Consider the following 72,089-nt stretch of genomic DNA (forward strand, 5'->3'; position numbering starts at 1 on the left):
AGAACCCAAATATCTTTGTTGCATTGCCGACGACGAAGCCGGGAGCCTTCAGCGAGGACCACCGAGAAGGGTCGTTGAAGACCGCCGATGAAGCTGCGAACGTCCGTCGATGCTGAACATTGGGGTTGCTGTACCCATGTCTTCTTCGGTAATGGAAACCCTTCTCCCTCTCCCATTCTTCTGCCATTTCTCTCACGTCTTTCGCCATCTCTTCCCCGATGGCTATCACCTTTTGATGAAACCCTTTCTGTTCGTTGCAAATCACCATAAGGTTGGCGATGATGTGTGTATTTCATGTGTATGTTCGTATTTCAGCCAATGATGTGATGTTTGTGCTTGTTTCAGTCGTCACCGCAGGAGTGTGTGGGTGAAAGGTTGGATGGAAAATGCTAGAAGACCCCAATGGCAGCCAAACATGGTGGTTGTCTCCGGGAAAGCTCTTCTACCGCCACTAGCCGCCGTGAAAGGTGGCTGTGGGCGTGTGATGGTGTCGTGTTCATATATTGGGATGTTATGAGTCTGTAGGAGCATTTCTTAGCAGAAGATCCGAAGAAAGACCCCAACCGCCACCACCGTGAGGTGGTGGTTGCCACCGCATACCACCGCCGGCTACCACTAGGTTGTTATGTTTATGTGTTGTATTAGTGTGTGTATGTGTGTGTGATTATTTGGGGTTTTAGAATTGTAAAATGTAAAAAAAAAAGAAGAGTAATGAAACGAAAACTGAAAACCACCACTGTAGGGTGGTGGGTGCCGCCTCCTGCCGCCGTGTCAGGTGGCGGTGTGCTTGCCTCGTTGAGTTTGATTCGTTTGGGATGCTTGAAACCCTAATAGGCCTTTGTAAGCCCTAATGGACCCAATGAAGCTTACTGGACCTAAAAGCCCAAGCATGTGAATAATGGGCTTAATGATATTCTAGTGGACTTAATAGGCCCAATAAAGCCCTCATTAACCTAAAAGCCCAACAAATTGATAAATGGGCTAGCATTTGCGTTGAAAAACCCTAATGCCAATAAAACCCTAATGTCAAGAATTTATCGGGACACACACATGAATTATTTAATAACTTGAAATATTAAATAATAATCATTGGCAAAAATTAATGTAAGCAATATTGGACTTAGTGGATTAAGTCCTTAGTGGGTTGAGTCCTTAATGGGTTAAGTGAGAAACACTTAACCCTAATCGTCATTTTATCTGAAATCCTTATTTCACTTAGGCCTTGAGTTGGGCCTTTCCATTGGGCTTCGGTAATTGTATTATTAACTGGCCATCCAAGAATAATCTTATGGACTAGAATATGTTGTTGGGCTTAGGGTAAGACCCATATGAGGGTTTGTGCCCAATTTGGAAAATTAGGCCACATATGGGCCATAGTTTAGGCCTTTGTGATTATGAGATATTGGGTGATTAGAAATACCAAATGATGGACTGGACTTTTGGTTGGGCCTTAGAATGAGACCATGCAAAGGTTTGGGCCTAATTTGGAAAATTGGGCCATATGTTGGGCTTTGACTCATAGTTGACTTTGTGCCTTTGGATTCGGCCTTGGGCTTGAATAAAGCTAGGTTAGGGGTAAAGTTGTATTTAACCCCAAGTATGTATTTATGGTTATGTGTTGGAACCTAATTATTAATTGTGTGATGTTTTGATGTTGATAGATGGGGGTTATATCTATAGGACTTCAGCAGTGTGAGATGAGTTACCTTCCGGTAGGGGTGGGTCTAAGGCACTAATGTGGGCCCACCAGTAGGTGATTATGTTTGAGATGATTGTCTTTGTGATAATTATCTGGTTTCCATTATATGATATGCTTATTGTGCTGGGATGCTATGAGATATGTGTTAGTAGTAGTAGGGATGAAATAGTCCCTCAATACCGGTTGAAAGATACCGAAGACAGTTATCGGTTGAAAGATACCGAAGGGGTGGACATAACCCATGCATGCCTAATAGTGTGTTTATGATATGTTATTATGTGACATGTATGGTTATGATATGCCATAATGTGAGCAGTATGTTTATGATATGATATTATGTGACCAGTATGGTTATGTATGCCATTATGTGATTCAGTATGTTTATGTTATGTTATCATGGAACTGATATGTTTATGACCTGTTATTATGTGATAGTGATAAGGGGTGAAATAGTCCTCGGATACCGGTTGAAAGATATCAAAGGGGAGGTTAGCTCCCGATACTAGTTGAAAGATATTGAAGGGAGGTTAGCTCCCGGTTACCGGTTGAAAGATACCGAAGGGGAGGTTAGTTCTCGAGTACTGGTTGAAAGATACCAAAGGGGAGTCCAACTCCCAGTTATGCCAGACAGATACCGGTTGAAAGATACCGAGGGATAAGCATTATGTGATATGATGGGGGAACACACTAAGCTTCGTGCTTATGGTTTTCAGTTTTGGTTTCAGGTACTTGTTTTCGAAGGAAGGGAGCTGGCTCGAGCGCAGCATATTACACCATGTTTTCCGCACATGAGATCCGCTTCAAAGATACCGAAGGGGAGTCCAGCTCCTAGTTATGCCAAACAGATACTGGTTGAAAGATACCGAGGGATAGACATTATGTGGTATGGTGGGGGAACTCACTAAGCTTCGTACTTATGGTTTTTAGTTTTGGTGTACTTGTTTTCGAAGGAAGGGAGGTGACTCGATTGTAGCGCATCACACCATGTTTTCCGCACACGAGATCATTGGGATTACACTCTGATATGGTTTTATGATACTATGCTTTGATTAGTGACACTTTTGTTTTGACATGAGATATTATTATGAATGTTTTTATACTAATGGTTTTATGTAATAACTTAATTAAAACGAAATTTTTGTCCTGTATTTTTTGGATGTTACAGCAAGCAAGGCATCCACCGAGCCTTTATTCAATCCTGCCATGAAGGAGATTGAAATGATTAGTCCTACAACCTTTGCTTATCTTATGGAAACAAACCCCAAATCTTAGAGAAGAGCATTCTTTCAAGAGGGAAGGATGTATGATGCAGTGGAGAACGGATTATCTTAGAGCTTCAACTGTTTCATTAGGGATGCAAGGAAAAAGCCAATCATCACCATGTTAGAAGAGATTAGATTGTATGTTATGGAGAGGATATACAATTTAAAGATCAAAGGTAGTTCATAGCCTGATTACAAGCCTTGCCCAACAATTACACTCGTACTGAATCGATTAAAAAGAGCACAAAGATACTTTCTAATCTTTACGCTGATAATTGTATTTAGGTACTTATTTTATGTCTACAATAGGTATTGGAATGTTTTACCAAGTGTTCTAAACCAATTTGAAACAAGAAACATGGTAACACCGTAAATTTTCAAACAAAAATTTCATTTTAAAACACAATAAAACACATGTCAGATTCCTTCCAAAAATCACAAGTATCAATTTATCAACACATTCTAAAAGTTGTTTATCGCAAATCTAGGATCCTCAAACATAACTCTTTTATCTTGTGTGTACAATCAAACCGGTGCCTTTACGCGATCCTGATAAGAACCTGAAACACATAACACATAACATGGTAAGCACGAAGCTTAGTGAGTTCCCCAAAATACCACATACAATTCATTAGCCACTCGAGGTTATAGCTCTGTAAGACCCTCCGGTCAATGTGTCTCATTGGGACCCTCTAGTCCCACAATTTTGATGGACCCTCTGGTCCTAACTCTATGGACCCTTTGGTCTTAACTTTGTGGACTATCTGGTCCTAACTCTATAACTCATAATAATACATGGCATAAATCACACAATGCAGGATATCACAGTACTCAAATAAACACATAAGACCCTCCGGTCACACACAACTCATATTACCACTCACCTTGTAAGCAAGTGAGCAAATAACCTCGTACTCGAATCTAGAACTAGCCTCCGCCTAACACAAAGGATGAATATCTCTAATTAATACTCTTTTCATGACTCTAATAAACCGAAGGCTATTCTTTTTCTGTATAACTCTTGAATTGGATAAAAGACCATTTTACCCCTCCATGGTCTGCATTACTCATGTTTGACCAAACCCTAAAGTCAACAGAAGTCAAACTCGAGTCAACAGTCCATGTTTGACCCAACTTGCTGAGTGCACCAATGTGACTCGTTGAGACCACTCGTTTCCTCAGAAGTCTCGTGAAGGTCCAACTCAGCTCGTCGAGTTGACCTCCAACTCGCCGAGTTATCGCATGATCAAGCTGGTCAGGACAAACCCTCCCTGTAATGCCCATGTTCCTAGGCTAGGCATTAATGATGATGTAATAGTTTAGGTCAATCTTTGTAACTTGGTTTGAAATAATAAAGATGTAATATTGGAGTATTATATGCTTATACTTAAGTATTATGATTTAATGAATTAAAGATAAAATAAGCATTGAAAATAAATGTTAGATAAATCTGATATCTATGAAGGAAGTTGTAGTGGTTGAAATAAGGATTCCGGAGAGATAAAGAATACAAAATTTTGAGTTATAACGAAGAAGTTATGACTTGTCGAAGTTTCGCGACAGAATTAGCACGACGTTGTATGACGTAAAAAGTGAATTTACGTTAAAGTGCTTTTTAGCCTTGGCGATTTAATGAAATTTGTAATATACGTTAAACCGAGAGCGCGCATAAAAAGAATGTCCAAATCTGACTTCGTATGAGGAAGTTATGAATTTTCTAAGATTTGGCATAGTAGTATGCAGCCTGAAACTCGAATTCTATATCGAGTGATTTTTAGTTGAAACAACCTAAACTAGAATCAAAGATCTTGTCGATTGTAGTTTAACGGTAAAAAGACAGATGAAAACTGACGTCGGATGAAGAAGTTATGAATTGTTAACGGATTTTTCCTGTCCCGGATTGTTAAAAATATAACTTTAAAAATAAAGTCAAAATTATCCGATAGAGTCTAAATGAAAGTTGTAGAGCATAATTTCACCTACGCGTAGATATAAAGAACATCAGAAATGGAGTTTGTATGCAAAAGTTACGAAAATTTGATGTTTAGGGCACAAACTTCGAGGTTGGTCCGAGGGAGTATGCCTAGCGTACCGAAGGAGTACGCCCAACGTACTCGTGTACGTGATCCGGAGTCAGTCAACCTCCCCAATCCTTCGCATGAGAGCCACGTGTCGTAGCCTTGACGCGTCCGAATTGATCCACTTCATACGTCCATCGTACGAAGTTACGCCCAACGAAGAGATGTGTGAGGAACTACACCCCGCGTACCTGGAATTACACCAAACGTAATGAGAAACTTCAGTCTCCTATAAATCGGATGTGAGGCTGCCCCGAAAATGGTTACAAGTTTTGCTCTTCGTTCACATTATACTTTCTTTTTACCTACACTAAATTCCCCCAAGCCTATTATATCATACTAACATCGTAAGCAAGTCCCGGAGAGCCCGAAGATCCCGAGAAAAAAGTTTTTCGAGACAAAACTCTGTCCGCTTGAAGCTCAATTTTTGAGAAAACATCCCGGTTTCATCAAAAAAGATTATTTTAAGGGACGAAGTGTTGTCCAACCACCGTCTTATCATGTGAGTGTATAGTCACCTTCATCTTACACATAGATATGAAGTATTTTCTATAAAATATGTGATATGTGTATATATATTGTTTGTTTAATTGGGATAAATGTTGAATACACATTTTATACAAGTTTTAAACTGTATATGTATTTTTATCTACAAATATGTTGGGTAAAACATGGGTAGATGAAATAGTTGATGTGTGATAAAATGATGAGAGGCCTCAATGTTGTTGTTTCTGTTGTTTTTGTAGTCATCTAGCGGAGTATAGATGACGACCATGGACCTTTCTAGACAGTCCAGTGAAATGCTAGCAGACTCGTAACCTGTAGGTGTTGGTAAACTATATGTTTGCTGGTGTACTCCATCCCCCTCATGGTTCCCTTTCGGACATATATGGCTGATGAATCCCCTTAGAAGTAAAGTGTTGGATTAGTGTCTAAGCCCGTAACCATATTTGGTAAATACTTGACCCGGTTGTGCATGGTCCTTTTGGGTTGCCTTCACCAAAACAACTTGACTGGAGAAATAAATAGAGAAAGAGGTTATTATGATTTATTAATATGTTATAAGAATAATATATTAAAGGAGAAATCATATTTTTTTAATTAATATTGGTCAATAATTAATTAGGAATTAATTTTATGATTAAGTGTAATTAATTAAACTAGAGGGGCTGAGTTGTAATTATGTGATAGTTACAAAATAGGGCAATGGTTATCCTTGTAGAAGGTTGGACGAACTCAAGGGATTGGATATCCTTGAAATCGTCCATATGGTCCAAAAGATAAGGGTTATCAAGGCTTATCTTATGATTGCTTGGTGGGTAAGTAACTAGATAAGGATAAGGACTGAAACCCTAATGTCAACCCTATATAAAGACCCCTAGGCCTTAAGAAATCACCCCACTTGCTTCTAAGAGATCCTTAAGCTGATTTCTACCTCCTCCCTTCTCTCTCTACAGCCTCTCCAATTGCTTGTGGTGTTTGTGAGTCATTAGAGGCACTACACTTGTGGTGCTTGCTTTCAAGACTTAGGGTTTGAAGATTTAAGTTGTTATTGCAATATAACAACAAGAGGTATGTGATCTGATATGTGTATTTATATATATATATATATATATATTTATGTATAACATATCTTAATATTTTAGCATTTATTATTATTATTTAGAACTAAAATAAACTTAATATGCTTTGAAATATTTAATTACAGTTAAAATGCGAGATGGAATGCAAAAGAAAGAGAATGGAGCTGAAAAGATGCAAAAAGGATATTGCTGGCAGATTGACCCCTCTTCAGTGTTTCGAGTATATCCGATGACTCATAAGTCCATGGCATGGATGAGCTGTTCCCACACCATGGAGTTTTATTTTGACGCGATGTAGAAGTATCATCCCGGCTGCCATGACATGGTTGACACTTTCCTATGTCGTGGGGGAGTTTTTCATCGCGAGAGGAGGCTGCTATTCTACATACCACGACGTGACCACTACTTACCACGTCGTGGCCATGCTATTATTCGCGATATGGATTTTTCCTCACTCGACGACACGACGTGGTTGACACTTTCCCACGTCATGGTCACTATACATTGCTTTAGTTTGCAATCGTTCGCACCATATTTCATAAGTCAATGTTCTTTTGTATTTTCCGGCACATTCAGAAGCAGCAGTTCCAGTTTTCAGTTTTTCAGAAATATTTGAAGCAACCTGTAGCAGCCCCATTCGATCTCGCCACAACTACCCAGGGGAGTCTGTTCCTTTTTCTCCCCTTTTATGTTCTTAATTTGTTTTAGCATACAATGAGGGCATTCTATGAAATAAGTGTGGGATAGGGGGTCGGTAATAGTAAATTATAAAAATGAAATAATAGTTGGAAATTGCTAGATTTAGGGAAATTTAAAAATTTAAAAGAAAACTTGAAATAATAGTTTAATTTAGAAAAATCTAGTGATAATTTAAAATTTTGCTAATATTGTATGAGATGATCCGATGAGAACTCAAATGTTTAGTTGAGCCAATATACGTTATAGTGCATTTGTGGCTTCCCTTATTTTAGTGAAATCATGGAACAAAAACATAACCCCGCTCGGTTTAAAGGATGCAATATGTTTAGCAGCCTAAACCTGAAACGTATCCAGGAAAATTATTATCATTAACCAATAACGGTTGAGGTTGAGCGCCTCTGCTTAAGCATGTAGGTTTTGAGTGAAAAAAGAGAGGTACATGTAAAAAAAAAAAGAAGAGAGAATTACGAAAAAGTTTGAAGAATTTTGGAGCAAATAAAGTGAAGATTAAAAGATCAAAATTCCAAGAAATTCAAAAAGTTGAAGATACCAAGAAATCAAATCAAATAAGGTGGTGAATTCAAAGAAATCAAAGATCAAATTTTTAAGAAAGTGAAGAATTCCTAAAAAGCTCCATAGTGGTATCATAAATTGTAATTCTAGATTATGTATGCTTAGGTTTCTCAACTAAAAATACCTTGAGGTTAGGAGGTTTTCTGCGGATGGATTCGGAGGGTTGCATAAAATGAGTATTGTTCGGAAAAAGTGGGCAAGTGTTTATGAAGATTGTGAGTATTTAAAGTATGGGGGGTACTTTAGGAAAATTTTAGACAAAAATGCATGCGTTGAGGTCTTGGCATAATGGCTGAGTTTTAAATGGATTGTTTAGTGCAATATTGGTAAAATAAAAGTAAATTTGCTTGGGGGCAAGCAAAGGCTAAGTGTGGGGTATTTTGATATGTGTATTTATATATATATATATATATATATATATATATATATATATATATATTTATGTATAACATATCTTAATATTTTAGCATTTATTATTATTATTATTTAGAACTAAAATAAACTTAATATGCTTTGAAATATTTAATTACAGTTAAAATGCGAGATGGAATGCAAAAGAAAGAGAATGGAGCTGAAAAGATGCAAAAAGGATATTGCTGGCAGATTGACCCCTCTTTCAGTGTTTTGAGTATATCTGATGACTCATAAGTCCAATTGACGAGGTTCAAACTGTTCTGAAAACTAGACGAAATTTCCTACGACTTATGTGAGAGTGACTTTTGGCTAATTCGACACTTATCTTATCCAAAATCGGCCTTGAAGATGAAGCATAAAAGCTGGACGAAAATTCCCTCCAAGTTACGTATTCCCCAAGCACCACTTATCTTATTTTTATTTGCTTAATCCCTAAGCCACCATTAGTTTCCTTATTCCAATCCAACTCTAATATTCCATATAAATTCCATCTCCATCAACTATAAATACCCCATATCATTCCACCATTTTGAATAATCTATGATATTCCACTTCATTTTGTGCAACAAGAAAACTTCATAGTTGCTGTTTTGAGGGTCTAGGAGGCGGCCGGAAGGCCATTAAGCTAACGGGAGCAGAGATCGGAAGGGTTGGAGAGAGGATACGTGTCGGTAATCCTATGGGCTGTTAACGTGACCAAGTTTAGCATTCCATGGTGTTACTATTCTGTATTTAGTTTCTCACTTGGGTGTAAAAACCTTTTACTTTGTGTTTATGATTGAATGAAGTTTTGATTATTAGACTAATTGCTAAATTAAATAGTTTGTTTGTGTTTAATTTATCTTGCCAAGCTTGTTAAAAGATCCTTATGTATTAATGATGATTATTTTCTGTTAATTGTTAAGTGAATTGAGTTGTATGAACATATGCTTGATTGCTTGTCTCTTATGATTTTGATAACCATCAAGATTATAAGTCTAGGAATAACGAATGTGAAACTAGGATTAACATGGGAATAAGTAAGTTAATGTGTGAGCCTTGTTTGATGACCATCAACAAGAGGTTAATTGAATGTTTAATTTAATTAACTATATTTACAAGTCTTGCTCGATACGAACTGAACACTAGGAAGCACGTTAGTTTAACCAACTGATCACTGTTTGAATTGACTTGCTTGCTAAAGGATTAGTTATAGTGAACGCGAATCTAATCATTTTAGGAATCGGTGAACATGAATAAATGAATTTGTGTATGCAATTGTCTATGTTTTTAAGGTGTAATTTGTCTAAACCAAAGTACTTGCAGAGATTTGCTTTCCTGTTAGTTTATCGAGAGTAGTTAATTAATTGTTAGTTTGAGATTTATTTCTTTATTCTTTTCGTGTAACCTGTAACCTATAATCAAATATATTAAATTAATCCACCGTTCCCTGTGATCGACACCCGACTTACCTAATCTATACTGTAATCTGACTAGGTACACTGCCTATAAGTGCATAGTTAGTCTAAGTTTGTTAGGTTATAAATATTAAAATTAATGGGTACTTTCGTGCACATCATGATCTAACCTTATATATGAATTTTGAAAATAGCAATCTACTTTAGGGTTTTATTCATGTGTTCATAATGTTATGTATCTAATAGTGAAAACATAGATCCAAATCTAGGGTTGCATGCACACATAGGATTGTTTGTATAAAACCTATAAGTGGTATCAGAGCCTTTGGTTAACTAGTTTTCAATTAGTATTATTCAATTGTATGAACTTGAAAAATTAGGGTTTATAGCCAATAAACCCTAGGAGGCAAGAAATTTCAAGATTAGGGTTTCCTAACCCTAATTTGCGAAAACCACGAAAAGGTTTTTGAATCTTTTCCTTTTAACCCTAAGATTTCGAGATTTGCCTCCTTCCCCAAGATAAGATCCTAAATTTTAGGGATTTGGATAATTCCATATCTTGTAATTATCTCTTAATAGTTAAATATGGTAATTAAGGATTTTGAATTATCCCCTCCCATTATTTTCGAGATTTAGAGGGATAAAAGGGATTAGGATAAGTTAATTGTTTAAATGGTAATTATCCTTTAAGATTTAATAATCCCTTATGATTTAATAATTTGAAGTAATTGTTTAATTTGAGATAATTATTAAATCAAGAGTTTTAATATTTAAAAATTTTAATTTAAATGGTATTAAATTTCGAATTTTTTTTAATTGAATATTAAAACCCTAGTATTTTGAAATGTTTAAAATACACCCTATACTATTATATTATTACAAGCTTAATATATATATATATATATATATATATATATATATATAATTAAAATGCTAGTCTTACCGTTAGTAGGCCTCATTCACGAAGCCGGTCTATAAGGTGTGTATAAGGTTGTTGCCTATAAAATGGCGCTTAATGGGTGTACACTCACACCCACCGCTTGCTTGACTGGTGGAGGGTCGTTAGCCGAACGGGTAGGATAAGGCAATCCTCTCTTCATTAATAAGTATAATGAATCTATATAAAGTAACTAAACATTTTTTCAAATTCCCAATCTTAGTTACTTTAGGAAAAAGTGAAATTGATGCAATCCATGAAATTACACTTTGCACCCTTGCTAAGAAGTTAGTGGAGCGTGTGTGGTTTACCGACACACTAATTGGTTATAAGAAAAGGTGGTAAAGGGTGATTCATTGTTTGTCATAGTTCGATGGAGCGTGTGTGGTTTACCGGCACATCGAATAGGTGATTGTAACAATGAAGGCACCATGCATATTTGCATGGTTATTCACACCCACTTTGTGATCCTCGGCATCCCAGTCACAAACAAGAGGGGCATATCGAGATTTAAACATGCCATTGAAAAGTTCAATCAATCTCCAAGAAAATCTAGGAATTCTCAATACATTTAAAACTTAAGCTTATATTTTTCATGGTGAAGAATTAGTGAATCGTCATTCACTTACCTCCAAATTATTTGCGGGTTGGATTATGACATCCCTTTTCTAATATGTAAATAATGTTGTTGGATCATATCCCTAATTTTTCATTTTGGGTGTTTAATTAGGGATTCATTTCTAATCAGACTTTGTCCTTTCTATTTGTAGATGGCTAACACAAATAACGCTGCTGCTAACTCATTCATGCTAATGAGTCTTTGTCAAAAAGTAACTTTCGATGGATCGAACTTTAGCGAATGGATAAGATACATTCGCACGATTGCGCGCTATGAGGGCAAAGAGTATGTCCTCGAAGAGAAGCTCGAGAAGATCAATCCGGAAATCGCTACTCCCGAAGAAATTGCTGTCTTTGAGACACACGAACGTGATACAACGAAAGTCCATTGCATCATGATAGCCTCTATGAACCAAGAATTCCAAAAGTCCTATGAGGATATGTATCCGTATGAAATGCATCAAGACTTAATGGATAGGTACCACCAAAGCGTGAGGCAAGAGCGCTATGAGATCATCACAAACATGATCACCGCTAAGATGGGAAGTGGAGAATCTCTTACCGTGCACTTGCAAAAGATGCAAAGATATGTTGATCGTCTTCGCAAGTTAAATGTTAACTTTGGGGAGGATTTGGCCATCGACATTGTTCTTCACTCCTTGCCCTCATGCTACAACCAATTTAGGATGACCTACCACATGAACAAAGAAGAGGTCACCCTAAGCAAACTCCAAGGGCTCCTAAGGACTACTGAGAGTAACCTCAAGGAAAAGTCTGTTGCACCAACTCCCGTTCCATCCGCTGCTACTATTTTGGCAATTGGGCAAAGAAGGGGCAAGAAGAGGAAGGCTCCGTCAAAGAGCCACCACAAGGGAAAGTCCCAAGATGGCTCCTCTTCTAGTGGGACCAAGTATGGCCCTGCTAAGCCCAACTCTAACCTAAAGGAGGCAGAGTGCCGCCATTGCCAAAAAATAGGGCATTGGAAGAAAAGCTGCCCGGAATATCTGCAAGCCATCAAGGATGGGAAGATCAAGCCGTCTTTCGCAGGTATTTACACAATTAAATCTAATGATTCATCTCATTCTATTTCTTGGGTTCTTGATACAGGATGTGGTTACCACATTTGTTCAGATTTGCAGGGACTGAGAAGAAATAGGGATGTGGAGCATGGAAGAATAAATCTAATCATGGGAAACAGAAGATCGTCGCCTGTCACCAAGATTGGAGTGTATTTTCTAGTGCTTAGTAATGGATTAGGTTTAGATTTAAACAATTGTTGCTACTCGCCAGATATGGCAAGAAACATCATTTCATTTCATGGTTTGTTTAGACAATGATTTAGATATTCGTTTAATAATGAGAATGGTTCAATTTATGCTTATCTAAATGGTGTTTTATACTTTGAAGCAATGCCTTGTAATGGAATTTATGAAACTGTTATGGTTGTAGATAACATAGGAAATGATGTGTTGTGTATGGGTTCTTCTAATAGTATGGATAAAGCATCTTTGTGGCATCGTCATGTTGGACATGTCAACAAGAAGCGCATAGCCCAACTCCAAAAGGATGGAGTGTTGGAGTCATTCGACCTTAGGGAAGATGACACGTTCGAATCTTGTTTAGTTGGAAAGATGACCAAGTCACCCTTCACTGGCACTTATGAGAGGGGTGAGGGTTTATTGGATCTCATACATACCGATGTATGTGGACCCTTTAGATCCACCACAAAGGATGGAAACCGCTTCTATGTGACTTTCATCGATGATTATAGTAGATATGGGTATATTTACTTAATCAAGCATAAGTCAGAAACGTTTGAAAAGTTCAAAGAATTAAAGCATGGAGTGGAGAATCAATTAGGAGGAAAATCAAGATGCTTCGATTCGATCGAGGAGGAGAGTACCTAAGTCTTGAATGATGTGGCAGAAAGGCGTAATCGAACCCTGTTAGACATGGTTTGTTCTATGATGAGTCGTGCTTCATTACCTATCTCATTCTAGGGGTATGCCTTAGAGACTGCCGCCCATATCCTTAACCGAGTCCCGCCAAAGAAGGTTGCCAAAACACCTGACGACATGTGGACAGGGTAAGCTCCCTCGTTGGTACATATCAAGGATTGGGGTTGTGAGGTTTTCGTAAGACGAGATACTCACGACAAGCTCGAACCTTTGTAGTGAGCGATGTATTTTAATCAGCTACCCGCATAGATCCGTTGGATATCTCTTCTATAGGACAAGTGACAATGTTGTCTTCGTTGCGAGAAGAGGGGTTTTCCGAGAGCGAGAACTCATAAGCCAAGGAGATAGTTGGAGGCAAATCGATCTTGAAGAGATTCAAGAATTGAGCGATGAAGGAACCTCTAACACTGGCACTCAACCCGAGGAGGAAACTCCGGTTGAACCGATTGACCAATCCTTACCTATTAGATGTTCCAAAAGAGTTAGAGTTCAACCCCAGTTGTATGGTTTTCATATTACTACCGAAGGGGACACTTATATTAGTGACAGTACACTAGTAAATCTAGATGACCCTAACAACTATAAGGAAGCCATGGAAGGCTCGGAGTCTCGGAGTCTGCTAAATGGAAAGAGGCGATGGATAGTGAGATTCAGTCCATGTATGACAACCAAGTTTGGAATTTGGTTGACAATGTGCCCGGACGTAAGACAGTTGGGTGCAAATGGATCTTCAAGAAGAAGACCGACGTGGATGGGAATGTGAACACGTATAAGGCACGATTGGTGGTGAAGGGCTTTACTCAAACTCCCGGAGTTGACTATGATGAGACCTTCTCACGGGTTGCCAAGATAAAATCTATTAGGGTGATGCTAGCCATTGCTGCATTTCATGACTATGAGATATGGCAGATGGATGTCAAGACTGCTTTCCTTAATGAGAATTTGGTTGGGGATGTTTACATGGCTCAGCCAGAGGGTTTTGTCGATACGAAGCATCCCAATAGAGTGTGCAAGCTTGAGAAGTCCATTTATGGACTCAAGAAAGCATCTCGCAGATGGAATCTTTGCTTCGATGAGAAAGTCAAAGAGTTTGGATTTGTAAGAAGTGAAGATGAATCATGTATATATGTCAAGGCCAGTGGGAGTATAGTTAACTTCTCGTTTTGTATGTTGATGCCATACTACTCATAGGAAACGACATCCCGACTCAGCAGGAGGTCAAGTCCTGGCTCGGGAAGTGCTTCGCTATGAAGGACCTCAAAGAGGCTTCCTATATTTTGGGAATAAGGATAGTGAGAGAGAGAAGTAAGAGACTAATAGGACTTAGTCAGAATACTTACTTGGATAAGGTACTAAAACGTTTTAGTATGGAAAACTCGAAGAAAGGAGAACTACCGATACAGAGTAATGCCAAGTTGAGTAAGACTCAAAGTCCGAGTACCGACGCCGAGATAGCATAGATGAGCCGAGTACCTTATGCTTCCGAAGTTGGCTCGATCATGTGTGCTATGACTTGTACTCGCAATGATGTGGCCTTTACTTTGAGCATGGTTAGTAGATATCAAGGGAACCCTGACAGAGCTCATTGGATTGCAGTTAAGAATATCCATAAGTACCTTCGAAGGACAAAAGAATGATTTTTAGTCCTCGGAGGGAGTGATGACTTAAAGGTGCGAGGGTATAATGATGCCAGCTTCCAGACCGACAGAGACAACTACCGTTCGCAGTCGGGCTGGGTCTTTACCCTAAATGGAGGAGCGGTGACTTGGAAAAGTTCCAAGCAGGAAACTATAGCTGATTCAACTTGTAAATCAGCTATGGAGGTGATATGATTGCAACGAGAAAAGCGTCAAAGGAGGCGATATGATTGAAGAATTTCATTGGTGACCTTGGAGTTGTACCTGCCATAAAGGAGCCTATGGAAATTTTCTGTGATAATGAAGGAGCGGTTGCCTTGACCAAGGAACCGAGGGATCATGGTAGATCTCGGCATATCGATAGAAAGTATCACTTTATTAGACATCGAGTAGAAGAAGGACACCTCGAGGTTAAGAGGATATCATCGGAAGATAACCTAGCAGATCCGATTACGAAGGGACTGAGTAGGGTTAAGCACTTGCAACATGCCAGGAACATTGGGTTGAAGGATGATATTAGTTTGGATTAGATAGTTTAGAAACTAGATAAATGTAATTGACATTTGATGATTAAATAAAGGAGTATTATTTAATAGTTTTGTCTTATGGTAATTGTTTAATTATTGTTTCACTTTGCATGTTTTGACTTCCAGAATAATTGAGTTTATTAAGAATAATCGAATTATTCAAACTGTCCACAATCCTTCATATGTTGGAAGTAGGTATGGTTGAAGATTTTCGTGAATTGGTGTGTAGATTGTCTAAATGGTATTAGACATTGCAAAGGGTTGGTACAACGTTCAACGTTCATGAGTGCTTAGGAACAGGTTTTGAGCATTGGAATAAACCCACATTTGCTAGAATCACTTTATGGAATGTATTGCAAGTGATCGCAAGACGATAATATCATATGGTCTTAAAACAAAGATATATGGTTTATTGTTTACTAATTGGTTGTGCATTGATAATGCGAAACCACATCAGTAAATTGATGTCATAAAACGTGTTGTTGTGTATAGTTGATTAATGAATAGTAAATGCATATAAGTCGAAGTTTATCCGTTACTTTTATCCTAAGAGGGTAAAAGCGATATCACGGCCGGTCGATGATTTGATTTGACTTATGTGTTGGGCCCGGTCAGGACTGAATTGATGTGTTCAATTAAGTACTATATCAAAAAAATCTGAGATCGAGAAACTAATTGCTAAACAATAAGATTATCTGCACGATATCAAAAACAGAGGACTATACGATCCCTTACCTAAAGGACAGGTTACTGATAAGACCAGAGTTCGAAAGCGTCTTTGAGAGCTACGATTTGTATGTTATATTTGTGGTTAGTAGACTTATCCAAGTGGGAGACTGTTGGATTAGTGTCTAAGCCCGTAACCATATTTGGTAAATACTTGACCCGGTTGTGCATGGTCCTTTTGGGTTGCCTTCACCAAAGCTACTTGACTGGAGAAATAAATAGAGAAAGAGGTTATTATGATTTATTAATATGTTATAAGAATAATATATTAAAGGAGAAATCATATTTTTTTAATTAATATTGGTCAATAATTAATTAGGAATTAATTTTGTGATTAAGTGTAATTAATTAAACTAGAGGGGCTGAATTGTAATTATGTGATAGTTACAAAATAGGGCAATGGTTATCCTTGTAGAAGGTTGGACGAACTCAAGGGATTGGATATCCTTGAAATCGTCCATATGGTCCAAAAGATATGGGTTATCAAGGCTTATCTTATGATTGCTTGGTGGGTAAGTAACTAGATAAGGATAAGGACTGAAACCCTAATGTCAACCCTATATAAAGACCCCTAGGCCTTAAGAAATCACCCCACTTGCTTCTAAGAGATCCTTAGGATGATTTCTACCTCCTCCATTCTCTCTCTACAGCCTCTCCAATTGCTTGTGGTGTTTGTGAGTCATTAGAGGCACTACACTTGTGGTGCTTGCTTTCAAGACTTAGGGTTTGAAGATTTAATTTGTTATTGCAATATAACAACAAGAGGTATGTGATCTAACCTTATATATGAATTTCGAAAATAGTAATCTACTTTAGGGTTTTGTTAATGTGTTCATAATGTTGTGTATCCAATAGTGAAAACATAGATCCAAATCTAGGGTTGCATGCAAATATATGATTGTTTGTATAAAACCCATCATAAAGTCCATCCTGATGATGATCCTTAGGTTAGGTCCCTTATGATAGGTGTTTATGGAAGTAAAGTGAGCATAACGGGAACGGGTAATCAGGGTTATTGTTGGTTGATGAAATTAATAAATTTATTGTTGGTTGATGAAATTAATAAATTTATTATTTGTGGGTTGAAAACCCTATATGCTCAGCAGGCTCCCAAGCCTGACCCACTCAACTTTTTATAGTACATGTAGTGGAGCTAGAGCATAGTTGGATGATGAAGATGGATTTTTGGATTATAGGCCATTATATGTAAATATATGTTGTAAGGTCTATAATATATTGTTTATGCTTTTGGTATGTATCGATGTGGACATCCTGAGTTTTGTAATGAAATGAATTTTTTTTAAGAAATGCTTTGATAAAGTTTTATCCTATTTTGTTTTGGGACCAATTCCGCATATTTTTATCGGAGAGATTACTCTGATTTTATTTTAAAAGTATAATTAAAACGATATTTTCTGGCCAAGAAATTGGGGGATGTCACACTCACCGACTCGTCAAGTCGGCTTATCGACTCGACGAGTCCATTCAAACTCATTCCTCATTCAGTCGATTGAAAGTAGATCCACCACTCCAAACACTATATCTAGCGTCTCAAGACTCAATTTTCACATAAAGCTTCGATCTTTATGTTCATGCATGGTATTTTGCTCCAACATACCAATACATGCTCTCACAAGGTGTTAAGCACAATAACCCTCATATGGATGAATAAAGTTGGGACCTTTGGACTTTATGGACCTCATAAGGTCCAGATCTGAGGTCTAAATCCCATGATAACTCTATATGCTTGAAGTCCCAACAAAAGGTGGTAGTAACCTTAATCTTCTATAATAATGAGATATAGGTAAATAAATGATAAAGGTGCAAGCTTTTACCTCTGACTGAAGCCCTTGCATGAAGATACACTAGATCCAACCGATTCTCTTGCTTCCTTGTTGGATAATCTCCTCTTCTCATCAAAAGATGAACTAGGTTACTCCAAGTTTAGCTTCTAAGACTCTCTTAATTCACTACACATGTTTAGGGTTTTACACATGAAGGTTAGGCAGCTGGTGAGGCGGAAATGAGGGCATAAGTTCTCTTATATAGTCCCCAACCCCGGGAAGTTAGGGTTTCACTACACAGCACCAACTCAGAGAGTCAGCTCTCTGACTCGTCAAGTCCATTCATTATTCCTACACGGTCAACTTGACTCTACTCGATGAGTTGGACTCACAACTCGTCGAGTCTTTCAATAAATCTCAAAATTAAACACACAAATAATATACCTGGGAGTCCGAATGTTACAGTTGAGTCCTATGTTGTTGACCTGGACAAGAAGACTTGTACTTGTAGAATGTGGCAACTTAATGGATATATATGCGTGCATTTAGTTGCAACTATATCCTTTTTGAATAGAAATGTTGGTAGTTATGTGTATACAATGTTCTATGGTGGTAGTGTACAAGAACACTTATAAGTACCTAATTCATGGGATAAATGGTAGCAATATGTGGCCACCTACTGAATTCGTACCACCTCTTCCACCAATGAAGAGAAGAATTCCAGGTAGACCAAAAGTTAACAGAAAAAGAGATGCATCAGAAAATCTCCCAATACACACCGTGTCTAAGGCAAGGAAAAATACCATGCAGTATGTTTAAAAAAGTAGGGCATAACAAGGTTACATGTCCTAAAGCTGAACTACCTCAATTGCAAAAACCTCAAGTTGGTAGGAGGCCAAAACTAAATGTGAAAATAAGGAAAATAGGTGTCAATGAAAATGGTGAAGGAACGGGTGTCAATGAAATTAGTGAAGGAGCATAAGGTGTTAGTGTAGGAAGCAGTGGATCAAAATGAGTGCATGAAGGGTAAAATGGAGACAAAATAGTGGGTAAGTGTAAAAGAAAGAAATCAGAGAGAATCATCAAGATGAAACTTGCTAAGAGGGTGAAGGGAAAATATGTGAAAGTAGATATCAATGAAAACCTATTGGACCTTAATGATTAGGATCTGATTTCGTTTAACTTGTTATGTTTTAACTTGGTTGTGTTTGGTTAGACTTAGTTGTTATGTTTGGAATTGGGTTGTACTAGGTTGTTAAGTTTGGATTTGTATCGACTTTGTTTCTTTGAGAAACATATGTACTTGTTTATTTGTTTGGGCATGATTTGTACTACTTATGTTTTTTTGATAAGCTTAGTTTGTTTAAGAAAGATATGTACTTGTTTTCTTGATCGTGCATGGTGCATGTTACCCAAGGGAACATTGGGTTAATAGTTCTAGGAATCAATGTTAACTTGGTTAGGTTACAAGGGAACATGTGGTCATTGTAAGTGGTCTAATACTTTGTTTATGATCCTTGAATAAGATGTAGGATCCTTGTAAGGATTAAGACATTAAGTTTAATGTAATACAATAGCCAAATTAAAACAAAGTATATTACAAGTTAAACATACAAACCAAAACAAAGTACATTATAAGTTCTTCATAATTTAACTCAAATGACCTTCATTACAACTTATACATGATTAAACATAAAAATACCCAACCGCATATTACGTACAACTTCAACATAAAGACCTTAAATTTAAGCTTTTTGTTCGACCTAAACAACCCAGTTATGATCACATCTTCATTGTTGCACTGCATTTCATCAACCCAAGCTATAAAACCTGAACGAGCATCCTGATTCCAACTATTTGCTTGAATTAGTACATGTTAAAAAAAACTAGGGTTAACATCAGAAGTTGAACAAATAGTAAATTACTTTTTTGGGACATGCATAAAAGGGCATTCCTGGGTTATTGGTAGTACGTGATGTTCTTATTATAGCCTTAGCTTCACAGTGGGGAGTATTTGAAGAAGAAAACAACGTGCTAGAATGAAACAAGTATGTAAAGAAGAAACTTTTAAGTAATTGCTAGTACGTGTAAAAGACTAAATTACCCCCATTGTGCAAGGCACGTGGGGTTACTAATATCCCCACTTTTTCCTTCTTCCCATTTCTATTGCACTTTCAACAGAGTTTTTTTTATGAAAACTAACAAGTACATACAATCATATGCAATGAACAAAGAACATCACCTAAGCTAACAAAATGCATGTAACATCCACCTCTGTCACGTATCACAATATTGTCCGCTTTGGGCCACTCGGCACGAGGACTTCCCAGGGGGTCACCCATCCTGGTACTACTCCCGCCCGAGCACGCTTAAGTGCAGAGTTCTTATGGGATCTGCTGCCCTCACGGCTTTAAAACGCGTTGTGATAGGGAATGTATCCACACCCCTTATAAGGAATGCTTAGTTCTCCTTCCCAGCCGATGTGGGATCAGATCTAACCCACTTTCACCCCCCCCCCCCCATTATAGGGTTCGACGTTCCCGTCGAACACATCGACCCGTGCCCTGGCTCTAACATCCCCCTATGGCACGTATCATAATATTGTCCGCTTTGGGCCACTCGGCACGAGGACTGCTTAACTGCAGAGTTCTTATGGGATCTGCTGCCCTAACGGTTTTAAAATGCGTTGTGTTAGGGAAGGTATCCACTTCCCTTATAAGAAATGCTTAGTTCTCCTTCCCAGCTGATGTGGGATCAGATCTAACCCACTTTCACCCCCCATTATAGTGTTCAAAGTCCTCATCGAACACATCGACCCATGCCCTGACTCAGATACCATTTATAACATCCCCCTCTAGAACGTATCACAATATTGTCCGTTTTGGGCCACTCGGCACGAGGACTTCCCAGGGGGTCACCCATCCTAGTACTACTCCCGCCCGAGCACGCTTAAGTGCATAGTTCTTATGGGATCTGTTGCCCTCACGACTTTAAAACGCGTTGTGTTAGGGAAGGTATCCACATCCCTAATAAGAAATGCTTAGTTCTCATTCCCAGCCGATGTGGGATCAGATTTAACCCCTCTAAGTGGGTTAGATCTGATCCCACATCGGCTGGGAAGAAGAATTAAGCATTTCTTATAAGGGATGTGGATACCTTCCCTAACACAACGCGTTTTAAAGTCGTGAGGGCAACAGATCCCATAAGAACTCTGCAGTTAAGCGTGCTCGGGCGGGAGTAGTGCTAGGATGGGTGACCCCTTGGGAAGTCCTCGTGCCGAGTGGCCCAAAGCGGACAATATTGTGATATGTGCCAGAGGGGGATGTTAAAATGCCTATTGTTTAGACAGGTCTTTCATTCGTCATTGTAGTTCACATAAAAAATGCCAGTCATTCAGACATAGTCATTCAGACAGGTCTTTTACATATATCACTAAAAAACAAATATAAAAATAAAAAACAGAAAATATGCATACTACTAAACTTCTTAACCACGAACCACCATTGTTTCATATCCACCCATCACCCAAGCTTAGGAACGAAATGGAGCACAACCACCAGCAACAAGAGAATCCCCACCATCATGCCACCTATGGCAACACCAACGACTTTAAACTTCTGATCATGGTCATCCAACTTGTGTTGGGGATTAACGTGGTCGATCATGCACACGATATAGTCCTGTCCGAGCTGCTCCTTTAACTGTTGCATTTCGTATTGGTTTTCTGAAATCTTCTGACCACATTCATAGAAGATTGAATGGAGCACATTGTAGTTGATATCTTTACCAGAATTTAAAGAGGCGGGTGAAGGTGGTGGAGCCGACATTATTGCTTTTTAAGGGGTTCTTCTTGATGGTTGTTTGGCCGAATATGGTAAACAAATTTCATGGTTGTTTTACTTCAAACCCCACATGCGTGTGTCCCCTTTAAATTTTAGACTATATGTGAAACTCAATCGACAATATAAGGGTTGGTAGGGTGTTGGTAGAAATTAAAGGCAATAATTATTTTTTGCATGTGTCTCATCGAGTCAACTCAGTATTAACTCAATAGGTTCACTCACCTGCTGACTTGGCAAGTGACGAGACAGTTTAACCTGCTAAAATGGGTAACATTTAAAATGCAAAAAATAGTCACGAGGGACCATTTAAACCATTATCCCTAGCTTTGTTAGGATACAGTGACAATAAACATTTTTAATACTATAAACCGACTAGAATATATGATATTATTCTAATTTTTTATGTTTTCTTAGAGTTGTTGGTTAGTGACAAATCCATAATTGAAACCTACGTGTGTTCAACCTAATTTACGAGATGAAATAAAGGTATCAAAAAATTTTAACTATCAAATCAGGTTTTAATGATACCAACTAAAACAAATATTTGATTAACTTAATATCATATATGAATATCAATAAAAAAAAGTACGATAAGTTCATTAACATTATGACAAAATCCCCTATCCTAATAAATAAGTAGAATAGTGTCACGTATCAGTCTCCCAGACCCCCAAAATATAGTTTTCCCGCTTCTTTTCTTCAGGTCCATTTACGTAAATGCCCTTCACTTCAAATAGAGGAAATTAATCCGGAAAAAACTGCAGTAAAAAAATGCAATCAAAATTTTAAAATGAATAAAATATTTGCAAATAATATACAAAAATCGGTTATTCAAATTTGAAATTCAAAATACCCAATTTATATGGAAGTTTTTTTATTGTGATTGGAAATTAAATAATTTCCCGTGATTAAATCCCAAAAAATCTGCATTCTTAAAATTATCTTTTCAAAATACTACTATTATCCATCTAATATATTCATTCTTTTCAGCATTCTTAAAATTATCGAGCTATCAGGTAAGTAAATCACAAAAAATCTGCTGGAAATAAATGCATACCCATATAAATGACTATAAGATCTACATGCTTTGGTATCCACGATTCTGCTTATGAGACTACTTTGCAAAAGTTAATTTTCTCATAATCTCGCTATATAATTGACTATTACATTCATTCATTGTTTTCCTACACCTATCTACATCCAATCTTAGATTAATCATTTCAGATCCATTTAACTCGATCATTTTCATTCAATCGTTGTTAATAAGGTTTAAGGTTAGTTTTCTTTAATATGTAATCTATCTGTATATACGACTTCTCTCTATCTCTTTTTATACCATCTTTTGGGGTTTCTTTACTCTCCATTCTCCTGCTTTTTCTCTTTATTAAATTGGATGCATATTGGATTTACTTTTACGTATGTCTATTTAACATATGCATGAAAGTACTGTAAGATGTATTCATCTTCCTCTTTCATCCATTGTTGTTTTAATCGATGTGTCTTTATATGTATCTTTTACGAATAATTTAAAGTATAATTTTGTAATAAACTAATCAATTGAACTATATATTCCCATTATCTATTATTAAACATGCTGATTAAAAAGAAACTAAAAGTTAAAAGCTAAAAAAACACAATATAACACAGATACCTCTATGTATGTGCCAATGGTAGTCTTATTAGAGCCACCATGCTCCTTCAAGTTGTTTATTGCCTCCATTATAAGATTGTCCAGCCTGTTAATGACACAAAAGGTAAAATGGTCATACACTATAACTATTGATAACATCATCTTCCTATAGACTAAATAACCATGATTCATAAGAGATATCCCTAATGTATAATAAACAGCACATTATATAATCAATCTGCCATTCTGGTAACACATATACCTCAATGTATGTGGGATATTTGTAGCTATTTGTCAGTTGATGTCAACATTAGTTCCATACAAAGGGTACAATCATCATTTACTGTCGTTCAGAAGGTTTATTCAATGTAACAAAGAAATAGTCTTTGTTCACACATCAATTTATCCATACAACAATTCATCATCATTTATCCATACAACAGTTAGTGTGAAAAAGAACAAAGAAATAGGGCCTAACCTTATCATAGATCTTTTTGAAGCACCAACTTGTGGAGAACCACTAGAGGACTGAAGAGGCCTCACATCACCCGAGTCTTCATCACTGGGTCAGCAGTTGTGAGTGAGAGAAGGTTGTCATCCTTAGGGACATGTTGCACTCTTTTCAGGGCTAACCTAGCCTTCTCCCTAGATCCCCATCCATTTTCCATTACACTCATGTTCCTCCATTTGTCCTGATCCAAGTCAATGAACCAACGATTAAAAGAAAATTTCAGATATGTAATAACCTCCAGCAGAAAATTCCATTTGAAAAGATGTAAACCTTAATATCCACATTCGAGCGCAGGTATAACACACTGCTAAACTTTGGATCTTTAAGAATTGTGCACCATTTTCTTGCTCCATGCTTAAGAACTCCAGCTTTTAGAGCTGCTTCTTCTTCAGATGTCCATTTTTGCTTAGGAGCACCCATAAAGCCAATCAAGACTAGCAAGTTCTACCTGCACAGCATATTCATCAATTCCGTACTACAATCTAAGCGTTATTTTTATAAAACACGTCAGGAGAATGATCAACTAATTGTATGTTCACCGAGCATATCGAACACATGGATTAGGCATCTGAAACTTAGGTCACCAAAGTGTAATTATGTATCAGATATGACTAAGATAACCAACAACTAAATACATCAAAAGACCTCCTGCACGATTACTACAAGTACAACGAAACTCTGCTAGCTAAGAAAATATAAAGGAACCCTAATTTCCTCAATTCTCATCGATACTTGTACAATTACATAGATTACAAGCTCAAATACCAATCAATTCGTGTATATGAACAGAAGACCGACCCACTTCCTACCTTCAATCATAATTCTTTTTCTCGGACCAACTGAGGACCGAAGACCTTTTCCCCTCTCTCTCTCTCTCTCTCTCTCTCTCTCTCTCTCTCTCTCGACGCCCACCTTCCCCCATCCTCATTCACATATTACTGTAAGAGCAGAAAAGAAGTAGGCTCGCTACTTCTTCACTTTTCTGCGAACCATTCGAACATCGGAGGTCCTCAACTTTTCAAACCTTCACCCACCAAGAATCGATAGCAGCTTCCTGCTTCTTTTCTTCTTTTTCCTTCGGTCCAGCGAAACCCCAGAGATCCTCCCCCTGCTTCTTTTCCTGATCGAAAACCATTAGATCCCTTTCTTCGATCGATTGTTTCTTTTTCTCAAATTGAAGAAAACGGAGACCTGACCCCTTTTCCCTAATTTCAATTTTTGGTCTAATCGACCAATTCAGCCACTCCACTTTATGAATTTGACCAAGACAGTCCCCTACGGAAATTATTGACAAATTAACCTCAAATCTCACTGATTCTTTTAAACCATTTCAGCCCCTCCTTTGTAATTAGATTACAAATTCATTTTTTACTTTGTTTTGTATGTTTTCTAACATATCAATTTTTACAACTTTAATTTTATGTCGTTTTACATGTGCTTTCACATGTAAATGCTTACTATTAGAATGATATTTCTTTTCTAAAATCTAATATTATGGTTAATGGAATATAAATAAGATTCTTACATAATTGTTATTTACCATTTACTGTGTAATTAAACACGTACAAATCACAAAGTTATTAAAATATGCATTATCATAATTCATAAGTTTTCTAATCTAATTGGTAGCCAACTTTTTTTGTAGCATATTTTATTCATTTTTAGCAAATCATACTTAATCCATCATATGACTTTATTTATTTATAATTACGTATTGTTTTTTTATGTTAATTTCATTACACACATTGGTAATGCATCAAGAATCATGCACAAAAAATAAGGGTTTTCAAAAATCTCCATTTCTAATTAAATACTTACCATTTAGTTTGTAATTAAATACTTACAAATCAAATAATTATTGAAAAATGCAATATTACAATTCATATGTTATAAAAATTAATTAAATATTATTTTATTAAATAATTAATTTTTAAATTCAATTAAAAATCAACACCCGTGGATTCCACGGGTTTTAACCTAGTAATTATATATGTTCAAATGTTAACGTGTTAAACTATTTCAAAACTTGATATTCATTCTTTAATATTGAAGCAATGATTTAACTCTTAGGTTTTTTTTTTTTTTTTTTTTTTTTTTTTTTTTTCAATTTGTATTAAATTCAACAAAATTAAAATTCAACAACACAAAGTTTAATAAATAAATAAATTTATAATATATGTTAAATTAATTATTTAACAATAATTATTTATTTTTTAAATTAAATCAAAATTACCAAGTTTAACCAGTTTGATCAAGTTGAACCGATTTACTTCGAGTTGGGGCCAATTTGACGTAGCTTAACTACTTCCAATTTTTTGATCGGTTTCAGAAAATCACTTTGGTAAATACTTAATTCAAAGCACTAGGAAGAGTAGGCCAAATTTTGCGATATTATCATTGGTAGTGGCGGACACAGAAAGTTGTCACACCAGTGGTATAATTTTTTTTTCGTCCGAATATAATAACATAAAAAAAAGTTAAAAGTACTAGTACATCAAATCATTCCATTACATCTTAATACCCAAATTTGACATTTACAGGTACACATTTTTTGAAACCGATCCATTACATCTTCGATCTTCACTTTCATAAGTGCTTCTTTTTCAACATAAGAAATCATAGCATCGTTAAAAAAATCATCACCTAGTTTGTTATGCAAATCCGTCTTCAAAAATTTCATCGCTGAAAAACATCTTTCAACTGTTGCGGTTGCAACGGGTAAAACCAAAACCAACTTCAACAACCTATAAACCATAGGATAAGACCGATGTTTCCCCGTTTCCACTATCAAATGAGAAAGGTCGAAAATTCCTTGCAAACTAGTGAACCGTTCATCTTTATGCAAAGCGTGATAATATATATCAAGTTCACCATCAAGTTGCATCCTCTCCACATCATCAAAATCTTTTGTGTATAACTCACTCAACTTTAACAACTTTGTTTGTTAAATTTAGCAAATGAATCACAAGGACTCAAATCCCCCATGCATTCTAGTAATTGGGTGCTAAGTTCACTAAATCCGTCCCCGAATTCTATAATTTGCATATCCATGACGGTGTTGAAAATTTCAACTTCAAAATGAAATTGATTAGTAACTTTAGTCTTACAGCCTCTTGATGTGACATAATTTTCCGTCATCTCCACAATATTAACATCATGTTTTTGACAAAAAGAGAATACCATCGATAAAAGTTTAGCAAACACCGTGTCTCTTAAAGACTTCAATGTGTCCATTGTCCCTTTAACTAAAGAAGCCGCTTCTAAAATATCTTGATCCTTTTTTGAAGATACTTTGACAATACGTTTGTGAGGTGTAAAATTTCATACATCAAATGTAAGTAAAACACGAAATCTAGTGTCTTGAAATATTTTAAGATACCACTCCACGGTTGTCGACATACTTCAAAACTATGGCCATTTGTTCTTTTTTTGATACATCACTCGATTCATCAACCAATAAAGAAAACACATCTTTACCAATTTCTTTGCAAATATCTGAAACTATCTCTGTTAAAAAGCATTCAACAATTTACTTTTGAGTCCTCGGGCACGTCACTTGATTATTTTAAGGAGCATTTTCTAAGGTAACATTGTGAATGCCTTCATTATGGTCTCTCAAGAAAGATAATAACTCCAAGAAAAGCCCTCTATTAAGAGAGTCACTCGACTCATCATGACCCCGAAATGGTAAACCATTTTTCAATACAAATTTACAACACCAAATTGAAGCACCTAAACGAAGTTTATAATTACTCTCCTCAATCTTGGTTTGCTTGTTGAAGGCTGCACTAATAGATTGTTTTTCTTTCAATAAAAATTCACAATTTTCTTTTGCTTTGTGATGAAAACTATCAATACCACCCATATGATCTCTCAATGATGGTCTTTTATTCCAACTATCAAAACCTTGTGAAACAAATGCATCTCTCCCATATTGTTTTCCCACCATGTCTTCGCATACATAGCAAAATAAACAAAATGCTTTGTTCTCTTTTATGTTATATTCTAACCAATCAAAGTCAGCAAACCACTTAACAACAAAACGTCTTTCTTTTGAACCTATTTTCTTTGAAAGGAATATATGACCCCTTGGTTGACAAGGTCCTTGAAGTAAATATGTCTTCCTTATTTCATCTCTTTGATTTGGATGGTAAGTTGTAATCTTGGGTCTTACACCCGGGTCTTTTGGAAGATCTTTCAATTCAACATTTGTAATTTGAGTAGTTGTAGATTGTGGATTTACATTAGAAACCGAAGGGAATGATTGATTAGAAGGACATGGTCTTTTAGAGGATTCTTCAAAACTTAAATCATTGGAGTATGGTCTTTTGGAGGATTCTCCAACACTTGATTTATTGATGCTTGTTCTTCCAAAAAAAAGACCCAATTTTATCCTAACAATTCAATATCAAACAAATAAGCCATTAAAGACTCCAAGTAATTTCAAGATTAACAAATAACAACTACTAATTTCAAGTAAACAAGTAATTTCAAGGTTAACAACTACTAATTTCACCTATACAATAAGAAATTTCAACAAAAAAACAACTAATTTGACTAATTTCATAAATCTAAAATTATCAATACTTACTTGTTTCATTATATTTGTAGAATTGAAAGGATTGTCAAGCCAAGCCAAACAAAATCGAATGGTTGAACACTTGAATGGTTGAAATCGATTGAAAGAAGCAAGTCCCAATGCTTGATTTCTTCCTCTTCGTCAATAGCCTTCACTTCACGTCTTCACAGTGCCGTTTTTTTTCCTGTAATCGGGGACTAGGCCAACACTCCGATTTCTTTTCTTCAAAAAATGCCCATGGACACCTAATAGAGATTTGGGGTATTGGGCTAATACTATTGGGTTAAAAACTTAATAAGCAACTTGGGCTACAAACTCAAAATGCATTTGGGCTAATTCTAAATTGAGGTATTGGGCTAGTTTTCTTTATTTGTTGGACTAGCATTTTTTTATACTTTTATTTTTTGGGTCTCGAATTCTCGAAAGTATAGTGTCATCTGAACGAATTTGAAGCCGGTGCACCCAATAGATTTTTTTTTAACCCTAACGGATCGAAGCGGAGCAGTGGCCCGGGACCCCCCGGGCACCACACACATCCGCCACTGATCATTGGAACGAAAAAAAGCTCGAATTTCAACCGAAGTCGAAAAAACCCTTGTATCATAACCGAAATAAACGAAGGCAAAGACCATGAGACCTGTCATAAAAATGATCGAATCTTCCAAAACCAACCTAAGACGGACTATTTGTGCAATACCTAGAAACCCTTAGAATATATTTCAATACATATTACATTTTATTACCTTTGCCAAATCAAAAGATAAAAAGTAATCGTTATATTTTAATAACGAGTTAATGTCGTAAAATGATTGTAGTAATACTCAAATCATATACAGTATGCTCTTTTAATCATATATCTTCTTGTTGTGTTCAATACATAAACTAACTTATTTTTCGGTTTTCATTACACAATTGAAGAGATTTCAACTTGGATAATTATGCCAAGTTAGATGTCATATAAATTATACCATTTTAAATGCCACACAAAGTCACAAAATATCAAACAGACGTTGAAGTCCACCCAAATATGTTTTTCCTTCGGCGAGAAAACTTATAAAAACAAACTAGTGAGACGTTAAAAAAGTCACATATTACAAGCCAAATCCAAAGAAAAACAGCAAACCAGGCAATCTACACTAGGCCATTTAATCTTATTCCTAACCCAATTAAATACTAATACTTGGGTCTCATCCATAATCTTTTGTGGGGAATATTTCAAGTTTCTAAAAGTAGCCGTATTTTACTATTTTTGCTTTCCAAACAAATCATAAGGCATTTTGCTTCGTAAAATCAACTCCACAAGTTGACATGTAGTCGTTTTTTTACAGACAACAAACACATTATGACTTTGTGGCCAAACCTATATTTGTAAGGGAAAATTAAATTTGCTTATGCTTTTAGTATTGTAATATTGTCACATCGGCTTCTTGAAACAAAATGGGTGATCACATGGGCCCAATATCAGTTTGGGGTTTTGGGCTTTCTTGAACACCGGCCTTGAATATATTTGAAACCAAATTACACTTAGCTAATAGTTACCATTGACAAATCAAAATCAAAACATAAAATCATAACAAATAATATTTAATTTGTTTTTAATTATATTTAATAGCTAAATAAACACTTAAGTTTTTGTTATATTAGTGAAGTGGATTTTCCGAGTAATTCTGTCAATATAGACGGATCGTCCAATGCCATGTAGAACCAAATGCACAAATTTTATCATGTTGGAATCCAAACAAGTTAGAATGTTAGATCGTTGAAATACTATCCAATAGTGTAATGAAAATCCAGAAGTTGTTTATTAGTGTATGACTAAAACATAAATAAGCCAAATAGCAAATTGAATATTATTAGTTATTTTATGGTAGTAAAAACCTATTTGTATTCATATCATCATGTGATCTGATTTTGTTGTTTATATTTTTACAATAAACATTTTCCTTTTCGCTAGTAGCTTGAAATAATAATATGTTCGAATGAAAAAGAATGATAAGATGGAATAAGAAATAAAATGAGAAACGAAATGAAATGAAACAATGTAACAAAACTCTATTTGTATACTAAACTTATAAGAAGTGGTCACCATCAACCCATCAGAAAAGTGTTGTCATCTCTGTATCACGTCAACTTCACCACCAACCCATTAGATATTGGAAATGGTTACCACTCCACAATATTTTTTTTTTAACATTATATTAAATAAAAAACATAATTTATAACATAAATAAATATTTTGAAAACATAAAAAATAAAACCATATTTCATTAATTAAAAACGTAGAAATTTAAAACCAAAATTACTAAAATAAACATAAAACATACCAAATAAAATATTACATTACTTAAAAAAACATAAAAATTTAAAACATAGAGAAATACTACTCGTCGTCGTTATCGTCACTGGCCTCACCCGCTTCGTCGTTACTTTCCTCATCCACCTCGTTGTCACCGTCCTCATCCTTTTCGTCTTCATTGTCATTTTGCCCTTGTGTCACACCCTCGACAGAACATGCCAGGAGTGTAACTAAAGTTCATGGATCACGGATAAACTGAATATATAACACAAGTACAACGATAAATAAAACAACATTTGTATCCCATCATTAAGTTTGCATACATGGTTCTGAAAGATAATAATAGTACACTAGTTGCCTTAAACAGGTAAGCAAATAACAAAAACTAGATAGCTAGGTCGTCTGTAATCCATGATCAATCTTCTGTCTGAATGTTTGTCTAATGATCTCTTGAGAATACATGTAAGTTCGAGGGTCAACACAAAGGTTGGTGAGTGTCACAAATTTTCTGAAACAATGATACTTTTAATATGATCTAAAAAGTATTGTCTTAGTTGCAAGTAAAATTATGTTTGGAAATGTTTGATAAAGATAGAAATCTAAACTGTGGTTTCTAGATAATCTAGATAATGAAATCTAGTTAAAGTTTATAGTGACAAAGTTGTATGGATAACGGATAAACATACATACGGGTATACAGATAAAGTTATCTGCCAATGGTGTACTTAACAACTGTAGATATGAATAAACGGATAAACAAGTATATTTGATAATATAAATGTAAAAGTGTACGATACTTGTTTAAACAGTTGATAAATCTTAGGGTAATTTACACAAACACATGTATGAGCCTAAGATACAAGTTCTATAACTTGTATAAATATATAAACCTATATATTTTTGTATATGTAAGAGGTATATTGAAACTACCAAGTTGATAACCATCTATACAATCATAACACATTTGTAGTCGGAATGTATATGTTATTTTTATTTTTTGTATTATTTTATCAACATAACATATGTAAACATTGATGTTTTGAAACGATTTTCTTTACTTAACATAGAAGCGTTTAAACAATTATTTCTCAAACTAGTAATATGTTTATACAAAACAATGCTATTTCATGTATATTTTGTATGATAAATATTATTTAGTACACGTACTACCATGTACAGTCGAGGGTCACACTTGAAACACCGGAGGGCAGGATCATTTTGGCATTTAAGCTGTTCTGAAATCCAACAACCATATGCGACCTTTCAAACCAGATTCCCCATGCGGTAAGTAGTAGAGTAGTAAATAATATTTTTGTGTGATTTATATTGCATAAAAATAATGATGTTGTTTGTATAAACAAAACATTTAGACACATGTGTATATATATATATATATATATATATAGTACAAGTAGTACATGTACCCCCCCCCCCCCCCCCCCCCCCCCCCCCGAAAATATGTAAAACTAGAGTCGTAACACTCACCTTAATGCGTGATTGGCGAGTAAGTGATGCGAGAAAAGCCGAGATCTATTGCTTTGAAAACGAACCGTCGAGATTAGTAGCAAACCAAGCTTGATGATGGTGTTTTATGGTGATGAGAGTGAGGGGTTTTGATGGTGTCCGGTGGTGGCTGCCCTCAGTTTTCTTCCTTATTTTTGAACTGATAACGATGGGGGAGGGGGCTGATAGGTTTTAGGGTGTGTTTGGGATTGCTTTTTGGAGTGAAAAGTCCTTTTGTAAAAAGAACTTTTTATAAAAGAACATTTTCTAGAAAAAGGTATTTAAAATGTGTTTGGATGGACTTTTAAGACTTTTAAGAGATAAAAGTCAAAAGTCACAAAAAGATAGGATTTCATGACTTTTTAAAAGGCTTCTTTTTAGGCATGACTAAAAGTTAGTTTAAAAGGACTTTTCTATTTTGCCGAACATCTTTTGAACTTTTTTAACTTTTTAGAAAAGTTAAAAGTCCAAAAGATGTTTTAAAAGCAAAGCCAAACACCCTCTTAATGATCAGAAAGGGTTATAAGGAGGTGCTTTGGGTGGTAGAGTGGTGGTATAGGGTGGTGGTGTTGGATGGTTTTGTTGTAAACCTTGAATGAAAGGTGGAGGATTTAGAGAGGGTTTTGTGAGAGGTTTTTTGATGGAGTCACCTAAGCGTCCTTTTTATAGCTAAAACACACACACGCACACACAAACAAAATAAGGCCATGCCTCCAACAATGCAATGTACCCTCTTAGTGAGACATGCACACAAAGAGAAGGAAGGAGATGGAAGAAGGGCCTTGCCCATGTGGGTTTGGATAGCCAAGACGAGGGTTGGCTGATCTTTTTCATTTACACAACTCTTTTGGGCCCCACATGGGGTTATACCCCCATTAAATGTCTAAAACCTAGCATAGTTTTGGTGTAACGGGATCCGTGAATCGAGAAAATTTTCCGATAGTGCCATTAAATAGAGTTTAATTCAAGGATTCCAAAACATCAAACGGATTAATTTTTGGAGTTACGGATCTCCGGAAATTTGCGTTCGAAGTTTTGTGACTAAATAGTCGTAATGTCCATTTTCGCAACTTTTGTAAATATTTTCGCTAAAAACATTTCGAGTGTAGAATTAAATAATAAACTATATCTGATTCCAAAAACATTCTCGGAAATCCCTTTGGCAAAGCGTAAGTGTCTCAACGGATCGACTCGGTTTTACGTGATTAAAGAAAAATATTGTTTTAATGTTCGTTTTCTTAACATTGTTGTATCTTTTGCATACGAACTCCGTTTTGGACGTTCTTTATATTTTCGGAAACAGGGGAACATATGCTATAATATTTTAATGCTTTTTTTTTCTCGAAACTACTTAATGCAAATTTTTAGTTTTTTAGACGCATTAATTAGCATTGCCATTTAAACGATTTGATTTGGTTGATAGTTTAGACATTTGGAAGCAATGTATCATTTGACATCATATAATAATTTAAATGAACTTATCTATTTTATGTAGGATGAACTAAAGCTCAATAAGTCAAGTTATAACGAGATTCGCGGTGAATTGGCCATCTATAATATTAGCCTTAAATTCTGGGATGTCACACCTTGGAATTATCTTTCCCAAATGTGTTTGGTTAAATCGTGACGTAGATTGTGATGTGTTTAACAGTTTTGTATTTCCAAAACCCTAGAGAAGTATGTCGGGCTGCCAACTTGTATTACTGCAGGTGGATTAAGTATATCTTTCTAGATATATGAACAAACAACCCTACTATCTTCTTTTATTATCATGTTATGTAAAATTACACAAACAGTCAACATCATGGGCACTTTTTCCCTATCCCATGTTCATGTTGGATGTTTCATTATATGCCATTTTTGTTTTAGGACTCCAAACGCTCGGTCCACATCCTTCCTTGCAGATTTCTGTGCTAACCTGAACAATTTTCATTTTTATCGGTTGTATATAAATATGAATTGACAATTGTAGCATACTCTGGATATATCCTATCACCTAGCTAATACCCATACTTATATTCATTTCCATTCACAACGTATGACATGTTTTGTTCTTTACCCACTACTAGAAAAACAACTTTTTACGAGGCATAATGTGTGTCGTAAAACACTCAGTGGATGCGCAAATGCATGTGAAGGAAAGCCCTGTCATAACGAGAGACGATACGTTTTTGCTTATCGTCTATAGACGATGCACATTTACGACGCACAATGCGTATCAAGGAAGCCCCTGTCATAAAGGAAGACGACACACATTTGTGTGTCATAACTTTACACGCGCATTTTGGACACGCATGACGTATCATTAAAGCCCCTGTCATAAATTAAGATGACACGCATTTGCATGTCATAAAATTCAGCAACCAATTTACGACACGTCTTTACGATACTCATTTACGCATAATACAAAAATATGAAAACAAATATATACCAAAACAATCAATTTCATCCAATAACATCATGTCAAAAAATTGTAATACATTGATATTAAGGGGATTTGATTGTACATTGTTATTAAAAGGTTTTCCCTAACTATATAGCCTAATATTACATTGCTATTAAGGAGCGCCTTCTTGTTTCAGATATCATGTCAAAAAAAAATCCTCCATATCATTGGTTTGTTACCTGGTGTACTGGGCTATTGTCCACCAGCCAAGTCCCCTTCTTCCTTGGTAGTGTTTGGTGACTATGGTGCTTCGACTTGACACATTTTCTCAAATTCATCTTCTGTCCATTTCTCCTCATAAGATCGCACCTAAGTAAAGTAATAACAAAAAAATTATAAAAGGGATTCAAACAACAAAATGCACCAAAATATATAAGTCAGAAAACAAACAAATCTCCCTTGCTCTCTTTCCACTTCCATAATTATGTGTGTCTAAGTTCCCAAGCTCACTCTTTCTTTTACCTCCATAGGAGGGGGTGGTAGTGCTGATGCAGCTCTTCCAAGAGGTTGTTGAAAAGGTAGCACAAAAGATACACAAAATAACAACATACTTTGATTTTTGTTTGTTTTATTGTTTATTATAGTATTTTATTTTCATTTCTTTTTATTACAACATTATACGTTGAAAAATCTATCTTTTATAAGTTTATATCTTTATAACTTCGTGCTTTCAATGTTTTCCTTATATCCCTCAAGATAAAGCCTTTTAAACATATAAAACTTATTAATGAAACAATGTCTAATTAACTAATAACGTCATACAACAACCTTTTTTTTTTTATCTTAAATATTATGGAACCCTTATTATCAAGTTGATTTATGTAAGACAATAAGGACAAAGTATAGAAATACACCAAAAAGATTATGCAAAAGTTGTAAATAACCTTTTGGTGAATGAGTTAGTTGCATTCCACTAGAGAAGTAGTGATGTTAAGTAAGTTGGCCTACAATGAGTTGGCGATAGCTTGGAGCTGATTTCTACTAGTTATCATTTCCTTGGGCCAATAATTAAAAAGATACATAAGCAAAAGAGCACAAAAAGTCAACATATTGATCAAATGAAAAAAATCAAGGGACTAAGTGGAGGATGACCTCTTCAAGTTCTCGCATAAATGAGGGTGGTAGTTTACAAGATGAAATGAGCATGTGCACAAGTGGTCAACTCCTTTGACTGTAATTGAAACTTCTTTCATCATTTCAAACCCTGATAAAAAATTAAGTAAAAAATGATCAAAATTATGTGAATAAACTAGTTGAATTGCAATAAATCACAAAATAAGCATGTATCTGATTATGTTGGTGGTTATGCCTAATTCCACTAAATCTTGAAAGAGTTAGTTGATAAGGTGATCCTCGTATAGCAAACATACTAGAGAACTTTTATCTGATGAGGAGCTCGTAAAATCATCTGTTAATTGCTCAGAAAAGACGAGAGTTTCAGAGTTAATTAGTTCTATATTAAGCAAAAGAATTGTCCCTGTGTGTTGAATTCACTGTGGTTGATGATTGATCTTGGTTATGATGATCATAACACATTGGAAAATTCATGACGATTCAGAGTGACATAAAAGATGATTTTCTACCTTCGACAATAAACTGACATTCATTAACCCTTGACATGATACATGTTGCACAAGGAGAATCAGATCCATATGGTATTATGATCCATATATCACCACTAAAAGGAGCAATTAAGCTGACACTTTTCATTTCAGAAGCATCTCCTTTCTGAAGAATATGATGTGGAGATAAATCCCTCCCGAATACATCCAGACATGCAATACATATTTATAGTCTTGTAGAGTCTGGGTACCTTCAATGTCAAGTCACCCTCACGATTTGCTTGTGGTATGTAAGCTTGGATATTTAGAGATGGCTTCTCTACTTCAATGAAATTCTCTTAAAAGATGACCTGAAAGAAAAAGGAAAAAAATCAAATAACTCAAGGCTTCCACAAGACATGCAATACATATGAAGACACAAACTCTTTTTACACGTAAAACGAGTTGCTTGTTTAATGGATTAATTATCTCAACACCATTGATTGATGCAGTAACAACATCAGATTCCTCCCAAATCATACACTCCACAAGATTCTCCTCAAAAACCAGTTCACTAATAGCACAATCCAAATTCCTAGAAAAAAAAGAATAAAGTCTTAGATACTACATTACGTAAAGATAATTACATAGTTACATAATTAATAAATTATACTTATTGCGTAGAGTTGCAGAAATTCGATGTATAGAGCATTTAATGGAGGACAAAAGAATTCTATCACTTCCAGCAGCCTCAAGAAAAGGGGAGAGTGCAGGATGAAACTTTATTGCCTCATAAATATCCTGTATTAAATTATATAATGATCAATAAAGCGAAATCATCTCACCTAATTTAGCTTAATACTTAACACACTTACCTTAATTACTTTATCTGAAACAACACCAGAAAACTGACTGGAATCATTTGTGCCTCCACCACCCAACATACCACGCGAAAGCCACTTCAACCATCCTTGTGGTTTGCCAGATGTTTGGTCATCATCCATTGACTTGTCAATGGGAGTATTTGCTTCACTTTTCCAAAACCAGAAGCTGAATCCACCAAGAACTCCTACATGTTCATAGTCTTTAATAAAATGTATAAGTAAAAAGCACATGCAATAGATATTAACAACAATGATCATAAGCATACCTGAAGCTCATGTTCAACAGCAGACATATAACTCAATATATCTTCTATATTAGATACTTTCTCTATTTGGTCCAACTCCAAAACTATTTCATCATCCAGAGGCTGATCATAATTCATATACACCATATAATGTTTAAATCAAGAAAACTATATGTGTAATGACTAATGACCTCACCTGCTCTTTTCGTAGACATTCTAGTTTCAACTTGTACAACTTAACATATCGTCTTTTTCTACCTCTGTATAAGTAAAAGATTTTTAAGGGTTTAAGATTTCAAGCATTCCATGATGAAAATGTACATAGCAAATAGTATAACATGGTAGATCATAGATGTTAATCTTGAATAAAGAACAGCTTACAGGCGTTCTCTGAAGTATTTCCATGAAATTTTCTTCATTCATTTATGAACATCGGATAACACAGAGTTTTGAGCATAGTGCCACCATTGTATCTGCCATCCCAAAGGTCTTTTTGATATAGGTATCCCCACTACAAATAAAATGACATTTAATGGCACAAAAAAAGTGCCACTAAATACAAAAAAAAGTACCACTAAAAACTCACTTTGTAATCTGCGACACAAAAATAAAATGTCTCTAAAAGCGCTCCCACTAAAAATCTTTAGCGACACATTTTTGTTGTGCGGTTGCGGGTTTTAGTGGCACTTTCGATTAACATTTCTAGTTTTAGTGGCACTTTTTTATGCCACTAATACATATGTTAAATTAAATCATTTTCCTACTTTTTAGGGGCACATGCTCTCTCTCTCTCTCTCTATATATATATATATATATATATATATATATATATATATATATATATATATATATATATATATATATATATATATATATATATATATATTCAGAAATTAGATCCAATTACTTTTTTAATTTAATTGAACTAATAAAAATACAACTAAGATTATAAGTGGACATACCAATATCATTATTTAAAACAAAAGTTAACTAACAAACAATAATATACAAAATAATTACAATTTCGATAAAAGAGTCGAGTAAAAGGTTTCCTTTCTTATAATGCATTAGATGTTTGTACTTTCTACAAAAACTCGCATATGCCATTCTTCAAATAAGTTGCTCACTTGTCTTTCTTTCATGATCTTTTCATATAATTGTTGTTGAAGGTTAGAAACTTCTTCCTGTAAACAAACTATAACTTTAGCAACTTCAACTTCAAGTTATAACTTATTAAAAGCTAAATAAGAAAATTAATACAATATACTATTACATAGCACATCAAAGTAGATGGGTTCATTTTAATGTTATATACACAACAATATTAACCAACGATTAACATATAACAAAATGATATTATAACTAACAAATACATTTTGATAAAAATGCAAGTTAAGATGAAAAAATAAAATAAGAAATTAATGACGAATGATAGATTTAATATTTTTAAACTTAAATCATATTATCTAATGATAAATTTCTTTATTTTGTGTTGTATACTTTTAGTAATTTATATTCTATAATCATGTTTGGTTCTTTTGTTTATAAGAATACTAACAAATAAAAAAGAATTTTGTGTAGTGAAATAAAAGTTGTATTTGCTTCTTAATCACTAATGACTCATTAAGCACAAATTAATTATTTTAATATGTTGCTTTTGCAGCCATACTTTAGCCTTTTCAATACGGTATATGGTCACATCTTAGACTATTGACAGTTAATGACCATTTTGCCCTTCTAACACTCTGATAAGTAATTTTCACATTATGAGGGCCTTGATTTACAATCAAATTAAAGGTTAAAAATATTATGATTACCTTGACTTCCTTGAGCCACAGTTGCTTTAAATATGAATCACCAAGAGCAATTGAAACCATAAGTGCACCATGAACGTTTTGCAATTGACTTTTCACAGCTTTACAACATGGGCTGAAAAGTTGTTGCAAGTTGTGATCCATAGCTTGCTTTTCATCTTCACATACCAAATTAAAACAATCAGAGACAAAAAGTAAACTAAATTATAGAAAGCATCAAAGTAGCATTTAAAGTATAAATTGTTTTCCAACACACCTTCTCATTGACCAAGTCAGAGATGGCAATGACTTGATTCTTGCCATGCTGTCAATTGATGGTTGTTCTAAAGCATCAACTATATCAACCGATCCATGAGATGTTCCAGAGGGTGCAGAGCATTGAATTTCAAAGCTCCCGGTCAACTGGATTTTACTAGAGGTCCCACCAATGATGGGCAAAGGTACACTAGGTGTTGAATGAATGTTTTAAATGCTTTTTGGCTCACTTTACTAACACTTGCTACAGATGAAGTATCCCCTAGTGGACCAAATACCAAAACATAATCTTGATCAATCAATTCCAACGAGTCCACAACTGTACAAATCAAGATAAATTCAATAACTTACTTTCATGATGATGTAAGAAAGATGAATAGTTTAACATTTAACAATGGAAATATATTGAAAACGTACCTTTGGAACGGATATATATGGGTCTGGGATCGATTAATCTTAAAGATTCTTTCAGATTCCCTTTTGATGATTTACGATTTCCAGGTCCAAATACGTTATTTTCCAAAAATCACCACCCAAGAACATTTGTTCTTTCTCATTAAGGAATTTCATCGAACACTTGGTGTTCGACTAATAAAGTAGGAAATAATAAAAATTTTGAACAGTGGTAGAGGATGCAAATGTAATAAGCAACGAACTTAAACTAATTGGCTACCTAATTTTCAATCAGTTCTCATTTTGATAATAAAAATGAGCTAATTTTGACAACAAAATTTGGTAACACGTTAATCTATGTGCCTCTTGTTAACTTATTTTGATAATAAATTTAGGTTTAGATTTAATTTGCTTAAATAAAATTAACAAGAGAGAAAGTATTCTAGCATTCACGTCAACCTCCTAAACTTAATCGGCATGTTAATTTGTATAGTATCAACAATTTTGGTTAATTCAAAGCTAACAATCAGATAGATAATCAAATTCCAAGTGAGATGTAAACAAAATTTACCAAAAATACAAAAAAAAAAAATCTCCTACAAACAAAATTGATCGAAAATACAAGAAAACCTACTACAAGAAAAATTAGTTTCTTATAATCATCATTCTTAAAATCGAAATTACGGATTTGTACCTTGATGTCTGGGAAGACGAGAGCGTCTGCAATGCCGACAAGGAGCATGGCTGACAAAGGGATAGGGCAGACGAGAGACGAACTGAGATGAGAGATTCTCGAATTCCCTAAATTTTTTGGTATCTTCAAAAAACTTCAGTGAGGGAACATGTTTTTTTGCCCTCTTTAAAACTTTGGGGACGTAAATACGGGAAAGAGGGGGGAACGAACTTATTATGCCATGAAAAGAAAAACATTTAGTGGCATATAATATATAATAAATTGTATGATTCAAAATAAAAAATAAAATAGTAGCACTTTATATCATTATGCCACAATTAAAAATGAATATTAGTGGCATAAAATAATAAGTGTCATTCAAAATTTTAAAATTTTATTAGTGGCATATAAGATATGTCACTAAAAACGTCCTATAGTGGCACAAACTTATTATGCCATTAAAAGTGTATGCCACTAAATGACATTTTGTTTGTAGTGCCCCCAAGGGCAATAGCGTCCACATCTAAAAACATTATAAGACCAATGTACCTCACAATTTGAAAGCGTAATTAAAAAAGGATAACACTGATGAGACGACATTCCACTCACATTAGATAGATTTTTACTGTTGTACATTGCAGGTGAACAGGTCTGGAAGGCTTGAGAATAATGCAGCACAATACTCGATTGATATCGAGTTATCTAGCTTGGTTAGTTTCTTAAATTTTGTAATTATAAGTAACTAATTAATCATTTCTTAGTTTATTATATCAGATTACATAACATTCAACTGACATGTCAGCATGTCACCAACTTTTAGGTCTTGTTCCTTGATGAAGATCAATTGCAGCAAATATTGTATCTGTATAAATTTGTTATGAGATGATGCATACCGTAAGCAGATACATCAACCGGGGACAATAAGTGAATAGGTTCATCATTTTGAAAGCTTGCAACAACCATTGACATGGAGTCTTCACCATTGTTGGCATACATATCTTCTGCAGATCCATGAAAGGTTTTACAGTAGATTTTGAAACCTTGTATCTTAACAAGTTTGTTTACTTGGCCAGCTCTCACTTTTCTACTTAATACCCTGAAATTATATTAGAGTCATTGAGAGTTTTAAGTAGTCGATAAACTGAGAAAAAAAATCAATTTCACAGATGGGGTTTTTTTGAAACTGTTGTGAGAATCAAAGATAAGGTATTTGAAGAAAACATGAAAGTATTCTGTCTTTTATATACAACGATATGATTTTAGAGAAAGATCAACCTTACAAATCTATAGAGATGCACATTTTAGCACATTTTAGCAGCCTACAGAACGTATTCTTTTCCAGTCACTCAACATTCAAACAATGAATTTTCTTGAGAGTTCAACAAAGTCAGTGGGGCATACACCAAAAATCGCTGAGAAGAGTTGCGGACTGAGGAGCAAGGGAAAAACCCTAACTAACCTCAAATTAATCGGTTTTTACTGAAAAAAAAGGCAGAAATTGAGAGAGAGTTGGAGTTTACCTATATAGACGCTTGGGTATGGTACCGCTAGTCCACCGTCTTCTTCTACCACTAGTGTTAGTAACCGGAATGCCGTGAGAATTCATCGATACATTAGAACCGTAGCCGATGGGGAAGAAAACCGATGAATTGATGGAGGTGTAACAGGTATTTGATATAAGAGACGGTGAGGGCTACACGATTTTTGACGGGAACTATATGTGGTCGCGAAGGGTCTGAAATCAATCAGACACAAGAACACCACCACATCTTCCCATTCGTTGCTCTCTTTTTCAGGGTCCAAGTAGATCATTCTCACTGGCGGCCAGAGGAGGAGGCTTCGCCGGTGTCATCGACTAGAGACCGGAGGTGGAGGCGTCGTCGGCAATATCAATGACTTTGTGTTGAATGAACATTCGGTTCGATTTTGACTTTATGGTCAAATGGACACTCGATTTAAAGTCTCAGAATTGTGAGGCTGTTGGTGAATGGTGACCTAATATAGTGACGAGGGTTTTGTTATTTGCGTAGTGCGACAGGAAGGAATGGTTGGAGAAGATGGTCGGAAACACTTGGAGGTGCGAGATCGGAAGTTGGGTGGTGGTGCGGAGCTGCTATGAAGACGAAAGCCTAGAGCTTTTTCTTGCCCCTTAAAAACCGTGTGTTTCATTAAAATGTTATAAAGCGACACATTTAGATGACGCACATTTTATGAAAGGCGCCCTCCACATTTACTTTTTTTTCTTTTCTGACACTAATTTTAGGGCATGCACAAATATGTGTCCTCTATCCTTCAAATTTTGCAAAACTAACATTATGTTTTAGGGCGTGCGCAAATGCGTGTCCTCTATCATCGAGTGTCATTGTTTGCACGTCATTAAAGGGTTGTTTTCTAGTAGTGACCCTGCAAAATATTGTTAAATAACAGAGAGGTTTGGAGAACATTCAGGTCATTGTTTGACCCGGTCATACCAAAGAATGCATGCCAAAACCATAGGTCCTGTGAAACAACCGCCTCTAATATAACAATCGGGACCCCATGATCACCTCGCATGAATTGACTACGCCACATATTGGGACAATTTGCCTACTCCCAATGTGTATAATCAATGCTACCAAGCATTCTTAGAATACCATGTTTAGCTTGATGCGCGACATACGACTGTTCGACATCACTTTTAGTCAGATTTCACAGGTATATATGTCACGGTAAAAATCTATAACATACTCATAGAAAGATATGTACAGTCTCAACCTGTCCTCTCAGATATTATCTGATGTGTCTGCGGCTATGCCATATCTCAATTATCTAAGAGCGGTCGTACATTTTTGTATTGTAGTAAAACCACGTTTACCTCTACTATCCCATCTTAATTGGAAAAAATCATAATTACGTTCCAATTCTCTAGCTATATGTAAGAATAATTTTCTACTAATACGAAAATGTTCTTCAGATTTCGATAGATCATCTAAATTATCAAGGCAAAATAATAACGTACCAAAAGTTCATTTATCGCCTTTCGACCCCTGTTGATCTATTTTCTACGCTTCTTCTGGTTGTGTGAACTTTCGTCTCTCTCACGAACCGTGTCTTGTATCGTAGACAATAGTGTGTGTAATACCAACTCGTCAACAAAATCATTATCAGATGAAGAAATTGAACCGAAAAAATTATCCTTTTATTGTTGAATGTGTGTGTTTGTTTTGAAAGAGTTTGTGTGTTTTGTTTTGAAAAATATATGTAAAATGAATATATATGTAGAGAGAAATTAAATTAAAAATAAAAAACATAATTGTTTTATTAAATGCTATCAAACAGTTGAAACTAACGTTCTCATTTAACCCACCAATCAAATCTCACATCCTCTTCGGTCTTCGCAGCCACGTCACACCCAACCCACCAAGCCTGGGGACGGTGTTCACACATGAGGAGGGGGTCCACGTAAGCACTTCACGCGTGGTTTTCTTTCCACTGCGGGTGGCCTAACTAGGATGACAAGTGCTTTTATGCATATATTATCATTAAATAAAATAAAAAGATTAACCAAAATTTATATTTTTTATCTATATTTCTTAATTCTAACAACACATTTGTTTTGATTAAAATACTTTTTTTTATTTCCTTTTCCTAACAAAACTAAAATATATAAGAGAATTAAAGTCTTTATATTTAAAACATTCCATACATTACATAATTTAACATAATCAAACCTTATTAGCAAAAGTAAACCCTCTATCAACCGCATAATCTACAAAACTATATAACGTTAAAACCTTGTCACCATACTTCTTAAAACCCTCAAACTCCCTCTTAGCCTCCGCCCTCTAACTCCTCTGCTGCTTCTACCGCTCTATCAACCCCATAAACCGCCACATAACTCTTCTCAGTCTTCTCCTTTCCTTTCCCCTTCGCCTCTAAAACATCATCCACCACTTGATACAAAATCCCCACCGCTTTCCCGTACCTTCTTAACCGTTGGACCTCATCAACATCACCGCCCGCTAGTAAACCACCACAAACTGCCGAGAACTCACCCATCTCACCGTATTTCTTTTCGTGGATGAATTCGACGGTGTTTGGTGAGCCGTCAAGGTCAACGAATTGACCAACAACCATTCCAGTGGACCCCACGACACGTGCAATTTCAGTGATGACGTGGAGGAGTTGGGTTTGGGGAGCGAGGTAGGTGTGAGTGTAGGAGACGATGTGGCGGAAACCTAACGGGAATAACACGTCTCCAACCATAATTGGCCTAGCGCTGACAATGAGTCAACCTGGTTTGGGTTCAGATTCAACCTGAGTTGGGTGGGTTCAGATTCAACCCATTTAATAATTGGATTGAAAATTTCAACCCAAACCAATTTGTTTATTTAAATGGGTTGATATTTCTAACCCAACCCAACCTTTTAGATAAACGGGTTGTCATATTTATGTAGTTACCGACCCAATCTATTAAATAAATGAGTTAAATTTGGGTTAACACATTTAAAATCAAAAATAAATTAATTAATTTACTAAAGATTATACTATTTAAATCAGTTCCAAAGATAAATAAAATTTCAAAGTAGGACAAAAGTACAATGCCAATTTACAAATACAAATAGATTGTTCAAATAACATAAAAAAATGTTTAATTTCCAAGGGATTTTGGAGAATGACTAGTGTCGATGCTAAGAATAAAGACGGGAATTAGGATTGCATTTTTTTAAAACACAAATACTAATACAACGTTATAATTTATAAATTAATACTTCGATTAATACATTATAATATTCAAATAATTTAAATGAGTTGGTTGGTTGGTTGAAAACGAATTGATATTATTTATCCAACCCAATCTATTTAATTAAATGGGTTACACGGGATGACCCATTAAACTTAAATGGGTTGAAATTCTCAACCTAACCTGGTAATTTTGGGTTGGGTTCGATTTAGGTTAGCGGGTTGGATTGATTTTTGTTGCCTCTAAGGATTGCCAAGTCCATACCTAAGACTGCGTGGTTCGAGGGTTGACCACGATGGGATAGGTCGTCATCCATGCATGGCAAGTCTCGTCATGAATTAGAAAGGCTACGTGGACCTATAAAATATCTCTACATTATCTAACTTTATTCAAAGAGTAAATTGCAAAATTGGTCCCTAATGTGCACTTTGCGTCCGTATTTTTCATTCGTATTAATAGTCCTAAAATTGAAACTTCCATGCAGATTTGGTCATTCGAGTTAACTAATGTCTAAAAGAAAAAGACTCAAACCGTACTTTTTTGATACCGACCGAATCTACATGGAAATTTCAAATTTGGACTGACCATGCAAATAAAACAATGATTCAAACTATAGTTTTTAAGATACTACAGGAACCAATTTTGCAATTTACTCTAATTCAAACGTATGAAAATATAAGACAAAATTGCAAAAATGGTCCCTGTGGTATGCATTTTTTTGGGGTTTCAATCCAAACCTCGACTTTTTTGGATTCATGGTCCTTTTGGCCTAGTTTGTACGTAAAATTGGTCCCCCGACTTAACTTTCGTTAAGTTTTTGCTGTTAATCCCCTCATGTGCCTCCCACATGAGGGTATATTTGTCTTTTCAGTTATAAGGGACCATTTTTGCACCTAAAAAAATATATCCCCATTTTTAAAAGAAAAAAATTAATACCTATTTTTTTAGTTTAACAATTAAAAAATAAAAGTGGTCTCTCTCTCTCTCTCTCTCTCTCTCTCTCTCTCTCTCTCTCTCTCGTTTCACACATAAACATACATAACCAGATAAACTCATTCATCCTCCATCCCAATCTCTTAGATTTCCTAAATCTCCAAATTCACTCCTAATGTCCTCTTTGTCTTCCTCAATAGCATGACATGAACCATTCTCTTCACATCCAACTTACCCAACCACAATTATATAAAAGATCAAAAGGAAAAATCCCAATATATTTCAACCAACATGGATCCTCCATCCTCCACCGTATCAGATCTTCCAACGTATTCAATCTGACCCTGACGCAACCCCTCTTTTGCCACTACCTAATCATGAATCGGATCATGTTGAGCCGATGATCACATCCCCCATTATGATCAACAATCAATAGCCCTTGAAGTTAAAGAACAAATAGAATATCAATCGAGACTACAGACTTGAGTCTTTGATCTGCCTTAACCTTTCTCTATCTGTAGTTATTTGCTTCGATTTATATTTCTTTAGAGTAAATTACATGTTTGGTCCTTGTGGTATGCTGATCTTTTGCTATTCATTTTCATTGATATGCTGATTTCAATCAACCTTGATCCTCTGGTCATCATTTGTTCATCATCTTTACCTAGAAATATGAATTGATTTCAAAGCTCAAGAAACCAAACAAAAAAAATGATGTGTACAGTTTAGGTGTGATTGTGTTGATCTTCCTGACCTACTTTCACAACAAAGAGAAACTAATGAAATAAGGAAAGGATTTTAACAGACCTAATTGGACTTGGAGTGCCGAATTCTAACCAGCTGAAAGATGTTGTACAACACCCAAGTGATGACTGGAACTTCAGAAAGCTCACTCACACAGGTGCTCAATCGAACTGATTAGGGAAGAATAAGATCGGAAGCAACAAGGGTTGCTTAAGCATTGATTTGCGAAAGAGAATGAAGGAAGGAATATCCAAGGGAAACAGGTAAGCTGCGGAAGCAATTTCAGTAAGGAAAGGTAAGAAGATGTGATGAAGAACTGAAGGAGGTGGCAAGGCTGCTCCATGACGATCCTCATCGTGGTTTCTTTCTCGTCATTGATAACAACGATTCGGAAGGGAATCAGAGTAGCTGCAATACCAACGATTGAGGTGAAGTGTTTGGGGTTGTACTTTTTCGACTGTAGGAGGGTTGTAGAGGTGTTGAACATCGATTGCAGTCGTCGAGAGGGTTGTAGCTCCTCTTGATCTCTCTGGAAACAGCCATCCCATGGCGTGTTTGTTTGTTTGATGCTCGACAGGGGATTTTGGGTTATGCTTCTTCAACAATGGTGTTTGGGAAGAATAGAGAGAGAGAGAGAGAGAGAGAGAGAGAGATTCTGTTTTTTAATTATTAAAATAAATAAATAGGTATTATTGTTTTTTTTAAAAAAAGGAGGATATATTATTTTCTGATGCAAAAATGGTCCCTTAGAAGTTAAAAGACAAATATACCCTCATGTGGGAGGCACATGAGGGAGTTAACAGCAAAAACTTAATGGAAGTTAAATCGGGGGGGATCAATTCTACGTACAAACTGGGCCAAAACGATCATGAATAAAAAAAAATCGAGGTTTGAACTGAAACTCCAAAAAAATGCATACCACAGGGACCATTTTTGCAATTTTGTCTAAATATAATCTATCATAGTTTAAAGTTTAAAACTATTTTAAAGTTTAAAACTATTTTATAAGCTAGTATAACAAACATCATACATGGCATGTATCAGCATGTTACTAAGACCAAGTCCAATCGACCTGCATATCAGTAAAATAGAAGCCAAACCTCCTCCCATCGTACCTCAAATCTAACACAAAAATGGTGATTGCTACAGTAACCCACTAAAAATAGCGGCCTCCTGTTCATACTCCGCTATCTACAAAAATTATATGATATTTACTTATTTTGTCTTTTGCTTTATATTATATATTATTTGGATATGAGATTCAAAAGTTTAATGCCCTTGTACTACAAAGGAACCATTAAAATATTGAATTTAAGTTTTTTGATGTGGTGTTTTTAGCGTGTGGTTGGAGGCAAAAATTTATATGGTGTTAAAACTCACAATTTTAGTGTTTTCTTTAGTGTCATGGTTGGATATGGCCTAAGGTGTTACTTTAAAAAAAATTCTCCATGTTTTCATTAATATTTGTTTCTTTTAGAGTAAATTACAAGATTCGTCCAAGGTTGAAGGTTTAAATTGTACGTTTAGTTTCTATTTTCAAAAATTATCTAAGACCGTTCATTATATTGTTAAAAGTTGCACGTTTCCGTCCCTTCCATACATAGGACTGGAATACCATTTTCTATTTCTTTTTCCTTTATTTTTTTGTGTGTTTATAATTTATCTATTATTTTTTTATTAATTATATATTTTTTTAGAAAATGAATTGGTCCCTAATACTCTAATACCACTCCACCAGATTACGAATGCCAACGCGGCGGGTTCGGGGCAGGGCATGGTTTCCCAAACCCGCTCCGATATTTTTCGGGTATCTTATCGGGACACCCCATTGAGTTTGGGTTTTCCTGTCGGGTTTCGGGTATCTTATCGGGTTTTTAACAATTGATAACAAATTTTTTTATTCCGTTTTAAGGTACCTCGATGTCTTATAAAAAATACATATTCTAGCCTCCATTTTAAATTAAAAATATGATGCATCACTTTAATAAAATAAACTAGATGTTATATTCAAAATTATTTGACTTAGGTTTAGTATAATACGTCAAAACATAAATAATTGTTAATAACTAAAAAGATTATTTAATTTAAGTTTAGTCTAATGCGTCAAAACATAAAAAATGATCATTCACACCATATTTTAAAAACTAAAAATATTATCCATGGTAGATATTTTATCTTTTAATGTGTGCAGTTAACATCAAAAGGATTCATGTGTGTATGTGTGCGTGTATATATATAAAATCGGGGCGGGGTGGGTCGGGACGAAGAGAACCCACTCCCTGCCCCGAACCCAATAAAAAACTCGGTAACGACCCGTTACCCGACCCGAAATGATCGGGTTCTGGGTTTCCCTATCATGTTCGAGCTTTTTTGCCATCCCTACACCATACAACCATTTAGTTATACTTACAACTTCCATTATATTCTCTCACTCTAAACTTTTTCTTCTCCATTTTTGGCGAGATCACCGACGCCACCACTTCTCATGCCGGGAATCACCAAAACTTAATGTACCCAACAACACTCCACCACCACTACATCATTGTTGCTCCGAACCACTAAAGACACCGTCCTCCGCCATCGTGTCCCTCTTTCTTACCCATTACGAGCACCCAAACCCTAACAAATCAGAGTTGTCGTCGACATACCTCTATAATTCCTCCAAAATCCAAAACCCTCGCTGATGATGAAGACAACCTAAGCTCTACCGTGTAACATCCGAAAAGCTCAACCAATTTAAACTTTTCAAAACAACCCGATTTTCATTAAAATGTTTACAAAAAGGTTTTCAATACAAGTCATTTAAGTATTCCCAGAATCACGTTGTTACGAAATCATGAGGAGCGGTACGATCGCGCCTTCGCCTTGCCACAGTCTCCTGAAGAACCTGAAAAACATTAAACAACAACTGTAAGCCCGAAAGCTTAGTGAGATACCCCCAAAATACCAACCACGTATACGCCCTTCCAGGCCGCGACCTTCCGGTCCAAAATATATAAAACATACATAACATAACAGGACATAGAACAGCCATGCATATCGGGTCTACTGTGTGACTGGTCCGCCGTATCGGGCCTTCAGTCCATCAGATCCATCCTCCGGGTCTAGTCATGTCCTTCGAGTCTACAGTGGGGTTGGTCCGCCCGCATCGGGCCTTCAACCCACCTGGTCCACTCTCTGAGTCTACAGTGTGACTGGTCCGCCCGCATCGGGCCTACAGTCGGCCTGGTCCACTCTCCGAGCCTCGGCATGTCTGGTCCGCCCACGTGGGGCCTACAGCCTATTCGGACCACTCACTGGGACTTCGGAACAACCGGTCCGCCCTGGGTATCTTGGCCTACAGCACAAAGCAGGACCCGCCTCAACCCATCTCTAGTCCAAACAACCATGTGCACAAAACATACATCCATATAACAGTCATAATCAACAAACCGAGTAAGCAGATCACATAGCATATCATTACCCTAACCGGGCTACCGTCCTAACCGGTCACTAGCATAGCATCACTCTGTATATCGAGAAACTGACCTTAACAAGGTCCCCTAGCATGTACCATCCTAACTACCAGGATGCAGACACAACCAACAATAACATGATAGACGTAACTGAATCTCAATACAATAAAGGGCCAGCCTTGGTGCCTTAGACCCTGTTGATATAGTGAGGATAACTCACCTCGAAACTGACGGCTGAAAAGATAAGATCCCGCTGCTCCGAACTCCGACACAAACTCCTCCTCTGAACATCAAACAATAACCCAATAAATACCCTTAATTACCAAAATACCCCTGGACGACAACTGGTCAACCCCTGACTGACCCTACTCGCCGAGTCAACCCGATGACTCGCCGAGTCCTTATGCTCAGAACTTCCCTCAATTAGCGACCCAACTCACCGAGTCACCCCAAGACTCGTCGAGTGCAACAACTCTGAGTCCACTCGCACCCAACTCGCCGAGTCATCCCTCGACTCACCGATTCATCGACTCAACCAGAAATATTGGGACTTCCCCGACAAGACTCGCCGAGTCCTAATGGACTCGTCGGGTCCAAGGCCATCTTCAACCTACTCGCCGAGTTGTTCTTCCAACTTGTCGAGTTCCAGGCCATCTTCAATCAACTCGTCGAGTCCACCTATGTGACTCGCCGAGTACCACCGGTCTGAATCCATACAGAAGCATCTCAGGCCATGCAATTGATCCAAAACATAGATCCAACCTCCTACAATCCATCCATCACGTAAAATGGCAAACTTTACGTGAATCTAACGAGATCTAAGCTATTTTCACCTTAGAACCAAGGTTTGGGACATGGTAGCTTCATTAACAACACAAAGATAGGGTTTTTAATGCTCTTAAGGTCTTCTCCACTCCAGATCTGAGGTAGCAACCTCAGATCCATCCTCCAACATCAAAATGTCACACAACCAAGCACCCCACACAACCCAAAATGATGGAACTAGAAATGCACAGCCTAAGGACGAAGATATTACCTCCAAAAGATGCCTCAATAGCAGCCAAACTCGAGTCCAAGCAAAGCCCTTTGATCCAAACCACTTCTCCTTCAAGATCTCTTCAAACAACACCTCTCCAAGCTCTAATTTGCTCCACCAATGATCTCTCCACGAGTTTAGGGTTTCTGGAACTCAAGGGGGGAATAAGGGAGGCTGTGGAGGGGTATTATGCTCTTTATATAGGGCTCAACCCCGAAAATTAGGGTTTTCTTCATACAGCACCTACTCGCCGAGTCCATCCTAAGGACTCGCCGAGTCACCCTCCAAAACTTACACTTTTAGCCCTTCAACTCTACTCCTGCGATTCCGGGATGTTACAATTCTCCCCCACTTAGATTAGGCTTCGTCCTCGAAGCCTACGGCATCTCATCTTCAAAATACTTCCCACGACGTGTCACTTGACCTTGACCGAACCAAGTCCCTCAAGGTACAACCATAGAACCAGAAGCTCACTTTCTCCTTCCATACGGTGTCCCCACCACCTACTCAAACAGGGCACCAACTGTACCCTCCGATAACCACGCTCAACAACCGAGAATCACCCATGATGCATTATTACTCAAATCCTCAACTTTCACTTGACTCATATGGCTATAAAGCCACGAACCATCGGAGTCCCGATCCGGATTCCACTCTATCCATCCCATGCCGACCGAAAGACCCATTCCTCCATTTCGGAGCAACTCCCCCGAGTTCTCCTCTCGCAATCACACACATATGCTGATCTAGCTCTAGCACCCTCAGGTGTGGATAACCTGATATACTGACGATATCCTCAACATCCTTCCAGGATAAACCACTGATACATACCCAGAACCCTGATCAGAATCTCACTGAGAGTCCAAGACTCTTTCTCTGTATCCCTTCCAAACTCCTCTCCCTGGCTCCACGCCGCGGTTTTCCCTCCGCGCCCAGAGCAACATATCGAGTCGCATAAGCTTATATTCTGCCGCCGCAACACACTACTCAAAAACCATCGACGGACCACTGCGATCGCAACTCTACACTGCCGCTTTCACTTTCGTGAATTCGCACTCCCTTTCCGGAGTTTCATTTCTCCCCCTTTCCTTACCAAGGAAACCACTCGTCTGCCCAATCACCATGACAGGCACCATGGTGCTCATCCCACGCTACATTACCTCATTAAGGCGTACTCACATCCATGCATCACCACTACTCTGACTCTCATCACAAGGACTCTCAAGCCCATGCACTACCTTCACTGCTCAAGATCGCTAGCCGGGGCCAGACCTCCCAATGTAATCCCACTGCGTCATACGCAACCCATAACCTCGAACCGATCCAACAATACTCGCAGAGTCTTCAGCATGACTGGACCGCCTCCCCAGGCCTTCAGCCAATCTGGACCACTCTCAGAACCTTCATCCAATCTGACTGGACCGTCCTCCGAGCCTTCGGCCTGACTGGTACGCCTACCGGCCTTCAGTCTATCCGGACCGCTCAACAATCATTCATCATTCCGAACTATCTCTTCGGGAAATCCTCTCGTGCATACCGTTCTAGCCCTCTAGGGGTTCCGAACTCTATCTCCATCATACATACTCGATCCCGGCCTGCTCCCATGCCTTCCTCAATCAAGTGCTCTAGGTGTGTATTCCGCCCTGAACACCTATTACTCACCCATACGAGCCTGCTCTCGTCTGATAGAAATACTGCTGAATTCCCAAAGCGGCTAAACAACCCCTCAGGCCCAACGATCATCCGGAGAATTTCCAATTCTCCCCCACTTAAGACACTGACAGATAGTCACCGGTCGCCATCATCGATCTCCCCAAGCAACCTTGCAGGAATCAACACATGCACTCCAAATGTTTTTCACCAGCACCAACAACTTTCATACAAATCATGTTCCCACGCTGCACAACCCGCTCGAAAGAGACCCAATCTTCAACTATCCATTTCTCAGATTGCAGAAACTAACTGGCCTTCAAACTAACGCCGCATCCACCACCAATCCTCACAAAGATAATCAACGATGTCTTGAAGTACAATTCCATAACCATAACGATCCCTCAGGGAACATAAGATACTAAAACGAAATCTCGATCACAACTCGCCAAACCCTCAAGGAACAACGAATACCACACGAAAACCCGAAACGCAATTCCATAACCAACCAATGAAACTAGCAGATAACAATACTCTACAACAATCATAAATATTCAAAACAGCAGAAAGAACATACCCGTAGCAGCAAGCTGAAAAACACGACCCTAAGCCCTTGGGGGCTCCGTTCCACCCTGACCTCCACCTGTGATCCTCAACGTAGCCGGTGCTGGAGCCTGCACCGGTCCTGCAGCAAGCTGTGGACAGTTGACCTTCAAATGTCCAACCTGATGACAATGATAGCATATCCTCAAATCCCGAACCGGCACTAACTGCCGACAATCCCTCGCATAGTGTCCCTCCTTTCCGCACTTGCGGCATGCTCCACCGGACCGACAAACCCCGGCATGACCCCTTCCACACTTTCCACAGATGTGGCCACCCTGATCTCCCATCCTGGAATCAACGGTCTTAGACCGGTTTGTCGCTGGCTGCGACTGAACCGGAGCTTGCCTCAGCTCACGCATCTGTAACTCAATCTCTAACTCACGCCGCCTGGCGGCCTCCTGCAACTCCAGCAAAGTCTCGCACCTCTGCGCAGACACAAACTGTCTGATGTCCCTCTTTAGCATACTCAGATACCGGGACATCTGGGCCTGCTCCGAAGCGAACTCAGGGCAAAACATCGCCCGCTCAGTAAACATCCTGGTGATTTCCGTCACCGATTCCGAATCCTGTTTCAGCTCCAAGAACTCCTGAGCCAACCTCTCCCTCTCGACCTGCGGAACATAACGAGTGCTGAACATCTCTCTGAACCGATCCCATGAAATCGCAGCCCTCTGCGCATCCGAGTACGATCCCGTGGTCAATCTCCACCAATCCTTTGCTCCGAGCCTCAACAGGTTCAAAGCACACCTCACCCTCTGATCAGCAGGACATGAACACGTGAAGAAACATCCCTCCACATCTGATAACCATCTCATAGCAACGATCGGATCCTGAACTCCGTCAAAAGTGGGAGGCTTCGTATTATCAAAGTCCCGATACTGAAAACCTCTACTGGCTCCTCTCCCTGCCGCCGCTACTGCTGCGGTAGCCGCCGCGACAGCCGTCTCCGTGAGAGCCGCATAGCGCTCATCAAAATACTCCACCATGGCGGTCTTGATCGACCCAAACAACTCTGGCAGCTCAGCCCGAAACAATGCGGCAACCTCATCATGCAGGATCTCACGAATCCTCGCATCCAACTCGTGCGTACTCATCTGGCTGACAACCTCTGGCTGTGCAGACCCACCTGGAACTCCCTTTCCTGCTCCTGATCCTGACCCGTATCCACTCCCAGCGTGCCCTGAAATCTCCATACTGAAAATAAAACACCAAATCTCAGACATATTCCACTATCCCGGGAACCAGCTCTCATCCCAACCTTAGAGGTCATGGTTTCCCTGATACGCGTATGAGTTCGTGCTTTCAGTAGTACGGGCCCATACTACCTTCCACACCAACCCATACTTGTATGAAGTACTCCCACAACACCCTAGCGACACACATAACAACGCTCTATCCTCACAACTAGAGGAACACTAGAAATCTCTCACAAGGAACCCTAGGCAAGCAGGCATCATAAATCAGGCAACTCATCAATAAATCCTGAAGATCCCTAGCCTAACTCTAGCATGCTGTTCTATCAAAGCTCAATAAAACAATTGCCATGTATGGTATTTTGGGGTTACTTACTGGCTCCGGCTGATCGTACCTCTGCATCCTCCTTTACTTATTTTAAAAACCATTTTAGTTTCTCTTTTTGAAAACTCTCCTTGATTTGAGACTGGAGTCACACAAGTGTTCCTCCAATTCACTCAAACCAAGGCTCTGATACCAACTTGTAACATCCGAAAAGCTCAACCAATTTAAAATTTTCAAAACAACCCGATTTTCATTAAAATGTTTACAAAAAGGTTTTCAATACAAGTCATTTAAGTATTCCCAGAATCACGTTGTTATGAAATCATGAGGAGCGGTACGATCGCGCCTTCGCCTTGCCACAGTCTCCTGAAGAACCTGAAAAACATTAAACCACAACTGTAAGCCCGAAAGCTTAGTGAGATACCCCCAAAATACCAACCACGTATACGCCCTTCCAGGCCGCGACCTTCCGGTCCAAAATATATAAAACATACATAACATAACAGGACATAGAACAGCCAAGCATATCGGGTCTACTGTGTGACTGGTCCGCCGTATCGGGCCTTCAGTCCATCGGATCCATCCTTCGGGTCTAGTCATGTCCTTCGAGTCTACAGTGGGGTTGGTCCGCCCGCATCGGGCCTTCAACCCACCTAGTCCACTCTCTGAGTCTACAGTGTGACTGGTCCGCCCGCATCGGGCCTACAGTTGGCCTGGTCCACTCTCCGAGCCTCGGCATGTCTGGTCCGCCCACGTGGGGCCTACAGCCTATCCGGACCGCTCACTGGGCCTTCGGAACAACCGGTCTGCCCTGGGTATCTTGGCCTACAGCACAAAGCAGGACCCACCTCAACCCATTTCTAGTCCAAACAACCATGTGCACAAAACATACATCCATATAACAGTCATAATCAACAAACCGAGTAAGCAGATCACATAGCATATCATTACCCTAACCGGGCTACCGTCCTAATCGGTCACTAGCATAGCATCACTCTGTATATCGAGAAACTGACCTTAACAAGGTCCCCTAGCATGTACCATCCTAACTACCAGGATGCAGACACAACCAACAATAACATGATAGACGTAACTGAATCTCAATACAATAAAGGGCCGGCCTTGGTGCCTTAGACCCTGTTGATATAGTGAGGATAACTCACCTCGAAACTGACGGCTGAAAAGATAAGATCCCACTGCTCCGAACTCCGACACAAACTCCTCCTCTGAACATCAAACAATAACCCAATAAATACCCTTAATTACCAAAATACCCCCGGACGACAACTGGTCAACCCCTAACTGACCCTACTCGCCGAGTCAACCCGATGACTCGCCGAGTCCTTATGCTCAGAACTTCCCTCAATTAGCGACCCAACTCGCCGAGTCACCCCAAGACTCGTCGAGTGCAACAACTCTGAGTCCACTCGCACCCAACTCGCCGAGTCATCCCTTGACTCACCGATTCATCGACTCAACCAGAAATATTGGGACTTCCCCGACAAGACTCGCCGAGTCCTAATGGACTCGTCGGGTCCAAGGCCATCTTCAACCTACTCGTCAAGTTGTTCTTCCAACTTGTCGAGTTCCAGGCCATCTTCAATCAACTCGTCGAGTCCACCTATGTGACTCGCCGAGTACCACCGGTCTGAATCCATATAGAAGCATCTCAGGCCATGCAATTGATCCAAAACATAGATCCAACCTCCTACAATCCATCCATCACGTAAAGTGGCAAACTTTACGTGAATCTAACGAGATCTAAGCTATTTTCACCTTAGAACCAAGGTTTGGGACATGGTAACTTCATTAACAACACAAAGATAGGGGCTTTAATGCTCTTAAGGTCTTCTCCACTCCAGATCTGAGGTAGAAACCTCAGATCCATCCTCCAACATCAAAATGTCACACAACCAAGCACCCCACACAACCCAAAATGATGGAACTAGAAATGCACAGCCTAAGGACGAAGATATTACCTCCAAAAGATGCCTCAATAGCAGCCAAACTCGAGTCCAAGCAAAGCCCTTTGATCCAAACCACTTCTCCTTCAAGATCTCTTCAAACAACACCTCTCCAAGCTCTAATTTGCTCCACCAATGATCTCTCCACGAGTTTGGGGTTTCTGGAACTCAAGGGGGAATAAGGGAGGCTGTGGAGGGGTATTATGCTCTTTATATAGGGCTCAACCCCGAAAATTAGGGTTTTCTTCATACAGCACCAACTCGCCGAGTCCATCCTAAGGACTCGCCGAGTAGGCCACTTGACACGCGACCATAGCCGCGACCTGACTCGCCGAGTCTACCCACGGACTCGCCGAGTCACCCTCCAAAACTTACACTTTTAGCCCTTCAACTCTACTCCTGCGATTTCGGGATGTTACATACCGTTTCTTCTCTTTTCTGACCACCGACTAACCCAACCTAAACCACCACCAATCACCTCCCAGAAAACCCACCACATATGGGCACCACCATTGTTGTAGATCTAGATTCCATAACAAATAGATCATCTCATATCTACATCACCATCATCTCCGACCCATTAGATCATCTTCCTTGTTCTAATGCACACCTTTTTTTTGAGATGTATAAACCCTCCATCTTCTTTAGTGTTTTTGAACCATCAAACGAATTTACAGGCTTTCAAAGTGCTCTGATTTGGAGAAGTTAACGGAGGTCGAAGGGAGAATAGGATTGTTGTAACATCCCGGAATCGCGGGAGTAGAGTTGAAGGACCAAAAGTGTGAGTTTGGAGGGTGACTCGGCGAGTCCATGGGTAGACTCGGCGAGTCAGGTCGCGGCTTGGTCGCGTGTCTAGTGGCCTACTCGGCGAGTCCCAAGGATGGACTCGGCGAGTAGGTGCTGTATGAAGAAAACCCTAATTTTCGGGGTTGAGCCCTATATAAAGAGCATTACACCACTCCACAGCCTCCCTTATTCCCCCCTTGAGTTCCAGAAGCCCTAAGTTCGTGGAGAGATCATTTGTGGAGCAAATTAGAGCTTGGAGAAGTGTGGTTTGAGGAGATCTTGAAGGAAAAGTGGTTTGGATCAAAGGGCCTTGCTTGGATTCGAGTTTAGCAGCTATTGAGGCATCTTTTGGAGGTAATATCTTCGTCCTTAGGCTGTGCATTTCTAATTCCATCATTTTGGGTTGTGTGGGGTGCTTGGTTGTGTGACATTTTGATGTTGGAGGATGGATCTGAGGTTGCTACCTCAGATCTGGAGTGGAGAAGACATTAAGAGCATTAAAGCCCCAATCTTTGTGTTGTTAATGAAGCTACCATGTCCCAAACCTTGGTTCTAAGGTGAAAATGGCTTAGATCTCGTTAGATTCACGTAAAGTTTGCCACTTTACGTGATGGATGGATTGTAGGAGGTTGGATCTATGTTTTGGATCAATTGCATGGCCCGAGATGCTTCTGTATGGATTCAGACCGGTGGTACTCGGCGAGTCACATGGGTGGACTCGACGAGTTGCTTGAAGATGGCCTTGAACTCGGCGAGTTGGAAGAACAACTCGGCGAGTAGGTTGAAGATGGCCTTGGACTCGACGAGTCCAGTTGGACTCGGCGAGTCTTGTCGAGGAAGTCCCAATATTTCTGGTTGAGTTGATGAATCGATGAGTCGAGGGATGACTCGGTGAGTTGGGTGCGAGTGGACTCAGAGTTGTTGCACTCGACGAGTCTTGGGGTGACTCGGCGAGTTGGGTCGCTAATTGAGGGAAGTTCTGGGCATAAGGACTCGGCGAGTCATTGGGTTGACTTGGCGAGTAGGGTCAGTCAGGGGTTGACTTTGACTTGTCCAGGGTTGACCAGTTGTCTTCCAGGGGTATTTTGGTAATTAAGGGTATTTATTGGGTTATTGTTTGATGTTCAGTGGAGGAGTTGTGTCAGAGTTCGGAGCAGCGGGATCTTATCTTTTCAGCCGTCAGGTTCGAGGTGAGTTATCCTCACTATATCAACAGGGTCTAAGGCACCAAGGCCGACCCTTTATTGTTTTGAGATTCAGTTACGTTTATCATGTTATTGTTGGTTGTGTCTGCATCCTGGTAGTTAGGATGGTACATGCTAGGGGGACCTTGTTAGGGTCAGTATCTCGTTATGCAGAGTGATGCTATGCTAGTGATCGGTTAGGTCGGTAGCCCGGTTAGGGTAATAATATGCTATGTGATCTGCTTACTCGGTTTGTTGATTATGACTGTTATATGAACGTATGTTTTGTGCACATGGTTGTTTGGACTAGAGATGGGTTGAGGCGGGTCCTGCTTTGTGCTATAGGCCAAGATACCCGGGGCGGACCGGTTGTTCCGAAGGCCCAGTGAGTGGTCCGGATAGGCTGTAGGCCCCACGTGGGCGGACCAGACGTGCCGAGGCTCGGAGAGTGGACCAGGCCGACTGTAGGCCCGATGCGGGCGGACTAGTCACACTGTAGACTCAGAGAGTGGACCAGGTGGGTTGAAGGCCCGATGTGGGCGGACCAACCCCACTGTAGACTTAAAGGACATGACTAGACCCGGAGGATGGATCCGATGGACTGAAGGCCCGATACGGCGGACCAGTCACGGTAGACCAATATGCATGATTGTTCTATGTTCTGTTATGTTATGTATGCTTTATATGTTTTGGACCGGAAGGTCACGGCCTGGAAGGGCGTATACGTGGTTGGTATTTTGGGGGTATCTCACTAAGCTTTCGGGCTTACAGTTGTGGTTTAATGTTTTTCAGGGTCTTCAGGAGACTGTGGCAAGGCGAAGGCGCGATCGTACCGTTCCTCATGATTTTGTAACAACGTGATTCTGGGAATACTTAAATGAATTGTATTGAAAACCTTTTTGTAAACATTTTAATGAAAATCGGGTTGTTTTGAAAATTTTAAATTGGTTGTGTTTTTCGGACGTTACAATTTGGTATCAGAGCCTTGGTTTGAGTGAATTGGAGGAACACTTGTGTGACTCCAGTCTCAAACCGAGGAGAGTTTTCAAAAAGAGAAATTAAAATGGTTTTCAAAATAAGTAAAGGAGGGCGCGGAGGTACGATCAGCCGGAGCCAGTAAGTAACCCCAAAATACCATACATGGCAATTGTTTTATTGAGCTTTGATAGAACAGCATGCTAGAGTTAGGCTAGGGATCTTCAGGATTTATTGATGAGTTGCCTGATTTATGATGCCTGCTAGCCTAGGGTTTCTTGTGAGGGATTTCTAGTGTTCCTCTAGTTGTGAGGATAGAGCGTTGTTATGTGTGTCGCTAGGGTGTTGTGGGAGTACTTCATACAAATATGGGTTGATGTGGAAGGTAGTATGGGCCCGTACTACTGAAAGCACGGACTCATACGCGTATCAGGGAAACCATGACCTCTAGGGTTGGGATGAGAGCTGGTTCCCGGGATAGTGGAATATGTCTGAGATTTGGTGTTTTATTTTCAGTATGGAGATTTCAGGGCACGCTGGGAGTGGATCCGGGTCAGGGTCAGGAGCAGGAGAGGGAGTTCCAAGTGGGTCTGCACAGCCAGAGGTTGTCAGCCAGATGAGTACGCACGAGTTGGATGCGAGGATTCGTGAGATCCTGCATGATGAGGTTGCCGCATTGTTTCAGGCTGAGCTGCCAGAGTTGTTTGGGTCGATCAAGACCGCCATGGTGGAGTGTTTTGATGAGCAATATGCGGCTCTCACGGAGACGGCTGCCGCGGTGGCTACCGCAGCAGTAGCGGCGACAGGGGGAGAAGCCAGTAGAGGTTTTCAGTATCGGGACTTCGATAATACGAAGCCTCCCACTTTTGACGGAGTTCAGGATCCGATCGTTGCTATGAGATGGTTATCAGATGTGGAGGGATGTTTCTTCACGTGTTCATGCCCTGCTGATCAGAGGGTGAGATGTGCTTTGAACCTGTTGAGGCTCGGAGCAAAGGATTGGTGGAGATTGACCACGGGATCGTACTCGGATGCGCAGAGGGCTGCGATTTCATAGGATCAGTTCAGAGAGATGTTCAGCACTCGTTATGTTCCGCAGGTCGAGAGGGAGAGGTTGGCTCAGGAGTTCTTGGAGTTGAAACAGGATTCGGAATCGGTGACGGAAATCACCAGGATGTTTACTGAGCGGGCGATGTTTTGCCCTGAGTTCGCTTCGGAGCAGGCCCAGATGTCCCGGTACCTGGGTATGCTAAAGAGGGACATCAGACAGTTTGTGTCTGCACAGAGGTGCGAGACTTTGCTGGAGTTACAGGAGGCTGCCTGGCGGCGTGAGTTAGAGATTGAGTTACAGATGCGTGAGCTGTGGCAAGCTCCGGTTCAGTCGCAGCCGGAAACGAAACGGTCTAAGACCGTTGATTCCAGGATGGGAGATCAGGGTGGCCACGTCTGTGGTAAGTGTGGAAGGGGTCATGCCGGGGTTTGTCGGTCCGGTGGAGCATGCCGCAAGTGCGGAAAGGAGGGACACTATGCGAGGGATTGTCGGCAGTCAGTGCCGGTTCGGGATTTGAGGATATGCTATCATTGTCATCAGGTTGGACATTTGAAGGTCAACTATCCACAGCTTGCTGCAGGACCGGTGCAGGCTCCAGCACTGGCTACGTTGAGGATCACAGGTGGAGGTCAGGGTGGAGCGGAGCCCCCAAGGGCTTAGGGTTGTGTTTTTCAGCTTGCTGTTTCGGGTATGTTCATTCTGCTGTTTTGATTATTTATGATTGTTGTAGAGTATTGTTATCTGCTAGTTACATTGGTTGGTTATGGAATTGCGTTTCGGGTCTTCGTGTGGTATTCGTTGTTCCTTGAGGGTTTGGCGAGTTGTGATCGAGATTTCGTTTTAGTATCTTGTGTTCCCTGAGGGATCGTTGTGGTTGTGGAATTGTACTTCGAGCCATCGTTGGTTATCTTTATGGGGATTGGTGGCGGATGCGGCGTTAGTTTGGAGGCCAGTTGGATTCTGCAATCTGAGGAATGGATAGTTGAAGATTGGGTCGCTTTCGAGCGGGTTGTACAGCGTGGGAGCATGATTTGTATGAAAGTTGTTGGTGCTGGTGAAAAACATTCGGAGTGCATGTGTTGATTCCTGCAAGGTTGCTTGGGAGATCGAGGATGGCGACCGGTGACTATCTGTCAGTGTCTTAAGTGGGGGAGAATTGGAAATTCTCCGGATGATCGTTGGGCATGGAAGGTTGTTTAGCCACTTGGGAATTCAACGGTATTTCTATCAAATGAGAGCAGGCTCGTATGGGTGAGCAACAGGCGTGCGGGGCGAAATACAGACCTAGAGCAGTTGATTGAGGAAGGCATGGGGGCAGGCCGGGATCGAGTATGTATGATGGAGATAGAGTTCGGAACCCCTAGAGGGCTAGAACGGTATGCACGGAAGGATTTCCCGAAGGGATAGTTCGGAATGATGAGTGATTGTTGAGCGGTCCGGATAGACTGAAGGCCGGTAGGCGTACCAGTCAGGACGAAGGCTCGGAGGACGATCCAGTCAGATTGGCTGAAGGTTCTGAGAGTGGTCCAGATTGGCTGAAGGCCTGGGGAGGCGGTCCAGTCATGCTGAAGACTCTGCGAGTATTGTTAGATCGGTTCGAGGTTATGGGTTGTGCATGTCGCAGTGGGATTACATTGGGAGGTCTGGCCCCGGCTTGCGACCTTGAGCAGTGAAGGTAGTGGATGGGCTTGAGAGTCCTTGTGATGAGAGTCAGAGTAGTGGTGATGCATGGATGTGAGTACGCCTTAAAGAGGTAATATAGCGTGGAATGAGCACCATGGTGCCTGTCATGGTGAATGGGCAGACGAGTGGTTTCCTTGGTAAGGAAAGAGGGAGGAATGAAACTCCGGAGAGGGAGTGCGAATTCACGGAAGTGAAAGCGGCAGTGTAGAGTTGCGATCGCAGTGGTTCGTCGATGGTCTTTGAGTAGTGTGTTGCGGCGGCAGAATATAAGCTTATTCGGCTCGATATGTTGCTCTGGGCGCGGAGGAATATCGCGACGTGGAGCCAGGGAGAGGAGTTCGGAAGGGATGCAGAGCAAGAGTCTTGGACTCTCAGTGAAATTATGATCAGGGTTCTGGGTATGTATCAGTGGTTTATCCTGGAAGGATGTTGAGATATCGTCAGTATATCAGGTTATCCACACCTGAGGGTGCTAGAGCTAGATTGGCATGTGTGTGTGTTGGCGAGAGGAGAACTCGGGGGAGTTGCTCCAAAATGGAGGAATGGGTCTTTCGGTCGGCATGGGATGGATAGAGTGGATTTCAGATCGGGACTCCGATGGTTCGTGGCTTTATAAGCCACATGAGTCAAGTGAAAGATGAGGATTTGAGTAATAATGCATCATGGGTAATTCTCGGATTGTTGAGCGTGGTTATCGGAGGGTACAGTTGGTGCCCGGTTCGAGCAGGTGGTGAGGACACCGTATGGAGGGAAAAAGCGAACTTCTAGTTCTATGGTTGTACCTTGAGGGACTTGGTTCGGTCAAGGTCAAGTGGCACGTCTTGGGAAGTATTTTGAAGATGAGATGCCGTAGGCTTCGAGGGCGAAGCCTAATCTAAGTGGGGGAGAATTGTAACATCCCAGAATCGCGGGAGTAGAGTTGAAGGACCAAAAGTGTGAGTTTGGAGGGTGACTCGGCGAGTCCATGGGTAGACTCGGCGAGTCAGGTCGCGGCTTGGTCGCATGTCTAGTGGCCTACTCGGCGAGTAGGTGCTGTATGAAGAAAACCCTAATTTCCGGGGTTGAGCCCTATATAAAGAGCATTACACCACTCCACAGCCTCCCTTATTCCCCCCTTGAGTTCCAGAAGCCCTAAGTTCGTGGAGAGATCATTTGTGGAGCAAATTAGAGCTTGGAGAAGTGTGGTTTGAGGAGATCTTGAAGGAAAAATGGTTTGGATCAAAGGGCTTTGCTTGGATTCGAGTTTAGCAGCTATTGAGGCATCTTTTGGAGGTAATATCTTCGTCCTTAGGCTGTGCATTTCTAATTCCATCATTTTGGGTTGTGTGGGGTGCTTGGTTGTGTGACATTTTGATGTTGGAGGATGGATCTGAGGTTGCTACCTCAGATCTGGAGTGGAAAAGACATTAAGAGCATTAAAGCCCCAATCTTTGTGTTGTTAATGAAGCTACCATGTCCCAAACCTTGGTTCTAAGGTGAAAATGGCTTAGATCTCGTTAGATTCACGTAAAGTTTGCCACTTTACGTGATGGATGGATTGTAGGAGGTTGGATCTATGTTTTGGATCAATTGCATGGCCCGAGATGCTTCTGTATGGATTCAGACCGGTGGTACTCGGCGAGTCACATGGGTGGACTCGACGAGTTGCTTGAAGATGGCCTTGAACTCGGCGAGTTGGAAGAACAACTCGGCGAGTAGGTTGAAGATGGCCTTGGACTCGACGAGTCCAGTTGGACTCGGCGAGTCTTGTCGAGGAAGTCCCAATATTTCTGGTTGAGTCGATGAATCGGTGAGTCGAGGGATGACTCGGTGAGTTGGGTGCGAGTGGACTCAGAGTTGTTGCACTCGACGAGTCTTGGGGTGACTCGGCGAGTTGGGTCGCTAATTGAGGGAAGTTCTGGGCATAAGGACTCGGCGAGTCATTGGGTTGACTCGGCGAGTAGGGTCAGTCAGGGGTTGACTTTGACTTGTCCAGGGTTGACCAGTTGTCTTCCAGGGGTATTTTGGTAATTAAGGGTATTTATTGGGTTATTGTTTGATGTTCAGTGGAGGAGTTGTGTCAGAGTTCGGAGCAGCGGGATCTTATCTTTTCAGCCGTTAGGTTCGAGGTGAGTTATCCTCACTATATCAACAGGGTCTAAGGCACCAAGGCCGGCCCTTTATTGTTTTGAGATTCAGTTACGTTTATCATGTTATTGTTGGTTGTGTCTGCATCCTGGTAGTTAGGATGGTACATGCTAGGGGGACCTTGTTAGGGTCAGTATCTCGTTATGCAGAGTGATGCTATGCTAGTGACCGGTTAGGTCGGTAGCCCGGTTAGGGTAATAATATGCTATGTGATCTGCTTACTCGGTTTGTTGATTATGACTGTTATATGAACGTATGTTTTGTGCACATGGTTGTTTGGACTAGAGATGGGTTGAGGCGGGTCCTACTTTGTGCTGTAGGCCAAGATACCCAGGGCGGACCGGTTGTTCCGAAGGCCCAGTGAGCGATCCGGATAGGCTGTAGGCCCCACGTGGGCGGACCAGACGTGCCGAGGCTCGGAGAGTGGACCAGGCCGACTGTAGGCCCGATGCGGGCGGACCAGTCACACTGTAGACTCAGAGAGTGGACCAGGTGGGTTGAAGGCCCGATGCGGGCGGACCAACCCCACTGTAGACTCAAAGGACATGACTAGATCCAGAGGATGGATCCGATGGACTGAAGGCCCGATACGGCGGACCAGTCACGGTAGACCGATATGCATGATTGTTCTATGTTCTGTTATGTTATGTATGCTTTATATGTTTTGGACCGGAAGGTCGCGGCCTGGAAGGACGTATACGTGGTTGGTATTTTGGGGGTATCTCACTAAGCTTTCGGGCTTACAGTTGTGGTTTAATGTTTTTCAGGTTCTTCAGGAGACTGTGGCAAGGCGAAGGCGCGATCGTACCGTTCCTCATGATTTTGTAACAACGTGATTCTGGGAATACTTAAATGAATTGTATTGAAAACCTTTTTGTAAACATTTTAATGAAAATCGGGTTGTTTTGAAAATTTTAAATTGGTTGTGTTTTTCGGACGTTACAATTGTGAAAGGCGTCTGGAGAAGAGGGTGACAGAAAGGAAGGGAGAATAGGAATGTGAAAGGTGTGTGAGTTTTGTTGGTATCAATGGATGTCGTTTTAGTGGCGGTGATAGGTGGTCGTAGATGGTGGTAGGTGGTGGTGGTGGATGGCCGGTGATTTTATCTCTTTCCTACCTGAAATTTCAAAAGAGTTGGGTAGCATTAGGTGGGGTGGGGTATATAATTGGTGGATCATTCAATTATTTATTAATATAAATTGAAAACAAATAATAAGAAAAATAGAAAAGAAATTAAGAACGACAAAATAATCATTTTATGTCTCGGACAATTTAAGTGAAAAAACAACATTATATAGACGGTCTGAGTTAATTTTTGAAAATATGAACTAAATGCATAATTTGACCTTTCGAGCAGGAAGAATCGAATAATTTACTTATATTTTTTTTAATATTGTAACCTTTTATCAATATGAAAGCAAGTACTCTATAAATAAATAAAACAAATATTTTAAGAGGAAAAAAATCAAATAAAGTTGGTAACCACCGCCGGTGGGTAGAAGCGCTACGCATATTTAATTAACTCAGATACGCGTTCCGTCATTATATTCCTCCGCGGCAATAGCCTTTCCATGTGCATGACGGCGTCGGTGACCGCTTACCATCGCCATCACCCTCTTCCCATTTTAAATATACAATATTCTTCTATTGAATAATCTCAAATAAATTTCTTATTTTAATCACATCTAAGCAAAGCTAACCCATAATATATAATAAATTTTTTTCTAGACACAACCTCTTTTTTTTTTTTTTTTTTTTTTATTTTTTTTTTTTATTATTAATATTATTATTTTTTTAATCCTATAAGTTAGTATCGTCTTGTATAGACCCGTATTTCAAAATAATAGAAAAATTATTTAATCGAAATAAGTGTCTTAGGTCCTATTTTTACTCAATTTGCTACTTCCGGTCATTTAACTGAAATACGTATAAGAAAATCTACAGAAAAACCTCAAACTATTGAGAAAAGTTAAAAAATAAAAAATTAAAAAAAAAAAAATTCAACGACAAATTCCTATTATTTTGAGAAAATTATATAATTTATCATTTGCTATTCAAATATAAAAAATGATTTTTTCGTTAATTTGAACAAAATGTTAAATTATTGGGATTTTTCTGATAAAAAAAAACTTTAAGACTTATTGAAACTTTTCTTAGAAGTTTGAGACTTTTCTGTATATTTCCCATATGTAAACCCACAATATTAGTACCTGCTCTACAATCAGAGTGGTTAATAATGCACGTAAGCATGACGATATTGAGCTATGCAAGCCCTCACAACACTCGCTACCTGCTCCCGCTTATTGATTAGGGTGAGTCACTCAAGTCCCCTGTCACTCGTCCCTCTTTTACGTTTATGAAAATACCGGGCTTTATGCATTTTTCGGAAACTAAACTAAAGTAGCTCGTCAATATAAAAACAGAGGACTTCCTTCACTACAAAAGGTGAGAGGGGGAAGGGGGGAGTAGGTCTCGAAGGCGATCCATGTAAGTATGTTGGGATATAGCAAGTAAGCATATTTAATATCAATATTTTTCTTCTCTTTTTTTATATTATTCCTTAATTACCATATTGATCCCTTAGAGTTGGACTCATTTTCTGATTAAGCGTACGAAATAAATCATATTGATTAAAAGCATTGTGTGAAATATTCATTTTTTTTCCTCTTCCTCTATCTCATAAGTACAGTGTGAATCTAATCTATAAGAATAGATCTTAGGCGGGATAGAGCTCTTTGAAATTGAAAGTGGTATTCCCCCTTATATATAGCCCAACAACATCACTAGTTTATTAATTTACCAAGTACTTTAACTGCTATGTGATACGTAGTCCTAATTATCCAGTATCTCCACAAAGCTTGAGACTAAGTATTTGTTGTGTAGCCACAAATAGAGACCAAAGTACTTTGTAGTGATTTTAACTTTCATTTATTCTGATTATGAGCAGTTGTCTATACAATTACAACATTTGTTCGCCGAAGCGAGCACTATCTTTTCTTTGTAAAATTCCGTCTTACCAGGTTTTGAAAAACACTTTTCATGTCATTCCCATTTAAGTCCGATTCGGATCCCTTCGTTGTTTTCTTCTCCTTCCGCACCTACCTCTCTCATGTTATTGTTGTGATGAATCGGTGGAATGGTTTTGTTTCTATTCCTTTTACATAATTTTCCCCGGATCTTATAAAATTTTGTTCCCTCGGTAGAAAGATGGCGACTTTGGAATGTTTTAATGTGAACCGTCAACCGTAAACCGATGATACGATTCACCGTTTTTTATAGGTTAATAGATACTGATTACGGCACTACTCACGAAGCCCGTAAGAAACTAACTGGCGTGGTCACTCCTCAAAAATTGATGTTAATAAAAATGTTTAAAATTAAAGAATTTATAATTAATTCATATATTGGCTTGGTTATGCTGATGGTGATCCATGAATATAATGAATATGATATCCGAATTCCGTATTTTAAAATTAATTTTTTAGAGTAGAATGCTTTACAAATGTGTAACTATATGTTATCATTCATTTATCACCGGTTATTTGCAATCTGTAAAAGTTATTGAATCATCTTATCAAATAGTATTTTTTTAAATATTAAAACCAATAATATTCATGACTTCATGTGTTATGAACCCTATCGCCTGGATGTAGGCCCTCACGTAGAGAGAATAGCTCATATTCCCACGAAACAGCCAATAAAGGTCCATTCTTTGGTAATCAGACCAAATTACCCCTACCCTTTGCATACGATATCGTCCCAGGTATGGGTATTTTGGGTAATATATAAAATAGTTTATTTTATATTTTTTATTATTTATTATTCGTACAGATAATTTGTTTGACGTTCTTCTTTCTCATGTGATCCACCTTTTCTGTGCTGTGCTACTTTAATTTTTTATATTTTTACATATAAACCACACGTAATATATATATAAAAAAAAACCACACGTATATAAACCATATATATAGCATTCAATAGTTCATATCATACTTTCATTGGCTTCCAAAGCTTGAAAACATACATATAAGAAAGCTAAAAAAGAAGGCCATATTCAAAAGCTTGGAAAAATCAAATGGCAACAAGAAGCCTCGAGATTCTTAAGGCAATTGGGGTTCGGGGAGGAGTTGTTTCACGAACAGTTGAAGATGGTGGAGTGGTAAGAATGAAGATATTGGTGAAAAGGCAAGAAATGGAGCAAGTTCTTGAACAAGTTATGAAGAAAAGAGATGACAACAAAGAGAATCATATTAAAGTGAATAATCTTCGACATTTATCAAGATCATTGGCATCAAAGTCATTAGAACCACAACTGGATGATACGAAGAAAATGAACATAGTGAAATCTGATCAGGTGAACAGAGATTGTCGGAGTTATTGGAGACCTGCACTTCAAAGCATCCCGGAGGAGTTCTGATCATTAATTCTAGGGTTTCTTTTCTTTCATTCTAATTTAGTTTATTCTTTTAGGGTAGATCGTTGCATCGAAAAAGGTAATTTTGTCATTTGTTTATCAAATTATGTGTATCCATTTCCATAATCGGTGTGTATTTTTATCCTTTTCAAGGATTATAAATAACTTTTGGAAAGCAACCCATGGGGTTTTCATTTAGAATCATTTGCATGGTTTTTACTTGTTTTGAAGTTATAAGATGTCCCCAAATAAATAGTAGACTGGTTATTGGGAAGTTATAAATTGGTAATGATCATGAAGTCGATTCTCCTTTGATGGTTTCCTAGTCTAATCGACAGTGGCGGATGCAGAATGTTTTAGTGAGGATGTCACTCGTACTTCAAGCCGATGCACCTAATAGAAAAAAAAAATTACAAACGTGCCGGAAAATAAGCATTGGCCCGGGACCGCCCCCCCCCCCCCCCCCCCCCCCCCCCGGGGCTCCACTAAGGTCCGCCCCTGTATATCTCCAAATAACATTCTAGTCTCTTACTAGGTTTTGCTAATAATTTAAGTTTATAATAATTTAGTTAATAACTCCGACACCTAATAAATCAATTTCCCACTTGGATAATTCTATAACTAAATTACAACATCCAAATTAAACAACAAAATGTGCTTTCCGAAACAACTGACGAACTCTGATCTAAATAGACATTTGTCCTTAAATAAGTGATCAAATATTCATTTGTTCTACTTGGTATCATACAAACATGAGATATTGATTAGAATCAATCTCATTGTCCAAGTTTTTTTTTTCCTAATTTATGATTTATGATGACGACATAAGACTTCAAATTGAACACATCAAATGAGTTATGGTTGAGCCCAACACTATAAGTCATCATCAAATCACCGAAGGAGCCCAAACATATCACTTTCCCATTAGGGTAATAGGAACGAATAAGCTTTAACTTATATGCTTGTATCGTTTACTCAAAAAATTATATATGATACTGCGTTTTATAACATCATGTTACTGATGAATTTTCACAGGACCAATAAACAATTGACTTATAATTATCTTATTTCGTGAAAGTTTGAATCTTTGTGAGAACATATATAATTTTTGTTATTCTTTATTTAATTGCTGGTTTTAGGATATTTCATTTTGTGTAATTTTCTTTTATTTTAGGTTGTAAGAATGTATAATTTTTGTATCTGTAACAACTGATAATTAAAATTTCAAATCTTAATTACAATGTTTGTTTTGTTTTTTTTTTTGTCATCTCATTCCATTATATCCAAAACAGCCCTAACAACTGAAAAATGAAAACCTATATTAGAAGATGCACCAAAAACATAGTTCCATATTTTATTTTTAAATGATATCTATTTTTTTTCACATCTTTTCTCATGCACCAACATTATGAACTTTTATTTTGGAATGAAATCTATTTGCCATATAACCACCATAACTCAAGCGAAGCATAGTTAACAATTAATTTCAAGATTATATTTTTTAATCAGTTTTACAACACATTATATCTAAGAATTGATGAGGATTGATTATATGATTAGGTGCTTTGACATTCTTGTAGCCACACCTTTCCATACGCTGGGCTTTCTGTTGCATAGAATTTGTTTGGTGCACCTTACTCTTTTCTCTAATTTCAAATACTTCATTTTCGATAAATCACTAGGCATTATCAAATTTCAAGGACTATTTCGAAGTTAATATTTATATGTTTTTTCAAAAGTCTCCGCTACATAAAAAAAAATAAATACAATTAAAGTTTGCAAGTTCATCTTATGATCTTAAGTTTATAGTAAACTAGTAACCATAAATAACATAAAATCGACACTACAAGAAAAATAATCATTAGCGGCGACAAAAGTCACCGGTAATAAATCAAATTGTCGCCGATAATAGTAATAGCGGCGACGCGTCACCGGTAATAAGTCTCCGCTACTACTTCGTCGCATTGATGAACCTGTCACCGCTAATGATAGATGTCGCTGCTAATGATAGATGTCACCGCTAATGATAAGTGTCGTCGCTAATGACCATGTCGCAGGTAATTATAATTTTCATTTTTAATTTTTTTTTTGTAATTAACGATTTTGGTTGCTGGTAATAATGTACTCGGTAATTACATAACAAAATTCGATTAAATATCAAAAATAATAGTGTCGATGCTAATTACAAAACAAACATCCGATTATAATGAATTAAATATCAAAAGTTATAATATCCGATTAAATATAAAAAGTAATAATGTCGCCTGGTATTAGTGTCGCCGACAATTACAAAAAACAACCAAAGTTTTACAATCTACCAAGTAGCAAAGCGTGACAACATATGGAAATAAAACTCATCCTGACCTATATATCATCATCTTCAATCCCATCGTTTCCTCGATTATTTTGGGATTGAAAAACCGAATACAGTTCATCCTTACATGCGAGGTCATTCAGCATCGCACAAAGATTTTCCAACTACATAATTAATAACAACATATATAAATTTATAAGTTAAATTATCAAACACAAAGATTTTTAAACTAAGACAAAAAAACCAAAGTACGTTGTTATTTTTTGCACTTGGGACAAAAACCTAATTACCAAACTTTTTTGCAAATAATCACCACAAAACCAAAATTACCAAATCAACATGCATTTTACGATGCTAAAGTAGATTGATATTTTTAAACGAAGACAAAAAACCAAAGTACGTTGTTATTTTTTGCTCTTGGG

General features: G+C 38.3%; 3 protein-coding genes, 1 long non-coding RNA gene and 1 pseudogene across 5 annotated transcripts; all 5 read right to left on the bottom strand.

Annotated features, from left to right (window-relative positions):
* Positions 1–22,581: 22,581 nt before the first annotated feature.
* On the bottom strand, positions 22,582–24,295 carry LOC145038695 (telomere repeat-binding factor 1-like; annotated as a pseudogene). The gene is made up of 4 exons (XR_013679499.1): positions 24,146–24,295; positions 23,843–24,056; positions 23,386–23,470; positions 22,582–22,658 (listed from the first exon to the last, which is right to left on the bottom strand). The product of XR_013679499.1 is annotated as a telomere repeat-binding factor 1-like (transcript).
* Positions 24,296–24,893: 598 nt separating this feature from the next.
* LOC145039919 (uncharacterized) lies at positions 24,894–27,824 on the bottom strand. The gene is made up of 5 exons (XM_078987915.1): positions 27,476–27,824; positions 27,255–27,382; positions 27,056–27,151; positions 26,414–26,801; positions 24,894–25,150 (listed from the first exon to the last, which is right to left on the bottom strand). The coding sequence occupies exons 1-5, from the start codon at positions 27,822–27,824 to the stop codon at positions 24,894–24,896; spliced, it is 1,218 nt and encodes a 405-aa protein (XP_078844041.1).
* A 6,892-nt stretch (positions 27,825–34,716) lies between these two features.
* Positions 34,717–37,788, bottom strand: LOC145039920 (uncharacterized). The gene is made up of 9 exons (XM_078987916.1): positions 37,751–37,788; positions 37,566–37,629; positions 37,423–37,492; positions 37,116–37,324; positions 36,914–37,041; positions 36,694–36,835; positions 36,513–36,611; positions 35,584–35,903; positions 34,717–35,008 (listed from the first exon to the last, which is right to left on the bottom strand). The coding sequence occupies exons 1-7, from the start codon at positions 37,786–37,788 to the stop codon at positions 36,600–36,602; spliced, it is 663 nt and encodes a 220-aa protein (XP_078844042.1). The 3' UTR covers positions 34,717–35,008; positions 35,584–35,903; positions 36,513–36,599.
* Positions 37,789–38,425: 637 nt separating this feature from the next.
* On the bottom strand, positions 38,426–40,185 carry LOC145038696 (uncharacterized). Its single transcript, XR_013679500.1, has 4 exons — positions 39,856–40,185; positions 39,440–39,757; positions 39,187–39,341; positions 38,426–38,553 (listed from the first exon to the last, which is right to left on the bottom strand). It is a non-coding gene; the product is annotated as an uncharacterized LOC145038696 (long non-coding RNA).
* Positions 40,186–44,208: 4,023 nt separating this feature from the next.
* Positions 44,209–45,578, bottom strand: GGR (geranylgeranyl reductase). Its single transcript, XM_078986975.1, is given in 3 exon segments — positions 44,209–44,328; positions 44,330–44,744; positions 45,470–45,578. Coding segments are annotated over 3 exon segments (609 nt in total). The 5' UTR covers positions 45,544–45,578.
* Between the last annotated feature and the right edge of the window lie 26,511 nt (positions 45,579–72,089).

The sequence above is a fragment of the Lactuca saligna genome, chromosome 4 (genome assembly GCF_052625555.1).
Source record: "Lactuca saligna cultivar CGN05327 chromosome 4, ASM5262555v1, whole genome shotgun sequence".
NCBI lineage: Eukaryota > Viridiplantae > Streptophyta > Magnoliopsida > Asterales > Asteraceae > Lactuca > Lactuca saligna.

Bases quoted from the DNA above. Each gene is read 5' to 3' on its own strand.
- LOC145039919 (XM_078987915.1), bottom strand. From the start codon at position 27,824: ATGGTGGGAAAACAATATGGGAGAGATGCATTTGTTTCACAAGGTTTT. The intron at 26,802-27,055 runs GTATTCTCTTTT...AAGTTGTTAAAG, and splicing joins TTGCTAAACTTTTATCGATG to TTGAGTGAGTTATACACAAA. The intron at 25,151-26,413 runs GTAAATGTCAAA...TAATTTCCGTAG, and splicing joins GTTTCAAAAAATGTGTACCT to GGGACTGTCTTGGTCAAATT.
- LOC145039920 (XM_078987916.1), bottom strand. From the start codon at position 37,788: ATGAAGAAAATTTCATGGAAATACTTCAGAGAACGCCT. The intron at 37,493-37,565 runs GTGAGGTCATTA...AATTATGATCAG, and splicing joins AATGTCTACGAAAAGAGCAG to CCTCTGGATGATGAAATAGT. The intron at 36,836-36,913 runs GTATAATTTATT...TTTTTTTTCTAG, and splicing joins TCTGCAACTCTACGCAATAA to GAATTTGGATTGTGCTATTA.